At 42.6% G+C, this 72,089-nt stretch overlaps 2 protein-coding genes across 3 annotated transcripts; one reads left to right on the top strand and one right to left on the bottom strand.

Moving 5' to 3' along the window:
• The first annotated feature begins 25,787 nt into the window (after positions 1–25,787).
• notch3 (notch receptor 3) lies at positions 25,788–54,668 on the top strand. Its single transcript, XM_039824838.1, has 32 exons — positions 25,788–26,045; positions 27,168–27,240; positions 37,870–38,012; positions 38,115–38,450; positions 39,094–39,216; positions 39,327–39,560; positions 39,884–40,039; positions 40,158–40,343; positions 41,413–41,526; positions 42,672–42,785; positions 43,772–44,005; positions 44,241–44,351; positions 44,458–44,650; positions 44,841–44,986; positions 45,298–45,531; positions 45,674–45,826; positions 45,945–46,173; positions 46,285–46,486; positions 46,597–46,753; positions 46,848–47,032; positions 47,147–47,279; positions 47,396–47,766; positions 47,895–48,418; positions 48,513–48,839; positions 48,931–49,070; positions 49,151–49,382; positions 49,534–49,624; positions 49,774–49,942; positions 50,086–50,390; positions 50,517–50,664; positions 50,776–50,873; positions 50,978–54,668. The coding sequence occupies exons 1-32, from the start codon at positions 25,985–25,987 to the stop codon at positions 52,481–52,483; spliced, it is 7,428 nt and encodes a 2,475-aa protein (XP_039680772.1). The 5' UTR covers positions 25,788–25,984; the 3' UTR covers positions 52,484–54,668.
• A 1,730-nt stretch (positions 54,669–56,398) lies between these two features.
• Positions 56,399–60,015, bottom strand: LOC120574536 (retinol dehydrogenase 8). 2 transcript variants are annotated; one of them, XM_039824912.1, is made up of 7 exons: positions 59,856–60,014; positions 58,186–58,323; positions 57,930–58,091; positions 57,650–57,829; positions 57,476–57,569; positions 57,137–57,320; positions 56,399–56,975 (listed from the first exon to the last, which is right to left on the bottom strand). In XM_039824912.1, the coding sequence occupies exons 2-7, from the start codon at positions 58,280–58,282 to the stop codon at positions 56,766–56,768; spliced, it is 927 nt and encodes a 308-aa protein (XP_039680846.1). In that variant the 5' UTR covers positions 58,283–58,323; positions 59,856–60,014; the 3' UTR covers positions 56,399–56,765. The 2 variants fall into 2 exon arrangements, with proteins under 2 accessions (XP_039680846.1, XP_039680847.1); XM_039824913.1 differs by lacking the exon at positions 57,930–58,091 and having other exon boundaries at positions 59,856–60,015.
• Positions 60,016–72,089: the final 12,074 nt, after the last annotated feature.

Genomic DNA, 72,089 nt, shown 5'->3' with positions numbered 1-72,089 from the left:
TTGACCACTGACGTTTGATGTAGGCGACTTTGGGTCACTGAACAAATTTCAATGACAATAAACTGTTTATTGTGGACAAACGCCTCTGCCAAGAAACATACACAGACATAACATGTTTCAAGTTATTCATAAATAGGCCTATGTATAAAAAAACAAACACATTATCCATTTCTTTTCCCGTTGGTTGTCCTGCAGATAACACAAACAAACACCTGGCGATGTGCTGTTTGTATGCTTGCCAGTCGGAAAAACAACGTAACCACGGGGGCGGTCCCTTTTATTCCGAGGTGGCATGAACGCGCCATTAGCCCTTCCTACTAGGGGTTTCCATTGGCTGACTATACCCCACATTCAGCTGAAAAACTGTATTTGATTGGTGCATAGACACGTCTATCTTGCCATCTTGGATCCTGGCCGAAGTCAGCGAAGGATTACTATTATTTTCATACACAACGATGAATAGCCTTTTAGATGGATTTATCGCTTTGGTATTGCTCGTACAAAGTCTCCAAAAAGTCACTGTCTTCTTGGCTGGATTACTAACTTTCTGGAAGGGCTACAAAGACACCAAATATTGCCTGAAAGCTGAAGCTATATGGCTACAGGCTACAAACAAGACTTGGCGCTGGGTTGAAAGGTCGCATAGCGAAACAGAGATTTGTGATTGGATTTTTGGATTCTTAAATATTTATTTATGTTACAAAAACACTATAATTCCATGATGGATTAAAAAAAGCTTTTGGATGGCCTACAATTGTCAGAGGACCTTGCTGAAACGGTGTATTTCTGTAAGTGTAAGTATCTACACTCATCTGGATATATTAAAAAAGACATATGCTGTGACAAGATGAGAAAGTGTTCTTAAGAGAACATTTGTTCTTGTTATGATAGTTTAGACAGAAATGTATGTTTAACAGTGTGTGTGTGTGTGTGTGTGTGTGTGTGTGTGTGTGTGTGTGTGTGTGTGTGTGTGTGTACTGCCCAAAATGTTTGTGCATTAAAAGGTTTTCAAAAATAGGTACATGTAAGCCTCCAAAATTCTTTTTTCCTTTTTTTTTTTCCGAAGGGCTGAAATCCAAACACATGAGAAGATTCTCATGTGAAAAACAAATAAATAAGATGACTGTGTGCAGGAACATTTTCATATCTTTATCTAATCCCAAGAGTTCGTTAAGAGTCAGAAAATATCATTAGATAAATACGTTATTATTAGATTTCAGTAGTGATGTCACACAAATCACTTCATTCTATTCTGAAAATGTGGTATAAACAACTGCAGGAAAATGTCAATGTTATTGGTTGTGGACTGTTCTGGGATGTTTGTGTGAAACTGTAACAGATGTTGATCTGTCATATCATTTTGATGATCATTACAGTAATTAATGTAGAACCAAAAGTATGAAACATAATACTATTTCTTTTATTATTCAGAGTAACTTCAGTAACTTCAAACAAATTTACATTTAGTTGTAGTATAAAAATCAACACATCAAAGATAATTTTACTGCTACAGTATGCATATCCCATGTTTGGGGGTTTAGTCATCATGAATATAGTTAAAAATGGAAACATTTTTTTAATGGAATCAGCACCAGATGTTTCTATGCCATACTAGAGAGACCAAACCTTTCTCCCAGATCCAGGCCCTCTCCATATTTCCCCTGACCTGTGGAGAATGGCCTAACTGTGACATTTTCTGAAGGTCAGGTCTGTTCCATGAGTACTGGGCAGGACCCCACTCATGTGATCGCCCACTTCCTTGGAGTTTTTCCAGGAAAGAACAGAGTGATGTGTTTGGTCCATGGTGGGAAAAGCATCCCTTGGAATGTGACTTTGAGAGAACCATGTAGGACCGGGAAGAGGGTCTTCCCTTTCTCAGTAAAAAGGCTTCTCGTCCTGAGGCTGTGGGAAGGTCAGAGGTCAAATGTACCGAATGCCCACTCTCCGCAGCACACAAAACCCACAGCTGATGTTGCAACTCTGTCCAAAACCCCTCAGGCCAGCAGTGGAAACAACTGGCTACACAGCTAGGCACACAATTCCTCTTGTGCTCAGTCCTAACAAAACACAAATGCATGTGTGTTTGAGACTGTCACAGAAAAAGATATTAACAGTGTATGGGTTTTACCCCTTCATCTTGACTCGAGGTGGGATACCTCAATTGATGAGTAATGTCTGCTCAGTCAGGTGAAACTATGTGTTCAAACCTCCAGCCAAAGTGTGCTAGTGTTCAAGAAGAACATGATGTAAGCTAGGATATTCTTGCATGTATATTATGCACAGTGTTTTAGCTCTGTTTTCTGTGTGTTGTTGCCTGGGGTTAGTGTCCTATGTTTTGTTCCTTACATACCCAACCAGTGGAGCGGTCATGGCACCTCACAAAACGACTTGCCTAGTAAAATCAAGGGCTTAAAACATTACAGGTTCTTGACCAAAATGTTTTCCAGTTCCCTTCAGATATATTTATGACTTTATGTTTAAAAACCCATCATCCCAGTTTCTAGAGGTATTGTCAATGAAACATGGGAGAATATTCCCTCCATCGTGACCTCCATACACCCCCCTCCTTTCTCTTCTTACAACACAAGCCCTCACAGGAAAATAATAAACAGATGAGTGGGATGGGAACAGCTCCCAGCGAGAGCAGCCAGGCACAGGTAAGCAAGCATCACTGCTCTGGTTCCCAGGCTGAAGGGAAGAGGACAGGCCTCAGCTTGACTGTCCCAGTCAATGAGTAGAACCAGAAAAACCTGAGAGAAATAACCGTTACCTGTCACAGTCATCCTCCAGTTTACCGGCTCCACACACCCTCTTGCACAAGTCTGAACACACAAACTGAAGAACTGAGAGTAAAACAACTAATTCTACTAAGAAACTATCAGTGAGGCTTTAATGTCTTGTGCACTGCGTGTGGGTTTGTGACGAGTAACTCTCCGTGATTGGGTTCTATAGCTTTTTGAGACAGGATGTGCTCCCAGTTGGGTAATCTTGGAGAGCGGTAGATTCTCTTAGGCTTGTGGGCCGAGGCCCATGCCAGAGTAATCTGCAGACAAACACAGACTATTAACTACTCAGTTTCACAGTAACCCCCCTTTTCCACACCCTTGCGCACACCCACATACTGAAACATACAACCACTTGCACAACTCTTTCCACAGCAGACACACAGAATCTGTCACATATATTTCAGACAGTTCCAGCCTCATCCTTATCATCCGCAACAGAGTTCAGAAGCGCAAGGCTGCTCGGCACACACAGACAAAAGTACTGGCTTCATTTTCCCCCGCTACCTCTCTCTCCTTCATTCTTTCTCTGTATTCTGGCAAAGTCCGCTTTTGCAAATTAAACACAGATCTCCCATAGATGCTGGGCTGACAGCTCCAGCTACGTGCCAACACTACTAAACGTCTGCAGGTCAGAGGGTCTAGGAACACAGGATTATCCCTACTGACTCTCTTGAGCCAGACAAGTATTTCAGTTGGCTCTAACTGTATATGCTTTTGTGTCACTTGGATCCATCTGTTAGCCAATGTCAGATAATCACAGCAATCATAGTAGGCTGATGATGTTTATGACAGCGTTTACGTCATAGAAATATTGAACTACTGACACACAACGTTTTATAGACATGCATGCACACAAAACACACACACACACACTGTGTACTTGTTTGTGTGTCTTTGAGTAATTCTACTGTAAATGTCTAGCTTGTGTGAGTCTCTGGCCATCAACATAAAGTGCTCTTTCACTTCTGCTTCTGCTGAATCAAATTACTTCTCACATCACTCCTTAAAGAGTTACTCCCGCTGTCAAGAAACTGATGCCATGTGCAACCCACTGCTATTTGTCAATTTACCTAACTGTACATCTCTCTCTGATTTTGTGTTAGTGTGTGTGTCTGCATGTTTGTTCCACAGCGTGTGAATGTGGAAACAGGAACATGCTTAATCACAACCAGTCTACCAGGAGCCTCATCGTCCAGTGGAACCCAGGAACCTATGCACTGAATGCAGATACACACTTTGAAAGGGCAGAAGAAAAGTCAGACGCCCCAACAAATGTGGCTGTGTGTGCATTGTTTGCACATACAAGAGAGAATGCTACAGAACAAAAGCACAAAGAAAATGTGCAGAAGCCACAGAAGTCTGGTCCCTGTGGCAGCAGACGGCTCACTGTGGTGAGTGTGGTGGAGGGTTTCGGCAGGGAATTGCGTACAGAGAACAGGCCCTTGTATGGTGAAATAATGCAGACCCTCATTCCTCCGGCCTTACGAAAGACTATTTTGGGGGCATTTTGAACTCTCCCACGCAAGCACAACAATTTTGGGGTTAGTTCATTTATTTATCTTTTATGTTTTTCATCTAATGAAGCCCAAGAGACAGAGACGTGTACAGTTGTTTTTGGCCTTTAAGTCAGGCAGAAAAGGAGGAGGAGTGTGAGTGTGTTTGTGGTCCTGAGTGTGTGACTGTAGCCTGAACAATCATTGCATTCTGTACTTTTGAGCCTTACCCCAAGGCACCACATGACTCAACTGTAATATCTGTAGCCTATTGCAAAAGGTGTGTCTATTTTGCAACACCACTGAGTCTAACCCTGTTAGTGTAACAGAGCCAGTTTCTAGCTCTGTACTGGTCGAAGCTGCAAGTGGCTGTGATTTATGGTTATTCTCATATACAGAGTAGGGGAAGGGGGAATGGGGGAGATGGCGTGGGAGAGACCCTGGGGAAAGAAACTTCTCACAACCCCACTGCAGAGGGCCAAGAGTGGGGTTATAACCTGAGTTTCTGTTCAGATCTGTTTCACTCAATGCGGGTGTGATGCAACACACACACAACACACACACACACACACACACACAGCATGAAAGGATGAAGCATAAGAACAGTTCACAGTCACAGCAAACAATATTATTGTAATTAATAGCTTTTGACTTTGACTGGCCCCACATTTTGGAGATGACTTTGTTTTCCTACCACTAGTGTAGTGACAGCTATGAAGAGTGCTCTATTCTTTTAAACAATGTCATATAACTCTTTTTTGGCATATTTATTTGCTGTCCTCAGATTGTTTGGCAGATTATTGGCAGGTGGAACAAGGGACTAACTCTCCTCTACAGAGCTGCACAATGATAAAGCATAAAAGATAAGAAATAAAATGCCTGAGAATGTTTTTATTCTTTCCCAAGATCACATGTCAATGCAGCAGTGCATTTATGTCTAAATGTAAAAGATGAAAGGGTCACCAAGGGCCATTTGAACTGTGAGTTATTGACCATGACAGACTTTATTAAATATTTCTGTTTGACTGAGACCCTCATAGAGTTGTGTGTTTTTTAAACAGTCAGCCAGATGAGACGAGGGGCTTTCAGCAGCAGTGGTGTGTGACTGGCTGCTATTGGGGTTGGTGACAGTTCTACTGTAGCTACAAGGTCTGACAGAATATTTCCAATGGGACTAGTAAACATAAATGCCCAGAAAAAAAACCAACCTGTTCTTAAAGTAAAAACATCTAATGTAAAAGTTCTCATAATTCAGAAAAATGGCCTCTGTGACTGTTATACTATTATATTATATTATATTATATTATATTATATTATATTATATTATATTATATTACTGGATTATTACTGATGCAGGTAAATATTCTGTAGTTAGTTTTTGCTTTTTCCAATGTTTTAAATTGTTAAATTTTTCTTCTACACATTTTCAGCACTTATTTCTACATCCCATATTTTCTGATATAAAACAAAAACGGGTCATTTTGACCCAAAGTCAACACAAGGGTTAAGTACAGTGCTTAGTTACATCCCACCACTGCTTATTTTGTTCTGAATCTGTTAGTCCACCAGGGCTTCCATCCAGCTGCATGTTGCCGTTGCTGTTGACCATGAAGTATTCCTCCTCCTCCTACACTCTGTAATGTCTACTAGGGATGCGTATTTGCTTCCTGGCCTGACCTTGGAACTTCTCACATTAAAGCTTGTACACGCTTCCATGAACCCTGATGTGGGCCTACTACATGGCACGCAAGATAAGACTGCGGTTGTAGTGCAGTCTTTCTGATGTCAACTTTATCAGGGAGGCCCCATGAATGGGCCAGCATAGTTTCGCTGAAAATGCAACAATAACACACCTATCACACTCCATTCCCTTTCTCTCTCTGCTGGGATGAGTGTGAAAGAGAAACTGTCAGACTATCTCACAGAGATCAAGTTCCATGCCGCACCATCAATTCTAAAAAAAAAACCTCCCTGAGCAAGATAAAGCTTGCACTGTGGATACATTTATAACGTGCAAGAAAATTACTCCACAATATCTGTATATGGTACATTTTCATAATAAAACGAAATGTTTATACAATGACAGCCCAACTTTGTTAAATATTTATTCAAGCTTCATATCACAAGCTACATAAGCAAAGCTTAGTTTTTTCTCACCTGCTGTGCCACAGTTGCCCAAGCTCTTACCACCCTGTAAACACTGACAGGAAGTGATTTCACTAAGTGGATCTATTTCATTCTGTGGAGGAGTCAAACTCACACATCCTCAGGGAACAGACCTCTGACCCCTTTGTGCAGTCAGCCAGGAGGCTCCTTCTCCATGCTCTCTCCTTCTTTCCCTTTCTTCATCCCGCCACAGTCCACTTGTTTTCTCACTTTAAGCTCCAACTAGTAATAGTATGCATCCCAGAGAACAACATTGCTGGCCTTTGTCAGATTGTTACTGTGTTGTTGATTGAGAGAATGGCAGGTAAAATGGGAAATACAACACATTTTTTTTACTGGAGAATGGACTTTTCCCAGTGTTTGGGCAACCAATTAGGATTGTAAGAGCGTGTCTGTGGGAGGAGGAAACGGGAGACAACTTATGGTTGCAATTTCAAGATGCTTTTTTTAGTTACTCTTAAATGTGGGAAGTCAAAGTCATTGAGCCTGGGGCGTCTGTGGGAAGGCAAGCTTGAGATCTGGGAGAGGGAAGTTTAGATCTCCTGGTGGAATTCTCTCACTTTCAACTAAGGGGGGCTTTTGGCTTTGGGGAGCTATAGGCTTGTTGGAAGTTGGGAATGCTTATTTACATTAGATTGATTCAGTCTGTCACAGACAAGGGGGAGGCATACAAAGTTAATCTGCAGGAAACGGAACATGCAGCCCACACCACATGCAGTTCTCTCTAATGTGGGAATCCTGAACCACATGACGCTGTAAATGCTGGAAGAGGGCCTGGAACAGAACCACAGATTATAGTTTAACCAGGGGGTAAAAGTCAAAAACCTAGTGCATTTTGGTGTGATCTCGCTGTGTTTTTGTGTGTGAGTGTGTGAAAGAGAAAGAGAGGAAGAGAAGAGTGGGCAAGAAATAAAATAGGAGGGAGAGACAGAGACCATGCATAGGCTCGTAATGGTGTAAAGTGCATCTTAGCCTTTCTCGCTGGTTCCCAGAGTCTGCGCCAGCTGGATGGTAACTGTGGAGTCTTTGCTACACAGCTGCCCTCCAAACTGATTAGAGAGAGCTGGCTTACTTCACCAGCAACCATTGTGCTCGTCTATTCAATCTGAACTTGAAGAAAATGTGAAAACATAAGAAAGATTACTTTGGTGCTGTTTTCACTGTCTCTTGTACTTTGAGGATGTCGAATGTGGCCAGGCAACCCACCCATGGCATATTTGTGATTGATTGCCGTTTGTGAAGTTAGAATACCATGAGTTTGCAAACAGAGGAGATTAGTGTGATAAATGATGCAGAGAGATTAAGTGTTTGAACATACGTATTGTTAAAATTCCACTTCAGAGGAATATGGCTGACAGATGTGACAGATGATCAATGACACTGCCGAGATATATCCGTTGTGAGTATGGCTTTTTAAAGAGTGGCTGAAATGCAATCTGCCCATCTGTACAGGGGCCAGAGCAGTCTGCTCTCGCCTGAACACAGCACAATGAAAAAGGCCATCAAATTGGTGTGCTGATTCACAGTAAAATCCTCTTAAAAGACTTTGTTCCTTCCTGTCACTCACACACACACAGGGGTCACAACCTCCAGAGTGTATGGCAAGTTTAGTAAAAACTAGAACGAAAACATCACAGTCCAGCCAACGACCCCAAGCTGCAGCATAAGAAATAAGATACCCACAAAATGGACCTGCTGCTGTAAAAATAAAAAAGCACAAAGGGGGTTTCAAAGACACAGGCATGCAGATGAGGAGTCTGAGAGGAGTCATGTTGAGTAGGGAACGTGAGTTGGACTGTTGGGAGGTCACACAGGCTTGCTGGAACAACTGGGTGGTAGCAGGTGGCAAGCAGATTTGATTACCTGCTGTAAGTAAAAAAGATTGGACCAATTATTGGTCCAATCTTTTTATGATAAAAAACAAGTAAACTATTAAGTCCACAATGCTTTCTTTTATTAATTGTCAGACCATTAACCCCAAGAAAAAAAAAACATATACATGAAAGACCTATTCAAAATGCAAGTCACATGCACATCAGAGACTATGCCACTTTTAACCTTTATTATGTAGCCAGAGAGTAAATACTGAAGCATTTATCACTTGTGTGTTGGGAATCTAATTTTCAGGCTGATGCATTGAGTCTTTCCATGACTCTGTCCAGCGCTGCCACTATCAGCGTGCATGGTTGGTTTCAAGTTGGCTAATCAGATTCAGTGTTGGTCAAGTTGCGTTATCTGGGCTGCCACGGTCCACCAGTCCGCCCATTCTGTGAGCTCTTAGTGGGAGTGCAGTTTCCATGCAGTCATGAACTATAAAGGGGAAGTCGTGTTGGCCTCCTGCAGAACTGTGGGAAAGTGCGGCTCTTGCTTCCTCTGCCTATTTGGACCAATCTGGTTATAAATGGACATTCACAAGCAGGCAGCCCTGTGAGGACAGCCCAGTCACATTAGCCTCTTTAATATTCCCTATCTCAAGGGACCAGAGTTCTGAGAGAGAGGTGCTGGGGGCCATGTATTTTTCCATTCACGAGAGGAGAAAAAAATCAACTGGTGTGTTTTGAGTGGATGTTTAACCCCGAGATGTTTACAATAGTAATTGAGACTGATTGTCCGAAGCATTTAGTCCCCAGAGACCTTGTCAGATTTCTGATTTACTGTTTTTTGTCTCCTTTTCCTCTCCTTTTTGATTGTCTGTCTTCTCCCTATTTATGTCCGAGGAAAGGGAACAGGCTATGTTAGAAAGATATCGAAAAAGGAGAATCATATACAGCTTACAATTTGTGAGACACGTTCTGACTCTTGCACAATTGCACAGTCTCAAACAACTCCATAAGACTGTTTTGAAACAAAGCATTCTTGCGCAAGTTGCATTCCTGGACCCGGTAGATCACCACAGACGTATTCCATATCATTAGATTACAGGCCTGCTGAGGTTGGAGCACCCACAGAGGAGCTTCATTGTTATGTGTGGTGTCAGATCAGAAGCCAGTGGGAGGCGATAGAGTAGGTCCTGGCCTCTGTTCCTGGCCGAGGTTCAGATTGGACCCACAGCTGCACAGGCAGGGTCCTGCAGAATCCTGGGTCCGAGCTGAGCCCTGACAGGTGCTGCATTAAAACTGCGCTGAAACCGCTCTCTTTGGCTTAACGTTGATCCCCTCTTGCAGACGCCCGTGGAATGGCACTTTCTTTGGCATGCTGTTAAACCAAACGCCAATCTGTGACCAAAGCACAGGTCAGCATAACATGAGGCTTCTAGAAGGCCAAGGAAAGAAGAAGATCTCTTCAGAGGGGCAGACATGAGAGAAATAATGAAACATTAGGAACTGATGCTGGAGTGAAGACACAGGGATAAGCTTTGATCTGAGGATCAGGCTATACTCCCTTTTCCTGTCTCATCTTTTGGATGACTGACAAGAGTGCACTCTTCCTCTGCATAATTTATATCATTCAGAGATCCCTATTATCTCATACCTGACTCTCTCTTCACTGACACTTATTCACAGTCTCATTTACTCAAACTCTGACTTGAAACAAAAAAGCACCACTGCAGCTTTGGAATGAGAAAATGAATGACATACAATTCCCCAGTCTTCTAGAGACGTTTTGTCTGTGTTCCTCGTATCCCCCAGTTGGATGTAGTAGCAGCAGCTGTCACTGTCGTTCTCTCTCTCTAGGCTGGTGCAAAACAACCTTATGCTTTAAATGGGTGATTAGTGTCAGATATCTGGCTGTTGCCGCCTGGGCCTCAACTGTGGGAAATAGTCGTGCTGGTTGCACCTGATCCAGGGCTCAGTTTAGAGTTTCCTCCTATCTAAAGAGGAACACAGGCATCTAGCACACACAAAAGGAGACTTAGAAGATTGACTCTACAAAATGATATTTCATTAAGAAAAGCATAGCTTTGCCACTCAGTTGGAGCCTCTCCAACCATCACTGGGCCAATGAGCATAGACCACAAGTTTACTTGCCCAAAATCCCTATTTTCATTATACAATATGACAGTTTGGCAAGCCCTCTCTGTGAAACTGAAGAGGCATGCCGGCAGTTTGTGTGCATGCATTAGGGTCAGGTGAGGTGAATTATTTGGCCTGGTTGTATGAATACATAGCTAATGTTCATTATGTACCCGAGTCTAAACTCCCAAAACTGAAATCAGACACTAATTTCACCCTCATCTGTTAATGATAAGGAAAAAAGAAAGGAAAATGGTTCACAGTCCATTTTATTGCAATTTATTTTTGTGTTTTAGGCAAAAAAGAAAATCAGGGAAAACTTTAAAGTTGACATCCCGCTGCAGATAAAACAATGGAATTCTATTGTTTTTTTCAGCATTTAGAGGAGATGACGTCTAAAAGAACAATTGCACAAATATTCTGGTTCCACTTATCTGCAATATCAAATGTTCTGGATTTGGCTTCCTCCTTTTGCGTGTTTCGCAAGGATCTGCAAACTCAGTCTTCCTGTGTCTCCCCAGCAGCTTGTGGGCTGGCTCAATTGCAAAATGATGAGGACCATGTGGAACAGCTCTGAAAAAGCATTGCCACCTAATCACCTGCATGTTGCACAACAGCCTGATGCAGCTGTTTAGAGAACACTGGATATTAACATTTGGTTGTACAGTAGATTAAAGCAATGCACATGCAGATTATCTCTCTCTCTCTTTCTCTCTCTCTCTCTCTCTCTCTCTTCTCTCTCTCTCTCACTTTCTCTTTCTGGCTCTACTGGCACGGCAGCATGTGAATGATGCCCCTCACCACAGCTAGAGCAGTGGGGAGACAGCTGTCCGTGTGACGGCTGTGGTGTCTTTTCTAAGACAAAAGGAACTTGGCAGGCTTCTGGGCTGCGGCTGGATCAAACAGGCCTTGTTTGTTGGACCTCTCCCTCTTTGCTCTGCGCTCATCAGAGGCTGTGTGTGAGACTGCAGTCTGAAGTGTCTGAGAGATCTGCTCACCCCTCGAAGACGGGAACCACTCAGACCACACACAGGGCTGCTTCAAGCGCCACAAAGAAGCGCCAGAAAAGAGGCTGACACACTCACTGTGCACATGATCTTTATATGACTTCTTCAAGTCATGCAGTTTTCTGTATTGATTTAATACAGTCCTATAAAAATAATTTCTATCTCTCACTGGTGACCTTTTCTTTAGTTTTAGCCTGTGATGTCTTATGGTCTTGTGTTTCCCCTCTCTCTATTACTCAGCTCCCTCACCAACCCCCTGTCTTTCTTTCTGTCTGTCCACTCACTCTGAAAACAATGTCCTGCTCCTGCTCTGTGTTTTCCCATGGTGCTAGCACAGGAATGTGTGCCTGTTAGCGGTGATATATATTTGCTATTGGGCAAAGAGAGAAGGCCTTCATTACTGCGTGATACAGATAGAAGGGAAAAGCCGAGGTTGAACACCACTTCCCAGAGGCATTATTCATCAGCCTTCACTCTGGGTGTACGCATGGAATTTGAAATTTGTACAGTTAAGACTCCCAGTGGTAAATCTTAAAACAACATGACAGCAAAAGGCAGTGGTATAGTACACAAGAAAGTGTGTTGGTGTTTTTAGGAGAGTGAGTGTGATAAGCGAGAGATAATGATCAGTTGATAGGTTTTAGTGGGTTATGTGGAAGGCAGATCACGTATGGACAGGTTGCTGTCTTATCCTTACATCTACCGTTGGGTTCCCAGAGACTTATTGGCACTCAAGGCTGACACATACGGAAGATTTGCGATTAAAGCTGTGACTTCAGGGAAGAGGAGAAGAGGAGGTTATGTTGCCTTCCCTACCCGAGCCCCTTCCTCTAAATGTTATGTGTTTGTTTGACTGACAGACAGTTCTTATTCTCCCACATCCTCCTATCGCTGCCCTTGATTCCCACGCTAAGCTCCAGTGCTGATGGGAAAGACTAAAAAACACAGGGACACTCTACAATTCCAGAATCCTTGTGTTGTGTACAAATCTTTCACATAGTTTTTATTAAAGGAAAGAAAGGAGGATTAAATGGCACACTGAAAAAAATGTCAATTTTCAGTCCTAAAATGTTATTCTGATTTTTTCACGGAAAACATTCACAGTGCTGTTGTTTTGAGGAAGTAGCCTGTGAAAATGGATGATGAAAATAAATACACCAATATCTTTGTTTCAGCCTGATAAATGTGTTTTTAGAATTTCAAAGTGGGCAAAAGGATTATGTTGTTCTGAAGCCAAGTGATTGTATATTGCAAATTGCCCAATATATATTTTATCCTAGCTTACCTTTAAAAAAATGTTTTATTCATTCTTATATTATAACACAACTGCCTCTATTGCATTAAGATGTATTGAGAATGATGGATATTGGAATTGCATTTTACTTTTGGAACCAGAGCCCAATTGTTTGGTTTCAGAAGGCTCTGATTGCACTGTTTGCATGAGCTGTTTGTAGTAGTTTAATGACATTTTTGGACCTTGATTTGCCACATCTGTTGTTTGGGAGAGGGTTAAAATAGAGCAGCAGCTAAATCACTCAGTTGTACTGACAAACAACTTCACTAAGGCCTACATTACTTGCAAAATTGCAATTCTTAGCTGATCTGTCCCCATAGCCCCCTATTTTTGCAGCATAGTGAGCAATTGTTACAACTTACAAAAATGAGAAGGAAGTTCTCACAAAAAAAAGGATTTTCATGCATGCTCAGCCAAGGCCACTGAGCACCCTTATCTCTCCCTCATCGATCCCAGCCGTGGAGAGCAGCTTTTCCCACACAGAGACCCCTCACCCAGCAGTATAAACAAAAACACACAGCCTGCCATGTACATGTGGAGCAGCACAGTTAAGATGGGACACAGTGAGAGCTCATTCAATAAAACATCGGAGCTACTGAAGCCTGCATGTAGTGGCCTAGTTGTGCTACGTCTGGTAAGAAAGGGAGAATAAAAGAAGAAGATGCAGCAGGGAATGAGAGGAGTAATCATGGGAGGATGTAAAGAGTTAAATGTGACTAAAAGATGGAAAACATTAGAATGTGCAGGGTGCCAGACTGAATCACTTCGGTTCATAAAGCCAACCATTGGCCCACACAGAGCATGTGTTTCTGTCATCGGGAGGATTGTATGGCCTGAGTGCCTGTCACTTTAGGGGGTTTTGTTGCTTTGAACATGCCAGTGTTCAGGCCACAGCCCCCATCAGGACAGAGAGATGAAAAAGGTTATATCCTTGTTAAAGCAGGGGTATAGATCTTGTGTGAGCCACACATGTGTAGAGAAGACCAAACATCCAAATAGCTAAAAATCCAAAGTGTTTAACAATGAAACCCCCACCTGTTCAAAGGTTTCACTCAACTCAGTCAAGGTCAAACCTATCCCTTCCAAATATCACAGTAATTAAAATCTGAAAACTGCACTTGGCATTGTTTCAACCAGTTTTAACTTCAAGTTATACATTTCAGTACCATTTCCGGGAAACATTATTTGTAATTAGTTATGCTTGTTGAAGTGCAAATGCCAGGCCTGGTATTTTTCATCCTGCACAGTCCAATTTAAATTCAGCAGTCCACTCAAAACTTCTTTGTCCAAGACATGACATGATGGAAAATGTATTTAGCGAGGGCTGCGCTGCAAAGGAAATCCAGGCATTAGTCACTCGGGCCCCTTCAGCGCTGTCACAGGAGGGACTTTCTGACTTTAAGTAAACGAAAGGATTCCTAAGGACTTGCCACATTTTGCTCTTCTTTGATGTCTCCTTCCTGAGTGTCACATCCGATCACTATTCAAACAGTGCCCTGCATTCATTCATTTAGCCTTGATTTCAGCAACCACAGCGGTGGTGGTGTCTAATTGCAGTTAAATGTGGTTTATTTTGTGAGGGAATTATAACAGATCCAGAAATTCAGTTCAATGTTTCTATACAAACTTCTCTATTTGGCTTTTTGAAATGTTACTCTCACTGCCTCATCCAGATAACTCCTACACACTATCACTGGGATTAATACTACACATGGAAACATTAAAGTTCAGGGTAGAACCAGCACGCTCAGAGGAATAAGATCTTAACCAAGGACTCAGGTTTCAGAAGAACTTCAAACAGTCTGGGACTGGAGGCCAGTTTGCGTAAAACCACTAAATGAGCGGACCCCATGTGAAGGAGAGAAATTCCCTAGTATATGAGGGCGTGGACAACCATCTTCCCTTATTTGCGACCCCCTCACTCCTGTGCCTCAAGCCCCACTGTGATTGCATTGACCCTCTTCCTCCTTGTGCCCCTAAGGCTGCTCTTATTGTAGCAATGTGGGACTTCAGTGCTTCCTCCTCTCTGTTTGTCCTACAGGAGCTTGGAGATACAAGGGAATTAGAACAAGCTGTAGAAACAGCATTTCCATGGGAGTGCAGGTCAAGGAGACCCCCAAGATGGCCTTTCTCATATATGTGGGAAATCCCCCTCCTAAGCCCACTGCTAAACAGGAAGAAGTCTGTGTCCTATATATTCACAATGATAAAAAATAAAAATAAAACACCCCAATATAGACTCTAGTCCAGAAATTCAATGTTCCTGATCTGACAACAGCCAATGCAACATTTATAAAGGACAATTTGATGGAGTAGACCAGCATAGCAAAATAAATTACTAGATTAGTCATCTCTGACAAAACATTGGTGAATTTTGTGTTGAGTGAGTGACACAACATGTGCTGTTTACTGTATGCTTAACATGTTATTGTACTAACATGTCTGAGGGCATGCATAGCAAAGGAGACAGGAGAAGAAAAATCAGTTGGCATACAACTAGCTTGAATCACAGAACGATTCCTAGTAATTATGTCCCATAAGGGAGCCAATAGTGTAATTATGGGTTACTATGGACCACATGTAGGATCCCCCCAGGGACTTTGTGTCTCAACATGTTCACCAGAGTGTGAGAACGTCAGGCCATAAGCACACCTAAACACACAGAGTTGCTTTAAATACAGCACCACATCATAATCTTACATGACAATTTTATTTCAAATGAGTTAAAATAGTTTAATTTGTAAAAGGGTTTCTTTATTTTAATTTTCTCACATACTTATAACATTTCACTAGCTCTCCAGACACACATTTCTTTCTTCAAGTTTGGCTATGTTGGGTGGAGGCCATGGCACTGTGAGACGCCTCCGAGACACTGGATCACATGACACACAACGCCATCATGACTTTTTTCTTCTGACTAAAGGGATATGGATGAATCAAGCAACAGGTGATTACGAGACTGTTTTTCTTCTCAAAGCAGCAGGTGCCTGCCTCAGTCCAAACAACCCAGCAGGGGCCTTTACTTTCCAGTGTGAGAACCACAAAGAAGGTCCATAGATTTAAAAAACAGTTTGCAAGTCAAATTTCCTACATGAAAATGCCAAAATAAACAAAATCTGTTGAGATCTGGTTCTGTTTCCACCAATTACCTTCTCACCGTTTCCATAGTGTTTTGTTGTTTAGAGCAAGTGACTGTGGCAACAGAAGATCCTGAACTATTAGACAAGACAGTTAAGTCAGTCTTTCAGATATTATCTTTTGTCAAAATTGTTAATTGATTGATAAATCCTGAAGAAAGGTTGATTGATAACGGGGTGAAAAGGAAAAAAATGGGAGATGTACTTTCCAATTATACACATTAGTGTGGACCAGGTCTTAGTGGTTGATGGTGCCAAAAGAGCAAACTGACTTCTGTTTTTACTGCTGGGGCCTGAAGTGACTATCCTGTAATCTAGCCTTCATCCTACCTGTCACAGGTGTTCTGTTGAGAGTCAGTGCCACAACCTTGGAAAGTGTGATAGGGGGCCTCAGTGCTCCTCATACGCCCTGCCCCCACCTCCTTACCCAGCTTTGATGGTTAAGGGTTTGCAGGGCCTGACAGCTGCTCTTAAATTAGAGAGCAGGAGAGAACACAACAGGACCCAAGAATGTCTGGATTGGCTTTCTCTTCCGCAGATTCCTGGGAAGATGGCTGCAGCTAAGTCAATTTTTTGTCAGGATGCTAGATAATCCAGCACATCGTTTCTATGCATAATGCATTCCTGATCTTATATTCTAAACATTCCTTCAGAATTGCCAGCTGGCTTAGAAGCATCAGGGTAGGCACATATGCAGGCAGTGGATATTGGAAGATTAATATAACTGAACAGCAGGGACAGAGGAATTGAACATGTCAGTTATTTGTGACAGGCTGATGGTGTCTGACCTGGGCCTGATAGTCAGGCCATCCTGAGGTGAAACCTCCTCTCTCTCATGCATTATCACACCTCCTTCATTAGTTGCTGGGGAGACAGTGACCAGGTCATTCGGGTCAGTGTGGCCAGAGGCATGGTTGTAAAATTGCCCGGACAATAAAGTTAGCCTCAATAATGGTATAGTGGCCATTCAGGAGAGATTAGCACTACACAGCCTGGGATCCACCCAGGAACACAACCTTTACCTAAAGCCGCAGGACACCATGAAAACACAGGACAAGACAAGCAGTGAGGGAGGAGCATCATAGAGTTTCCAGACAGCAAAATCTGTGGGTCTTGCAGTTCTGAGGGGCTCACATGAGGTGGATGAACATAGATAGTAAGGCCATAAGAGAGGAAATGCAGAAACAAGAGATTGAGAGAGTGGGGGCGAGAGGATGGGCAGGATAGAATAGATGAAGGAAGAGAGATTAAATGAGTGGGCTGAGTCATGATGATGAAGTGAAGCTTAGAGTCACAAGCTTTTAGATAGTGAGAAGGAGGTTGGATCCAGCCGTCACGCTGATTTTCTCCTCCTCCTGCCATAGGCCAGCATGTTTTTCTTCAATATGTTTTAATAAAAGTGGAATTACTGCAAGCCCTCTTCTCTCCTCTGCCCCTGGGTAGTGTGATGTGGAATGTCTGCTTCTGTCAGCTGCCCTTTCCACAGACTCTGCACCACAGTCTTGATCCACATGATGTGACCCATATCTGGAAAGCAAATTAATAACAGCAACACAATAACAGTAAGCTGGACTTAAAATTCCAATGGCCCATGTTTCATTTCGATATTTGAAAACAATGCAATGAAATGAGAATCATCCACATATACACACTAATCCAAAAGTAATTCTCAATGAGAGAGGCTTAAAAGGCCCTGTCACAACAGATAATCTATCAGGGTAGTTTCTGCCAGAGTGTACAAGGATGGTGTGTTTGGAATAAACTACAATCAGAGTGGTCAACAATCCGTTAAGAGTTTCCTTTTATAATGCAGTATAGTCAGCCCTCAGGCACAGAGCACTTAAGTCATATCGACCCCACTTCACTCTAGTCCCACCCTGTCTTATTCCATTACTGCCTTGCTTATCACTCAAGTGTGCCTTTAGGCTAGCCCGAGGAAGGAATGTGGCATGCACCTTTCTATCTGGGTCCAGTAAACCTGCCACTTCCCAAATTCACCCATTTTTCTTGACTTGATCCTAAGTTGATCACAGATCATCATCAGCCACTTTTTAATGAAGTACAACAGCTGCTGTGGCGTGTCTGTGTATGATAACATCTTTGACCGTGTCTAGCTCTGCTGCTGCCTTCCACAACCCGTCCAGTTTGATGAAGAGGAGGGTGGTGGGGGTAATAACCACACATGTAATCTCACACCGCTTCAGTAGGCTGGGACAAAAGGGCCTGGGGCTTCCATGACGGATTTTGCGATCAGAGACTACTTGGCCGACAAAGCAAGAAGGCCTGTTGATTTTGGCAAGGAGTCAGTCTCACATCGGACAGCGTTGGCAAGACTCATGCCAGACATGAATAGCCGCTGTCCATCTACAAAGCCATAATATAGTAAAAGCATGCATCAGTCTGCCAAAAACTCGGCGACAAAATATACCCATCGTTTGGTTTCTTACAGTAAGACCTTGGAAGAATAAACCTGCTGTCTCTGACATAGCACATATGGAGATTTATGTGTTTTGCATTTGTAGATGGAGTTGGAGCTGGGTCTGGGGGGTATTCAGGTACCAGCTAATTATCCCATTCTTGGTTTCTTTAGTAGTAATTATACCTTATGCTGCACTATCATTGTTACTCTCTGGCTGTTGTTTTGATTGCGCACCAGTCAGGTTTAGTGTTTTCTCCCTGTTCTTTTCTTAAGGAGGATCCTGTCTCAGGAGGGCTCTGCTGGGACAGGTAGAGGCACAGGTGAGGCTGTGGTTGCAGCCTCTCTCACCTCAATGTGTAAGTGTGGGAACCACTCAGCCGCCAGTAGTGCATGAGTAACAAGGACCCTAAGGGAGTGTGTCGTAATCTCCTCCTAATGCGCTAGTCTCTTCTCTTTCTCTCACTCAGCGGAACACACACATTCACTCAGAAGACTGAGTACACTCATGCATTTATCTCAATCAGCGTGCATTTGTAAACAGCAATCTTCAAATGAAAGCTCATTCTGAAATCACATAGACACAGACCTATTTGTATTGCAAATACAGTCACAGCCAGGTAAATAATACCTTGCGTTGGTTTCATTGTTGGACCAAAATAATTGGACTTTGCTGAAGAAGCTTGCATGACAAATCACATCTTAAAAATGGACCAGTTAGACAAGTATGTGACTCAAATTTGAAGCTTGGTTTGGTTTAAGTGAGGGTGTCATTATCTGCAATGGATATAAACTAACACTTGACCCATGCAGAGTTAAAATGCATTTTACTAAGTTTAACATTTTTCAAAAGCAGTTCGCCATATGAACACTGCCAACACACAAGGTTGTGGTATTATCACTGCCTCTCACCCAACATGAATGACACTGAATGGATAAATAAAAACATTTGATGACTAGTTAAGAATAAACATTGAATATGTAATCAACATACAAACAATGTCTAATTATCATTGCCATTATTCCCTCAATTTGTCCTTCTGGATAGGAAGGAATTTTATATTTCCAGATGGAAGAATGTGTGCTAGTAAAGAATATTGTAACTTATATCAATCTGCAGGTCGTTAAGCCTTGTTTTCATTCTATCAGATTTCCCTAGCATCTTCAGCTCAGGGAAGAGCGCTAAAATATGGCATCAAAACAAGTTAAACTCAGCCACCCATTGAGAGCAAAATGACATATTTGCTAGTCAAGTGCCCAGGCAAAAATGGATGATACTTCCCTAAATTAACAACATTTGCATAACCATGTGCCATGAACTTTTACACACCACGCCAGTGTATACTGTGCTCAAGGGAAAATAACTGATTATGATGTGTAATATGGCCGTCTCTGTGAAGCAATGTGAAGGAATGACAATAAATTGCTCTTCTAATACAGATTTTATAGAGCTGTGTTGGTGGGGCGGTTGGGGGCAGTGGGCTGGCAGCTGTTGCTGGTGTGCAGGGGCCCTCAGGTCTCATCCTACCCCTAATGGCCAGACCAGCTGTCGGAGTTCTGTCTGTGGGGGCGCGGGGCTTCAGGAGGCGGGGAGGGCATGAGAACTTCCACCCCCCTGTCCTGGGGGGCGGGTCCCCGCCTTGTCTGCCCTCCTCTGAAAGGGGGTGATTGATGGCGCAGGGTTGACACCATGCTTCCCCAACAATTGACTCAGGAGGGACAGAGGATGAACAGAGACTCGGGACCCCTCCACGTCTTTCTCCTCTGGTTTTCAGAGGCAAATGCGGGATCAGTCGCAGTTATAATTCAGTCATTTTTCTCAATATGTCTTTAATTTGACATTTTTAGTGGAGCATATGCCACTCTTCCACGTTTCAAGGCTGTCACTGCAATACATCTGCAGACAAATGTATTTGTTTTTTATTTTCTGTCTTATTTGTCAGATTACATGGATTTGAACACGGTTTTGTCAAATGGCTTAAATGACCCTCTGCCTTTCGTTAAGATAAGCCCTCTTGTTGCAGCAGGCCTTCAGTGCCCTCTTCCTTACACCAATTCAATTAATCCTGACAACAGAGTGGAGATCCATGGTGCTTCTGGGGTGGACAGCACCCTGGCCTCAAGCGTGTGTGTCAGGTCATATCTGGGTATCAGCCCAAAGTCTGAGCACCAGGGCCTGCTAACATAGACCTGACCTTTTGCACTAAACCCCAGGATCCTCCCTGGATCCCTTTCAGCAAGTTGCCAGCACCTCCGTCCTCCTTTAAGATTTACAGCTCCGCGGAGGGAGAGAAGAGGTGGAAGAGGGAGAAGGGGTGGGTGGGTGGGGGGCACTGTCCGGCAGCTGTTCACAGTGGTCTTAAGTAGCTATTTCACACGGAAACAGAGTCATGGCTTTCTGAATTCCTTCAGCTGGCTCCAGCTTGGTCTAAAATACATTCCCGCACAGAGATGCCTTTGCACTCTCTGCCCTCTATTCTGGCTGCTCTGTGGACGCAAATGACTCCAGACCTTCCGCTGAGTCTCAGTCCACTGCCCACCCCTCTGTTGAATTATATCTCAAATGGAAGAGACACAAATTTTTCCATCTTGATTAGTGACAGAGGATCCTGATCACAGAGATTAGGAAATTAAATTCAATGAAATCTGTGTCTTGTCAAACTGTCTTCTGGGACAACAATTCAGCAAGATACACGGGACAGTGAGACGGGGTTCAGAAAAAAAAACATTCCCGTAGGTAAGAATTCTATTTCCTTCCTTTTCTCTGTCCCCGTCCTCTGCAGAGACAAGTCGTGTGTACACATACAGGTTTTAATGGCCGTTTAGAGAGCTTGTGTGAAAGTCAAACAATTTCTCCCACAATCCAAAGAAAGATCCATCATTCACATGTGTTTACTTTAGGCAAAAAGCCCCAGTCTCTAAGTAACTGCCTGTGTGCATGCGTGTGCATACGTGTGTGTATGTGTGTGTGTGCACGTGCGTGTATCACAGAGAGTGGGTGGAAGTAAAAGAAGAAAATAATCACGGTGAAAGAGGATACAGAAAGTATGAATACACACACAACTCTAGCAGAAACCTCAGTTTCACAGGAATGTCTTTGCTATTTGTTTGATGTGTATTTTCTTGGAACACTGACACGAGTAGGGGGCTGGACAACGAAATGTGTAGGATCCTGGGAAAAGCAGAGTTGTTTTTTTTCCTAATTGAAGATGCCAACATCCCGCTACAGAGCAGAAACAAAGAGAAGTTATCTTATCACTGTGGGATAAAGATGTGTGCGTGTCTGTTGTGTGCATGTGTTCATGGGGGCTGCTTGATCCTTTTTTGCACACAGACAACATTAGAAGTGCCCACTATCTCTTCACCTCAGAAGCCCATTACACTTGAAGCTGAAGCACTTACCCACAAACCCTGAATGATAGAGATCATACAATTATAATTATATTACAATGAAAATATATATTATAAATATTACAATTATTTTTATTTTAAAAAAAAGTATTATACGGCAGTGATAAAGGAGACAATCCAGATCATCAACCTGAACCCTGGGCTGCAATTGGCCCTGACATCTGTCTGTAGGGGGTCTCAGCTGCTGATTGGCCATGACCGGTTTTGTAGAGGGGCTTCTAATCCTCTCCACACTCTCTGTGGGTTCTCTTAGGGCTTTTCCCACATAAATCAGTCTGGCCTGGGTGGTAAAGTCATCACGTCCACTGTGTCCACAAACACTGCCTGTTAGCACCCCTATCACATGGAGCGTGCTAGCTCTGAAAGGCCACCGAGCATGAAAGGAGGGCACTGGCTGACCACACTATATATGTAGGATCTTACTTGTAACTCCACTTGACACTGTACTGTTATAATGAATGAGACGTCACTGCAAGAAAAATGTGACCAGATTGTTTTTAGACTCCAGCTCCACAGCTACCATGAGCTTTATCTCTCATTACAATGCAAACTAAATTACGTTATGTAGGTCTAACTGACCTGTACAGTGTTTGGACACACTCCCCTGCTGTGTGAGTGCAAAGTTAGACTGGGTTAAGAAGGACAGTGATAGCATGACTATACCATTTTGCCTCTCACCCATGGGTGGTCTCCACTTAACGGGCTCTGGTCAGCTTTCACTCTTGACACTGCAAACGTACAGTATCATTCACATGCAGTTCTGGATAAAAGCCTTTCTGTTAACAATGTGCGTCACAATAGTGCTTGTTATCCCAAGGTATCAAATGCTCAGTTGGAGGAATTACAGCCTAGTTTGTACAGCTGCGTATACAAAAACAGAAAGGTGGTGCTAGAAAGGCAGGTTCTACATAAAATGTGTGAGATGTCCTGATTAAATGCATACCTACTATTTCTTCAGATTCCCATCTATTAACTATGAGAAATGCTAACAACTGTTCAAAAAGGAGTGCTGCTCTCTTTCCAACAGAGAACGGAGTCATAAATCCTGACCTGTCTCCTCTATGTTTGTGTGATTGGAGATTCCCCCTGAGTCCGGTGCGAGAACTTTGTCGCCAGGGCTTTCACTCTCACACTCTTTCTACAGTACAAACAAAACACTTACTAATTTCTTCTTTGTGTGTGTGTGTGTGTGTTTGTGTGTGTGTGTGTGTGTGTGTGTGTGTGTGTGTGTGTGTGTGTGTGTGTGTGTGTGTGTGTGTGTGTGTGTGTTTGTGCGCCTGTGTGTGTAGAGAGAGAGACAGAGAGAGAGAGAGAGAGAGAGAGAGAGAAAGAAAGGGTGAGAGACACAAGAGATAACAAGACAAGGATGTAACTGAATTCATTAAAATTACAATTTACAGACTACTGTGCGAGAAATGTCCCACAAAGAAACCAGAGGCTGTTCTACTGCTGTTGTTCACACAAGACTTAGTTCACTGTTCTCTTTCATTTCTGAAACAATCAAGGAAAGGTTGTGTTTCCAGAGGGAAGGGCAGGAGCAGCCACTATACCAGTAATGAGATCAGAGGAAAAGAAGACTAACTGGAATTTTCTCAGTGGCTCTTTATTTTCTGGAGTCAAGCGGTGCAGATTGTAATCCTCTCAAAGAAAGAATTTTAGCGAGTGAAGAAAATTGGAAGTCTTGTGGACCTTTTACAGCACTCTTTCAAAGTTAGCTGCAGCAAGTCTGACAGAGTCTGACAGAATCCATTAATAGGAGAATGCAGCATTGATAAAATAAATAAAATACCTGAACACACGAATACATGAAAAGAATAAAATAAACTTCAGTCACATTTTTTTTAATTCTATTTATTTTGATGCCTGTTTCTTTATACTGTAAAACTTTTTTTAAGTAACAAATAGCTATTTTGTGTTTTCAAAGCAGGGAATCTCAAATTGGGGTCCATGGCACTCACATCTATAAAACGTTTTCAGATTATGTTCATTTAAATTATCATGATGTAAAAAAAAGTTGGTTTTTTTATTTTACAAATGCTCCATAGTTCAAAGAATAATATTTTAATTTTTAAATCTATAATAGGCATCAAATTATTCCAAGGGACACACATGGCGAGGTTCCCAGTATATTCTCTATCTTGTAAGGGGTCCTTTAGAAAATTTAGAACCTCTGCTTTAATTAACAGGACTATATACACATCTACAATCCTGATTATGTTAGGCTATTTATTACGCTCTTCTCTGACCAGTTCTGTTTCAATAATGTGTTGACTGATAACTGCTTCAACTTGTGATATTTTGGTTGTGAAAACATTGTCAGACATGAAGAAGACAACTGTTGTTTTACATGAAATCAAGGCCTTCAGTTTTTCAGAAAAATGAGGCACGTGAGGCATTTGTAGACATTGAGTGCCTAGATAGCAACATACTGTAAATACAACTGTCTGTCCCTGAGAAATCTCTCCCTGGGACCTTCTCCAACTGGAGGCTAATCAAAATACTGCCAACACCTGCCAGAGTGAGCTGCAAGTGCATCTACGACATCCCCAGGGGGTGAAAGAGATATTTCACAATCATATGAAAACACAAAAACACAGCTTATACACCTATGTGTAATATACATAAACCCTATTACACCGTCCTCCTCGTCTCTATCTAGTTTTCACTTGCAGCTGAAAACACAGTCAGAAACACATCACAGCACAAATCATCTTGGATACGTACAAGCCTGTGTTAAGGTGGCATAATTGGGTGAGATTTTAAAGAGGATTTGCAATCAGTTGCAGTTGTATTCAACTACTAATGAAGAATACAGGACTATGTAATCATTGTGCACAAAAAGCTGAATCCAGCTATTGAAGACTTTGCAGTGCCCAACTTTCATCACATGGTGGGTGCCAAATGAAGCAGGTGTCTGTGAGGCCTAACAAGCTCTTTTCACTGACCCCTATAGATGACGTCACATGCACTAACGAACTTCACTCCAAACCAGCCTGCTACATTCATGGCCCTACCCATGTCTGTAATTTATTCAAGGCCAGGACCAGGAATAGTGTGATGGAGAGGGGGAGATGGTGGTGTAGGGGCAGTGTGCTTGAATATTAGTGTGCTGCCCTCCCCTGCAGAGAGAAACTGTGTCATAATGCCGGACTCCTTTTATTATTCAAATCAAGGCTATTGTCTCTGTAAGCGACCGGCTCCGCTCTGTGCTGCAGAACAACCAAGGCACTATTCGCTGGCTGCAGAAAATGAGTCCACTGCCATAGGCTGAGGAGGTGCAGTTCCTGAGTTCCCTAAGATTGTTGTCAATTGTAGTTGTGCTAAATCTATCAGATTAATAGCTAGGCTATATCTTAAAAAAATATGTCTATGTTTTTCCCAAGTGTGTAATATGGCTCCAAAATTACCCAAAGAAAACAATTGTTGATTTAGTGTAGATTCTGGAACAAAAGAGAGAGAGAGAGAGAGAGAGAGAGAGAGAGAGAGAGAGAGAGAGAGAGAGAGAGAGAGAGAGAGATGTTTGCTGTTAAATTTGCTACTTGTGTTATGATAAAATCATCTTTTCAATTCATGGTAGTACTGCATGATTGCCTCAATTGTAGTTTGAACTCTGATCGATACATTTTCCTGTCTCTATTTTTAGGCAGTGAAATTATTTAATTATTCTGTTTTTGATGTACATCTGTATTTGTCTTTGGTGGGGGTAGTGGTGTTGGTGCGTAAAAGTCCCTGTAAGGCCCAATGTTGGATGATCTGCGCAGGGACTATCTCGTGTGTGTGTGTGTGTGTGTGTGTGTGTGAGAGAGAGAGAGAGAGAGAGCTAGAGAGAGAGAGAGATTTGTTGTTGTTGTTGTTGTTTATATGTATGTTTGTTCTTATGCTTTGGCAACACATGTATTTTTTTGTCATGCCAATAGAGTAAACTGAAATTGAAATTGAAGAGAGAGAGAGAGACTAGCCTATCTCGAGAAAAAGAGAGAGAGAGAGAGAGAGACTAGCCTATATGGAGAAAGAGAGAGAGAGAGAGAGAGAGAGAGAGAGAGAGAGAGAGAGAGAGAGAGAGGAGGCGGAGTAATACCAGACGCTGGGACAGATCGGGAAGCAAAAGTTTTTCAAAAGTTTCAGGAGGTTAACCGAGAATCACAGCAGCCGTGGCCGAGCTGCGAAGGATAATACGTGATTGGGACCTAACGCGACGCTTTCCGGCTGACTTTATGAACAATTCCCCATCGATTTTGGAGCCTTTATTTTTATGTGAACTTTATAAAGGATGTATTTCTACTAAAAGCCCAACTTGAAACGTTGGAAACTTTCCACCGAAATGGAAGGGGATATTCCATGGATTATTTTGTCATTTTTATTGTTTATGCATATTTGCGAAGGTAAGTCAAATTAATTAAGAATTAGCATATTCGTATCTATAACCAGAGGTAGACTGGACATGTCCGGACATCCCATTTACCGTGTGGTTCCAAATAAAATTGGAGATACCTTTGACTATTTAGGCTGCCAATAAACACTGACATGTTTATTTCCAAAACTGATTTTGTACTTTTTATTAGTATTTTATTTAGTAGTTTATTAGTAGTTTGAGTTGCAGATAGTTTGCAAAGTTTTCCAAAGCCATTTGGAAAAGTCTAATTGAACCGAACAGATACCGAAGACATTTAACGTTACCGCATCATGTCAATATATCATAGGCCTACACACAATTGTTTTTGTGAATACATCTTACACTTCTGCATGGTGGAAAGTGGATTTAAAATTATTTATTTTTTTACATTTCATCTTCCTGCAATGGTTGGTTTCTTATGTTGGAGAAGTCTGATGGCACTGTATGAGGGCTGATCTCCACCGAGTTCACAAAACCCGAAGAGTAGAAGTGGCTCCTGTAACTTCAGCAGCACTGTAAAAGTTTGGCTGAGGAGCTGTGGGCTTGTGCAATGATGCTTAACATGTTAAGTCTCAAAAAAATTATTAATTGAATGTGGGAGGGTGAATTTTTGTTAAAGCCAAATCAGGGGGTGATGAGCCGAAGTTACACCCCCGCCTCTTTTTGAACAAAGACCTTTTAAACAACTGAAAGTCTTCCCTCGAAACGGCTGAGCAAAGACGGTCAGATATGATAAATGAAAGTCTCTAAGACAAACCTGTTTCCAAGCAGAAACGATCTCATATCAGCATGTATCTCTATAAAGGAAACACAAATGTTTATCTGCTTTTGACAAAGTAAACAACAAACATGCGGGTGTGTCTGCAAGATGCCACAAGTGGCACTGTTATCAGTTTTAAAGAGGTTACATCAATTTGAGTAACTCCTACAGAGTGTATAGAGATCATACTATTCCAGTGGTACATTTTTTTTTTTTTTTTTTTAATAGTTTTTATAGTTTTGCTGAGATATATTACAACATGATTACATGTTCCCCCTTAGGTTAAAGTGGATGACATGAAGTCATTTGTCAGTTGTGTGGTTCTCTAACAAATTTCTCCAATTTCCACAGGGTTCCGTTGCGTGGATAAATACAGACCTTGTGAAAATGGAGGGACATGCTTAGATTCATCCTCTCGATGCATGTAAGTCGAACATATGTAAAGATCTGAGTTTTCTCCTGCCTCATGCTTCATAAACTCAGTGTAGTAAGTGTAGGCCTTGTGTGTAAATTGATTTACACAGGCTGTTATTTGTCAGTTGGTTCTTTTAAGGTTCAGGGGAAAGATTGATTTCCAGTCTTAAACAATGTAGTGAATATGCTCTCGTAATGCCCGGTTGGCTGTTAGTTTACAACATTCACATAAAATTGGTGAAAGATATGACCTTGATTATGTCTACACAGATGAGCACCATCAAGCCTCAACATGTTTGGCTGCCACACTTATCTTTTGCACCTGTTAAAGAGCTTTGTCAGACATAAATCACAGTTTGCTTCTGTGTTACATTTTTTTTTTTTTTTTTTTTTTTTTGTTTTATTTTTTGCAATTCAATTTCAAGGCTTTAAAACATTTTTTGATGAATTGTCTTCGTTTCCTGCAGGCTTTTGTTTTTTAAATTAGTGATTTTTTTTTTTTTGGGAACCTATTACAATAGTCAAGTTAAGTAGGCTACAGTGTCTTGCCCGGGGGTCATTTGTCCTTTTTAAGAACCCTTTGGTTTGGGAAACATGTCGTGAGTGTTTCAGATGGAGGAGATACTGTCATTGATAGAACAAAAAACTCCTTGGTTGCCAGCTGCTTTCCTCCAAAAAAGTACATGTATCATTTTATTAGACTAGCAGTTTATATTACTGCAGGGGTCAAAGCTGAGCCAATACCAATCAATAAGGCAGACATTTTCTCATATAGGCCTATATACATTTTTAAATAAAGGTTACTACATGGTTCTATAAAGTGATTATTCTGCCAGTAGTCGCCATTACACACTAGACAATGTGTAACCCGACTGCATGCGGAACAAGTAACTACCACCCACATTTTTTCAATCATTAGCTGGAGCCAAGATCATTAAGTGAGTCAATGTATAATTGTATGCAGCCAGATCTTTGTTTCAGCATATCCAACATCATATTACTGCCACTAGTGAAAATTAACACAACCTCTCAATGTTTTGCCAATTGTGTACATTAATCACAGCGAATGTGTTTTCTTTTGGAAGACACCATTCATTCATCAGTTGTGCTCCTTTAGTCCTTTGTGTTGTGTACATATGTTAGGGTTTAGGAGTTGGGCATGTGTAATAACTATCCTGGTTCAGTGCAAAGACAAATAAGCACTAATAATGCAAATGTAAAGGATTTCTAATGGAAGAGGACATCAAATGTCATACCACACAGTGTAGAAAGAGTCCCAGAGCAGTGGAAGGGAGCGTGGACACATGAGAGTGGTCCAACCAGTCCTAGACAGAGGTGAGTGGTGGAGCTGCCCCACCCCTTCCCCTGGGAGCCTACAGAAAAAGGAGATCCAAAACAGCAGAAAAGATCCTTTCTTCTACCAGATACCTGCCTGTAACCTGGCACCATCAGAAAAAGGGCGTAGAGAGGGAGAGAAGAAAGGCCACAGCAAAGTGAAGCCAATACGGAGTAGAAAGACAGAAATGCAGATACTTGTTTTGGCATTTGAAAGGAATTTGGAGAACCAGTAGAAAATAACCTTGGTTGAAATCACCACTGTTCCACAGAACCACACACATTGTTCTGTGTAGAAAATGTTCATCTGTTCCTGATTGTTGTTCAGCCACTTAGTTTTTTTTTTTATTTTTCTTATGGCAAGTAGCTTCTCAAGTGACAGTAATACTCAGCTACCATTGTTACTGTCCCAGATACCAATGTATCCTCTGTATTGTTGTTGTTGGCAAGCACAGCTATGATACACCACACTATAACTTTACCATGCAAGAAAAGTTCTATATTTTGTTAGTTTCTTTAAGTGCGTCTCTGAGTGTGCTGGCTTCCTCCTCGTGTGACTTATGCCACATTTCCACTGCATGGTGTGACACAGCTCTATTCAACTCGACTTGGTCTTTATTGGTTTACCATTAGCAAAAGTTGTGGATAGCACCCTGGTACTATTTTGGTACCACCTAACTTCCATTAGATATTGGCTGAAACTGCTTATACTTGCTTGTGATTGCAAAGACAGTTGGGTATGATGTTGAATGAGTGGTTGCATTCGCTATTAAAGTGATCAAATTAAAAAGAAAAAGTTACACAGTTTGAAACTCCAGTGTACAAACACTGCAGTGACTAAGTGCAACTACAGTTGTAAACCAGGGTATTGTGTGGATAGGGAAATCCAGTATTTACCTATGACCAGCACTCTAATATGAGTCAACTTGTGTTAAGCTCAGACTCCATGACATACATGGGTTTATGTGAGAAATTGCATAATCAAGGTGATGAGGAAGATGATTCCCATTGACATGAAAGCACTTCTTAACCGTGTGGCATCTGCACTGAAACATGCCTGTTTCTGAGTCTCCAGACATGTTTGTATCGCCATGTGCACTGGCGGAAGTGTGGCTTTTACCAAACCAGAATGTAAAGGTTGCATAGAATAAAACACAAAGCACTTTAAACCCAAAATATAAAGCTAATTGTTTTTATATACTGTGGCATAATTTAAGTAGGCTTACTTTTGAGTGTTGGTCCAACCCCAATTCTACTGAATATCTTTCCCTCTTCAACCAGGCTTTGTTTGAGGGCAACTTATAAGCACAACATGTAGGTGAGATTTTGTAGTTCTGCACGGCTATTCCAGAGATAAAATTGCCCAGAAGCTTTCTAAATAGCACTACTCAAAATGGCGTAGCTTCAAAATACAAACCTATCTTGTAATGTTAGGTTTTATCTACATTTTCTGTTCTCTTTGATGAATAATGATTATAACAATACATATTACTGTATTACTGATCTTACTGTGGCCCAGAGTTTTGAACTTGACAGTGACAGGTTGATCGTGTCACAGAGAGTGCAACCTACTAGGTGAGCAGTCAGGAAGTCCAGTTAAAGAGCCTTTGGTCCCTCAGCTCCGCCCTGTGAGCAGAATGGGCTGCTTTGAGAGGGCCACAGCAGCGTGGCCGGAGGAGAGATAATTAGGCAGATTGAGAGGGTGTCATTCAGAGAGGATCCAGCTGGAGGGATCAGACTGGGGGTAGGGAATGGGTAGAGGGAGGCTGCGTAGGGGGGAGGGGGTGGGCTGCGTCGAGGACAGCTGGTGGATGTTGTGATGGTAATCCAGTGAAGTCAGATCTTGACAAAGGGGAAGCATAGGGCCAGGTGCTTTCATTGAGCAGTCAGCCGCCCCCATACTGTGAGAGACAAGCTCGTGGAGGAATGAAGCTGGTAGCTCACAGTCTCTCTAGCACATGTTGCCTCTCTGACAGTGCAGCGGCAACCAGGTCCACTCTTTCCCTCTCTGCGTGTCGTCCCAGCTCTGGCCGCTCATCCTCTGCCTCTGTCTCTCAACACAGTGGCAGATTGCAGATTACGACAAACTCTTCCCTCTCAGATCCTCTAAACTGAATGGACATAAATGTGGGGCTTCTCCGCTGTGTGAGGCCAATGGATGGATACAGTGGTCCTCTTTATGTTATTAATGTTTTGCACTTGGCCTCAGTAGCAGAGTTAGCATATAAATTGTGAGTGTTTCGTTATGACCTTGCAACTCCCAGCCTCTTAGAACATGATGAAAGAGGACATCTTTGACTTTGATAGGGAGCAGACTGTCCATAAAGTGTGGAGTGCTGTTTCTTCAGTACATTTTTTTTATCTGCTTACTTTATTTCACTTTTGGAAAATAGCAAGATCTGCACATGTGAAACATATTATTTCTCCTTTTTTAAATGAGGACAAACAATCAATTTTCTCAGGGGATGGTACAACCTTTCCAACTGTGAAATACAGTACCTACAAGTTAATTTACTGAAAAAAAGGAGGCTGTAGGGAGGCTTTGAGGAACACAATTCAGTAAGAAGTAGAAATATGCACACGCCAAGGAACATATTTTGTGATGGACCGTAGCAAAGAGACATTCTCTTGATGGCTTAGTTCAGAGCATCTCAGGGCTAGTGTTTTCTTTGGCATCTTTATGGTGGATTAGAATGGAATGCTTAGTAAGATTCCTCCTGTCTCTCTGGTGCTTTCAGGTTATTGTCCATACCATTCACCCTGGTAGCCTCTTCAGGAATGCCTTTAACAATACTGTCAGCCTAGTCTCATTGAAAATGGGATGTTTGGAATGACTTGTTTGATTTGCAATTAGTTTCTTTGCAATTTTGTCAGGCAACATATAGCCCATATCACTCATACTGTCCTGACAGGCAGATGGAGCCATTGTCATGTCATTATCCAGGAAAACTAATGCATTTCTGACCCAGCAGTTTGAAATAATTTAATAGATCAGTTGTCATGTCTATAAGGAGATGAGTACTATCTCACCAAGAGGTTACACGATCATAGGGAGGAAAATTTGTGTCAAGAGTGGAGACTGGGAGCTGTGGTTCCCAGGCCCCGTCACAGGAAGTGGTGCCTTCTGACCTCCCTGCTACGCACATCCTGTCTTATCAGAAAAGCTTAAGCAGCTTTACGTAGTGTACCCAGTTCTCCAAGCTCCTCAACTTTCTCATCTGTCGCTCATGTCTGTGTGTTCATTAATGTCACGTTTGCCATTATTGTGAGTTGGCACACCATCATTCAGTTAGGATTTGTGTATTATTTTACTTTTTGGAGTCAATGTACTGTATGTCTGATCCACATGCTTATGTAGGGATAAGCCTGCCTCTGAAGTCTCATCCCCTGGTTGTTTCTTCTTATATGGTAGAACATGACTTCTGAAGAGACATGCAGGCAGGCCTAATTGGAATAACTGAGGTTTGCATGCAAAATTTCCCTAGTCTCCCTCCCTTTTTAGAAGAGGAAGGGATGGGTCCGTCAGTAAATGACTCAGGAACAGGCATTAACTTTTCCACTAAGCACATTTTCCAAAGACAACTTGATGTTAATGTACCTTTTTCTAATTTAAGATTTATCAGAGCTTTAAGGAGTAAAATACTGTGTCATGTGGAAATAGAACAAACATGCTACATTATTGTAATTTGTCATAGTTTTATAAAATGTTTCATCAGGTATGACTGACCCACACTCTTCTTTAACATCTCTAGTACTTCTTCGGGTGTCAGCAGTTGAGATGACAGACATTCTGTGGCTATTTACTAGTGTTCTTGTTAGCTTATCATTAAGAACCTTTGCCAGTGCACTGTCAACACATTTCATTCTTTCTGGACTATAAGCATGTGAGTGCTGGTCAAGTTGTGCAACATTTTTAGTCAACATTCCACTTTAATTGTGCAGCAAATGTTTGCTGTGAAATTAATAGCAATACAGGCAATTAGAAGGTCTTTTGTCACATCATGTTTTTACTGGCTGACTTTAGACAAAACATTGGACAAGGCATTGTAGTTGATCTTTCATGTTAGGTTGGGGATGGGGTCTTTTAAATTTTTGTTTCAGAGTTTAACAGAATCTGGTTCAGTTTAGGTGGTTGGGTGGGGTTTTTGTGGTTGAGTTCAGTGGAGAATGCTTTGAAAGACCTCGACCCTGGGATTCATGCAATGTGGTTATGGGCAAACGCGTTGCTATTTGAAAAATGTCAGGGAGTATTCTTCCAAAAATCTGTGGACACTTGAGGCAAATTTGTTCCGATAGTGTATGCACTAAAAGTTTAAAAACTACAAGATCACACCCTTTTCATAGCAGCATTACAGAGCAACAAGAGTACAATTTTTATTGTCTTTTTCTGCCGAAGATCTGTGCAATTTCCACTGTAAAAGGAAATGCCAGACATTTTCTTGGCATTCTGGATTTATATTCTTAAACTAAATCTGAGGGACTGTGAGAAGGTGAGAAGGACGCACTGATAGCCGTCTTAACTTTTTAGTCAGATTCATTACTGCTTACCCTCAAGAGAAAGTTAAATGTCCTTATATTCACATGTTTAATATTCATGCTCTGGGGGTGCTCTGGAAACCTCCTCCTGGAGATTTCAATACCTCTATTGTGTGTCTAAGCACAATTGTTGAAACAAACTTTGCACTTTAAACTGTGAAACACGCATCCTTTTAGACATGATCTTACTTGATTACCAGACTGAATTGGTCCCGCGCTGTGGTTAGTGCTACCTGCATATGTAGGGGAGCAGTCGTCTGAAGTGCCTCAACTGTCCTTACGAAACCCTGTCTCCCCCTTTTTCTCACTCTGGCTCTCTCTCACCATGGGTTACTGTTGCCAGGCTACAGCCCAGGCCTGTTGGTCCGTGTAAGCCCAGGCCTGAAAGACTAGCTGTTTGGGTCACTGCCCCCCCCCCCCAACACTTTCATACAAAGGAGTTCTGACTACTTTAGCTCTTTTATTTGGGCCACAAAACACTCCCCAACCCCCAATCTGGCTCTTTGCTGAGAAAGGGAGAGCCAAGCTGGGGAGAGCAGAGCAGAAGAGGCTGTTGGAAGGAGGGGGGATGTGGATGGGCTCCTGTTGGCAGTGTGGTGTCAGTATGGACTTGCATAAAGCAGTAGAGCTGGTTCCTGCTTGCTTGTAGAAAGGAGTGGGTGATGGAAAGAGGTCTGTGTTGAGAGAAAAAGACACTGTAAGAGTTTTCACAAAGATTTTAATAATTTTTTCTAGCAACCTTAGGCTTGCAAGAATTTGCAAAACTTCGATTAGTTCTTCTCATGCAATATAGAAGTTAAAATCTTGCCCCAAGTCAAAACATGGTGGTTCTGTTGTTGTTGCTTTTCCTCTCCATTTGTTTTAGGAAATGCCCTCTAAGATAGGAAGACTCTGTTATATTGTGGCTTTGTGGAGCATGACTGTGTGTATGAACCATGTCAGAGATTACAGCCTCTTTGTTCACAGGTGAGCCACCCTGTGACCTCTGGCAGAGTAGCTGCTATTGTATAGCAGAGGATGAGCTCAGGTTACCCTGCTTCAGTGACCCAGAAAGCAGGAAAACTGGCATTGTGTTACACCAGTATAAATGACAGAACCCACTTGCATAAATCAAACAGTTTTAGATGACCCTCATACTTAATGCAGAACGACTGAGATATTGTCATATTTCAAATTACAAAAAAGTTTTGCGAACCATTTGCACTTTAAACGCTTCTTCATTTAATGCTTAACAATTTCCATCTTTTTCTTCTTTCTTCTATTACTTTCTCTGTGGATCTTCTCTTTTATGGGTTCACGATACTTCCCTTGCCCAGCGGCTGAGGCTGGTCGTAAGTTTTTTTTCTTTGTGTTTGGGTGTGTAGTGTTGTTGCATGTGTTTGCTTTGTTGCAGTGGTGCCTTTGTGTAACAATCTGTAAAGTTCTTTAAAATGTTAAGAGGAACTGTTAATGCATGTGTTTGTGAAAGATGACCACATCTCTTGAGTGTTGTGAAATGGTCAATGTGTGTGTGTGTGTGTGTGTGCTGGTTACTGGGCTTTTCCCATGAGAAAAGCAGTACAGTTGTTCTGGCTTAATGTCTGGCAGGAGAGTTAGATGCCAGACACTCAGAGGTGCACTGACAGATGTGGACAGATGCATGGTGCCGGGGCTGCAGCTGGCAAAAGTCCTCATGTGTTGACACGGGGAGATTACCCATTCTGGCCATCCCTCCGCTGCACTCAAAGACCTCCTCCTCATCTGCTGCACTCTCTTCCTCAAAGGTCAGATCGACACTCACTCACTAAATATGACTCAGGGGCTCATTGCACAACAGCAGCCTGCACCTGCCTTCCACATCGGCCACAAATAAGGCTGGGCCCAGACGAAGGCAGAGTTCCTGCCCTGCTGTTCCCAGAGTCAATGGAATCCACAAGGTTGTAAAGAGCCTGATAAGGAGACTCTCAGGTGCACCAGGACAAAGTTGCATGTCTCTCACAGTCTCTGCCCTGATAGCACTCTGATTTGTGTGTTATGGGAGTAGCATGTTGGCAATGAGTCAGGTCTAGACAAAAGAATGTGTGTTTTGGCTGCTCACTTAGTGTGCATTTGTAGGGGAATACAAATAATTTATCAGGCATAACTACTATTGACATTCCTACACACCCACACACGCACACATTTGCACTAAAACACACACAAATAAACACTAATGCACTTCATTCTCATAGCTGAACACACTTTATTTTATTTTAGTCTCTGTGGTGCGACATCAGCATGTACTTGGACACATAATACTTCCTACAATGAGTTAGAAGTTATTCGTCATCCATAGAGAGTCATGATAGTCTTTGGGAAACAGCCTGTTAAGACTCTAGCTCTTTGGCTTTCATGAGCAGTCAAATGCCCACAGTAGAGTGTGGCTCCAGAAGAATGTGTCTTTCAGTCGTTCAGTCTGTTGTATTTTTCATCTCTATAACCAACTTTCTTCCTCAGCCCTTTCAAAGCCTTCTTTGTGCCACATTTGTGTTTCATTTTTTTAGTGACACCCTAGATTCCAGACATAGTTAATTTGCCTCTAAATAAACCCAGCCAGGCCATGACAAATAGCCATGGGGACCAAGGGTGGGGGGTGGTCAGGGGTATTTGGTTGGGTGTCAGGCTTGTTTGTTCGTCTGTGAGGTTGCTGGGGCAACAGGGATCATGCATTCGGAGTGAGTGCAGTGTTTTCATAGCAAGGGACGAGGGATTACAGGAAATATGACATGACATTCTTGCTGAACCAGACCAGTCTCTCCTCTTCTTCGCCTTCTCCACCAATTCCACTTTCTACATACACTCTCTCCTGCCGAGCAGCCCCACCTCACTCCCTGCAGCCTGAGTGACATTATCATCACAATTAGACGGGGGACCTATGACGTTTGACCTCACAGTGCAAGAGAGGTGGGGGTTGTTGGGGAGAAAGCCAAGCTGGCGTTCAGGGGGGTTTAAGGAGATGTAATAACTAAATAACTCTCTAAAGGTTGGTGCTCCAGTGCTGCTTCACTTTAACTTCCGCACTAAGCTCAGTGTCTTACTGCTAACCTTCGTCGTGGAAAAAATCTTTATTCCTTACAGCATTTATAGTTATTACGCTTAGATATTTGATTCATTTTTATAGACCAACAAACTATTACTTTGGGGACATTTTCTTTGTATATGCATGTTGATACGCCTGTGTGCCTGGCTCCTTCATGCTATCTCTGTAGCTCCTTCAATTCGCTATTGTCTTTGTAAAACTGGGGGGGGGGGGAACCAAAGTAGTGGTCTGCAGTTTTTCTGAACCAGAGCAACAGTCAGAAATAAAGCTGGTAATGTCAGTAGAAATTTAGATCTGGATCAGTTCATCCTTCTTAGTTTACCTGGAGCAACTTCTTTCTCCTAGTGAGGGGCAAAAACCACAAACTCGTTTTAGTCTTCGTTATAGTTTATTCGGGGGAAAGGTACATAAAGGATGAACTAACACCAGTGTAGCGGTGATGATTCTGTAAAAGAGAATAGATGAAAACCCATTGTTTATCCTGCCCAGGGGTTCTTCTCCAATGAAAGAGAAGACCGAGCCCAAGGGCTGGCCAACACCCAGCCGTCACTGCTCTGTCATCAGCATCAAACAGCCTGTTTGAAGAGGGGGGCTTGTCCCCAGGGGCACCACTGTGGGTGTAGAGTTACAAGCTCATACTGGACTCTCTAGTAAGTCCAAACCTTGTCTACATGCCCATAGTACCTCTGCAGAGAGCTATAGGAAGCCCTGTTTATATGTTTATCTCAACTTCTTAGTGGAGCAGGTTTAGGTCAAGCTACACAACATCTACACAGCCCGCGAAAGCAGTGCGTTAGAGCAGCAAAAGCAGCTTCAGTCCTCCACCTGTGTCTACATAGGTCAAGTTCAGACAAATGCACAATCCCTGTAGATACGCACGTAGAACGCAAGAAAATAGATTTGAAGCGTAAAAATGTGCTCCGAGTGAAATTGAGCAGTTTACCTGGCCTGTGTAGGCAACTGTATTGATTAAAATCTGTTCAGTCAGACGCACGTGAGATGGATGACATAAAAACATGTCTGAAATGCCTCGTGTACACAATGCTAATGTTTCATCAGAATAATTCTCTGTTCTATCAACCTACAGTCAGTGGAAGGAGGATGTGTTGTTTCATTCAAATACCACAGCTGCATTTAGTTCATGTGTGCTGGTTGTAGTCCTCCTTTTTCTCATGTCAGTATTTGTTGGCAATTGTTAAATTTCCAGACTGTTGTTTCTGGGTGTGTTCTTTTTCATATATGAGAACAGAAACAAGAGCTGAGGTACGGAAAAACTGTAACAGTGGAAAAATGTTAGCTGATATAGAGAAACTGAAGCTTTCCAGCTGGAAAAAAACAGAGAATGTGCCTTGTGAGGCCTATAAGACACAGAGAGATGGCCTTCCTCGTTTGTGAGTGCATATGTTTCTCACTCCATAAACAATGTATTACACGATTAATACTATTGGGGTAAGCTGTGTTATTACATAAATCATTCTGGGGCCCAAAAGCATTACTCAAGCCATTGTATGAGTCAGGCAGCAGGCCTTGCCAAGGTGTCATTGGGGCCCTGATTGCCAAACCCAGAACATGATTAGAATTGGGCTACACTGGAGTTTGAGTGTCACAGCTCTCAGTCTTTACTGTAAATAACTTGGCTTGTCATTTTGTGACCTGTTTCGACTTGTAGGCAAAAGACATCCTAATGTATGTGTGAATTTGTTTGTACAGATGTCGTCCAGGATTCATTGGTCCTCTCTGTCAGCACCTGGATCCCTGTCATCGATCGCCATGTCTGAATGGAGCAGCTTGCAAGAGCCAGGTGGTCAATGGTATCCCACAATACACCTGTGTGTGCCAGAGAGGGTTCAGAGGTACATCTATAAGTATTTGTCTTCATTAGAAAGATAAGATGTGAGAAGGGAGATTGAAAGTTCCTATTTTAACTGAATACTGTTTCACTATTTAATCTCCAGGCCAAGACTGCTCTCTCATTGATGCCTGTGCCACAAGTCCCTGTGCCAATGGAGCCCGTTGTGCCAATTGGAATAACCACTACAACTGTTCCTGCCCACCTGGCTTCCAGGGAAAGAACTGCCGCAATGACATTGACGAGTGCCGCAAGCCTGGCGCGTGCCTCAATGGTGGCCTCTGCATTAACACCCATGGGTCCTTCCGCTGCCAGTGCCAACCTGGATACAGTGGGCGAACATGTGAGGTGTCCACCCTTCCCTGTGCCCCATCTCAGTGCCTTAATGGGGGCACCTGTCGACAGACCAGCGACCATTCCTATGAGTGTGCTTGCCTACCAGGTAGAATAGCTCTTTATCAGCATAATGGAACACACAACCACATACACAAAATCTGTTGTTTTCCCAGGCCATCAGCACAGTGCTACAGGCATACAGATTATCTCAGCCTGATGACGTAGCTGTTAGTGCTGTTGCTGGGATTTACTCCTCTCTCCCAGGTCAGCTTCCTGTCTGCTATTAATAGCTACCGATGGAGATGGTGGGAGAGTCGAAGAGGCAGCCCACCGTCACTCTACTCCACTCTGCTCTTTTCACAACAGAAGGAATTTACTTTATGGGACCTCTGGTTTCCCACTGGGGATCTGACAGGAAATGTCTCTTGCCACAGAGGAAGTCATTGAAACTGAGATATTATAAAACAAGCAAACACTGCGGGGAGTGCAGACCTCTGAAGCAGGCAAGAGTCACACGGCTGTTGCTGGCATCATATGGGAACCATCATGAGAAGATGTAAACAATTAGACACCCTCTGAACCTTTTGGCTGCCCACATTTCCCCACACCTCCTCTAGTGTGGGAAATATCACTCAAGGTCATGAGTAGAGTGTCTGGAACAGGAAACACTGAATGTTTAATAAACTTTTAGTTGGTGTGTGTTACTGTGTCAGTGTGTCATAACTCTTTTCTCTCTCCATCTGTCTCAGGTTTTGAGGGACACAACTGTGAGAATAATGTGGATGACTGTCCAGGTCACAAGTGTATGAATGGAGGAATATGTGTGGACGGAGTCAATACCTACAATTGCCAGTGCCCACCAGAATGGACAGGTACAGCTCTGTTTAAATCATATTTGAAATTACCTTTTTTATATATATATATATATATATATATATATCTCATGAGGAGTATAAGCCAATATGTCATCTAACCACACTAGGGCAATACTGTGCTGAGGATGTCAACGAGTGTCTCATGCAACCAAACGCCTGCCACAATGGAGGTACTTGCTTCAACACCATCGGTGGTCATACCTGTGTCTGCGTTAATGGTTGGACTGGAGATGACTGCAGTGAGAACATCGATGACTGTGCCATAGCTGTTTGCTTCAATGGGGCCACCTGCCATGACCGTGTAGCATCCTTCTTCTGCGAGTGCCCAGTTGGAAAGACGGGTAAGCGGGTTTGTGAAATGGCCTTTGTTCCCCTCGTAAGCTGTTTTCTCATGTGAACTCTGGACAAAACAGGGGTTGACAAGATTGTCCTTGTCGGGCATGCTCTCACTTACTATACTTTGTTTGGTTTAGGCCAGAGGTAGAAGGATAAAGTTTGTTTAGTGTTTTGGTCCAACTGATTCGGACATTTGTGTTTTCACACACAGCTTTTTCGGGTAATGTCTAGATAATTTAAGGGTTGCAGTACATGTGTGAATGGAGCTTCATGGCTGGCTCCTAAATTGTTGATTTCATAAGTTTTTCTTTCTGTGCCGTCTCCACAGGTTTGCTGTGCCACCTTGATGATGCATGTGTGAGTAACCCCTGCAATGAGGGGGCAGTGTGCGACACCAACCCCCTTAACGGCCGTGCCATTTGCACTTGTCCTGCTGGATTTGTAGGAGGTGCCTGCAACCAGGACATGGATGAGTGTTCGATTGGTAAGTCTGAATTTTTTTTTTTTTACAATTCTCCACTCTCTACTGTGGTCATAGGCTCTCCGCTTTGTCTTTTTACTAAATGTGTTTCATATACTGAACCTTAGCCTTCTCTCTGCAGGTGCCAACCCATGTGAGCATTTTGGAAAATGTGTGAACACAGAGGGCTCCTTTCAGTGTCAGTGTGGCCGGGGATATGCCGGACCGAGATGTGAAATTGACATAAATGAATGCCTGTCCATGCCCTGCCAGAATGATGCCACTTGCCTGGACCGCATTGGAGAGTTCACCTGCATCTGCATGCCAGGTATTCAGGGCTGTTATGCTTTAGCATTGCCAATAAAACAATACAGAACACCTCAATTCAGCCCAATGTCATTCACTTGGGACAGTCCAAACCAATAGCAGACTGGAACAACTTATTATTTAAACTTGACATAACATCATCTACAGTTCTGCCATACTGACTGCCAGTGTAGAGTGTTATGTAATGCATTCCTATTGATGTTGGGGGTATGGAGGCACTCAGTGCACTATACAGCCAGACAGGGTATTAGTTTGGACTAAGTGATGGTTTGGACACTAAGTGACAAAAACACAGTGAAACTCTCACGCACAGTCCTACATGCATCCTGGGGTTTTGGGAACTATACAAATTAGAGCTGGGAGTCGGGTCTATAGGACTGTATGTGAGAGAGGGCGAGCAGTTAGGGGGAGGAGTGTGCTGTGAATACTAATGAGTGGTAGAGTGGTGGGAATGGAGCGGAACAATAGGGCCCCTCTGTGCTCCACTTTGCACCCCTCATACACACAGAGGGGGAAAGAGGCCTTTTCCCAGAGCCTCTCCCCCTCCCCCTTCATTTCCAGAGACAGGCCCTTCCTCTTCACCCTCCTCATCATCAGCCAGCCTGGCAAAGCTCATGTGGAGCTGCTGATTATTTCTGATTCCACGCTAGCCTCTCCCCCAGCACTCAGATCCACATTCTGTTTCACCTCAGTGAAGGAGCCCTCCATAGTTTGCTAACGCAGAATGTATAACATGCATCTGGTGAATGGGATACTGACCCAGAGAGGAGTAATGCTCTGTTGACAGTAGGGTGTGGTGATTTCAGGTCAGTAGAGTGGGAACACTGGGGATGCTCTAGGGATCTTTTATTCCATCCTGTGGTTCAGCAGAGACCAGTGTCAAAAACTCTGAGGCCTCCCATGACAGAATAGTTTCCCACAGATCATTTCTCCATCGCAAAGAGTACACACAAATACATGCACACCATGCTGGCTTGAACTGACATACTCGTACATAAAAAACTGGACATAGTGAATCTGATTGAGCTGCAAAAACATAAATGTATTCAGATTGAACTTCTGTCTTTCAGGCTACATGGGGACTTACTGTGAGGTTGACGTAGATGACTGTGAGAGCAACCCTTGTGTGAATGATGGCATCTGTAGGGACATGGTCAATGGCTTTACATGCACCTGCCAGCCAGGTAAGACTTTATTTCTATTCCCTGTGTTGATTTCTATCCTTGTTAACAACTCCAATTCAGTGACAGCAACAGTAAAAACAGAGAGCCAAAGTTTAAATGTCCCCAGAACCAGAGGAGGGAGGGACGGCCTTGCTACTTCTGCCTGCTGGTGTTTAGGGCCACCACTCATATAAAAAGGCAGGCCCACAAGGCTGCCTATCCTATCCTCCTGCCATGAACAAAGACACTATTGTGACCCCCATTCCTTCCTCATTGGAATGTGGAAGGGACAGCAGTCTCCCTCATCCTGCCCTGGTGGTGGTGGGGAACAGCAGTCCTGCTAATGAGATTCTTTTCCAGGTCCTCAATTTACATCTGGGACAGACGTCCCCTCTCCACCCCCCATCTAGCTATTGAGCTGGTGGAGCTGATGCAGAAAGGGGAGAGGGGGGTTCCCTAAAAGAGAAAACAATCCCATCGTCTCCTCTAACCCCCCCTTTAGCAGCCCAAGCACCAACACACAGACCATCGTGACACTGTTAATCAACTGAGCAGTGTGCTACCAATGCACCAATTCACCCCTGTCTGGGCACTGTGCCCACTGATTTCAAGCCTTCTCAGTTTCTCAAGCTTTTCAAGCCAGTAGGTTTTAGATGAAATATTATTAATATTTGTATTGTTACTATTGTTGTTGTTAAAATTAGCCGTTTCTCCAGACATTCCATATAATTGTTTATACTGTATATTGAGTCCAGACATTCCAGTGTAGAGTCGGCATTGTGCAGACACTCGGAAATGTACAATAACCTGAAGTGCGTACATTTTGCTGCCCAGATATTTCATACCACCTAATAGCAATATTCATTTATTTTCATATCCACATTGTACGCACTAGATTGTAAGTCCCTCCTCAAAAACATTATCAAGGTCACAGGCTTTCCATTGCATTTTGTAGTGGTCATCTTGGTATTGGTCCAAGTGCACAGATGACATGTCCTTAACCAGTCGAGACACTCTCAAACCCAACCTTAGCCAGACCAACGTCACTAACCTAGCCAAAGACCTCTGCCCTTCTAAGAAGAGACAGAACTGCCCTCTGACCTGAGCACGGACCCTTCCACTGGACCTTCTTTCTGACCCTTCACCTCTGTGTTTGCATGTCCCAGGGTTTACTGGCACCATGTGTCAGATCGACATAGATGAGTGCGCCAGCACGCCCTGCCAGAATGGAGCGAAATGCTACGACCGACCAAATGGGTTCGAGTGCCGCTGTGCTGAAGGTAAGGGCTTCTGTACCTAATATTTGTCAGTGAATAGTTGTACACAGCTCAAGATGTCCTCCCAGCAGAAGAGCAGATGAGCCTTAACCACTTGGGCTGTGTTTGGTCTTTGTTAAGTGTTCAATGTTTTGGGGGGTCAGCGATTTCTCTGGATGTCTGCTGGCCAAGCAGACTGACTTGAGGCCCCTAATCCCCGTCTTTCCCTCGTCGGCTCTCAGGATCATGGGGTCACTGAGGACCAGCAGTTGCCAAGAAAGGAGCCTTGGTCATCACCCCGACATCTGTTCATCTGTTAAACCCCCACACACCACCTTATGCTGCATTTTAACTTTCATTCCTTCACATTTAGTCAAGTACATGTTTGAAAACAAGCCCAGATACAGTGAGCTACATTGAAGTTTGTCACAAAGGCTGCGTGTATGATCATAATGTGTGTATACATTCATATTTAACATGTTTGTTTGGACCTAAGCCTACGAAAGAGCCTTCTTATTGTTTCAGTGGGCAGCTGCTTGGTATTCCCTGTGTTTGTGGGCCCCTTCTGTTGAGTGAAGTGGCCCTGTTTGACGTGGTGCAGTCTATTGTTCCCTCCGCCACTGAGAACAAAAGCAGTACTGGGAGGCCTGTGTAGGGCCCTTCTTTACTGCTTTGCCCAACTCAGCACTGCACTACACACATACCATACAAACCAACACTTTTCTTGCCCAACACACAAACACTGTCGACATGGTAACCACAGTAATCAGAAACCCAAACTGTAGAAGCTTTTATAAAGAAAAAGCGAGAAACGGACCGAGGAAATTGAACGAAATAACTAATGAATTGAGAAGAAGAGAAAAATTAGAATGAAATGGCCATTCAAGGAAAAACTGAAAACCGTAGACTAGAATAAAAAACAGCTTTCATTCAGAAAAAGGCTTTGCTGCATCAAATGACTCCCTAAATGCCTTAACATTAATCTCCATCTATGCGTTTTTCCTATTTAGGTTATGAAGGGACACTCTGTGAGAGTAATATCAACAACTGTCAGCCTGACCCATGCCACCATGGTACTTGTGTAGATGGCATTGCCAGTTACACCTGTAACTGTGATGCTGGCTACACAGGCTATCGCTGTGAGAACCAGCTCAATGAGTGCCACAGCAACCCTTGTCAGAATGGGGGTAAGTGTGTGGACCTGGTCAACAAGTACATCTGCCAGTGCCAACATGGAACCTCAGGTAAGACAAATAACTCCAAAATCACATAGTCAGTCTGTTAATTCAAACATTTGAATTATTTTATTTTTTTAAATGATGTTGTGGGCAATAAAAAAAAATGGAATAGCTATATCATAATTTCATATAATTTTCATTTACATAGTCTGTACTGAAACATATTCCCCATCATTGTTAAGATGTTTTTGAATATTTCTGCAAGCCTAATGTAAAACCTCTAACTCTTTTGTCAACACAGGCACAAACTGTGAAATAAACTTTGATGATTGTGCCAGTAACCCATGTGACTATGGCATCTGCAAAGATGGCATTAACCGCTATGACTGTGTTTGCAAACCTGGCTTCACTGGTAAGGCCCTCTGAAAATGACAGCACACATTTAAGATGAGAAATCAATCCTCATTGGAAATGTTGCCAAACACACTTTTGATTGTGTCTGACATCTCTCCTGCCAGGTTCCAAGTGTAATGTGGAGATAGACGAGTGTGCATCTAGCCCCTGTAGAAATGGGGGGACGTGTGTGGATGAAGAGAATGGATTTCACTGCCAGTGTCCTGAGGGCTTTAAGCCCCCTTACTGTTACTCCCAGGTGGACGAGTGTGGCAGTAGCCCATGTGTCCATGGCTCATGCAGGGATGACATCAACGGGTATGAACTCTTACAGACTTTGTCAAAGTTTAAAGTGGCATCACATATGATATCAAGGAGCAACTTGGCATGACCATCTTGCAAGCTTGTTGCTAATCCCACAGGTTTCAACTTGTACATCAGTGCATTGTTATTTCACCTCTGGAACATGGCATCTTTTGGATTAATGACTATATTCCTGTATTTCCAGTTACCGTTGTGACTGTGAGCCTGGATGGGTGGGGAAGAACTGTGACCTGGACAGAAACGACTGTTTGCCGAGTCCCTGCCAGAATGCTGGCACGTGCATTGACCAGCTCAATGGCTTCACCTGCAAGTGTCGCCAAGGCTTCAGAGGTAAGAGGGTGGCAGAGTAGCCCAACATACATCAACATCAAAAAGTACAGTACAAAGTGATGAATACACACATGCAGCACATGCAGTAATTGAAGTCTTAACTGTGTATTTATTAGACTTTATAGACATATTTTAGTCTAAAAGATTCCTACAATGTCCTTCATCATTTTGCCCTTCCTGAATAACCATTGTCTACCTCCCCCTAGTGGTGTATTAAAAATGTGTAGATACATCACCAGTGTTAAGCCAAGTTTCAGGCTCACCAAGTTCTGTTCTGTAATGTGTAAATGTCTTCGCTGCCCCTCCGACAGGTAACCTCTGCCAGGTGAACATCAACGAATGTGCATCCAGTCCCTGTCTGAACAAGGGCACCTGTGTGGACGGTGTGGCAAGTTTCACCTGTCTGTGTGAGCTTCCTTACAGTGGACCCACTTGTGCTGATGTCCTCACCCCTTGTTCCCCTAACCCCTGTGCCAATCATGCCATCTGCACACACACCCCAGACTACTTGGGCTATCAATGTAACTGCCAGTCAGGGTGGCAAGGTAAGCTATTTTTGTATTTATCGACCCACTGCCTGCTGTCTATTGTGAGATAATCTGTCTGGAAGCTTACAGAAAGACTTAATGCATAAACACTTATGATCTTGAATTAAACCTTATTGTACCCTTGTTTTACATTCTTCAGGTCAGTTGTGTAACATAGATGTGAATGAATGCATCTCAAACCCCTGCAAGAACCTTGGGACCTGCACTAACACACTTGGAGGCTTTGTGTGCTCCTGCAGAGCTGGATTTACTGGGCTGACGTGTGAAACAGACGTCAATGACTGTTCTCCTAGTGAGTGGCCACATAAATGTAGCGTGCTGAATTCCTAAAACTGTCTTTTGCTGTCAAACACAATAACAGGTTCATGTATCTTCTTGACCTAAGTCATCCTCTTCTTTTGTGCCATCAGATCCATGCCTAAGTGGAGGTTCCTGTACAGATGGTGTGAACTCCTTCCACTGTAGCTGTCTGGCAGGCTTTACTGGGCCCCGCTGTGCTTTAGAGATCAATGAATGCCAAAGTTCCCCCTGCAAAAATGGAGCCACATGCACAGACTATGTTAACTCCTACACCTGCACCTGTAGGCCTGGTTTTACTGGCATCCACTGCGAAACCAACATCCCTGATTGCACTGAAAGGTGAGTGTGTTTGAGTCATGGCGATATCTCACGGTGTACTTTATCAACCTGCTCATATACACATGTATATAACTAAATGAATGGTTCAATAACACATTTTTGTGTCCACAGCTCATGCTTTAATGGAGGAACGTGCACAGATAAAATCAACGGCTATTCCTGTACCTGCCGTTCAGGCTTCACTGGCTCCCACTGCCAATACGAGGTCAACGAGTGTGACTCCCAGCCCTGCCTTAATGGAGGCATCTGTCAAGATGCCCTCGAGTCCTTCCGTTGCTCCTGCCCAAAGGGCTACACTGGCACCCGCTGCCAGGTACACACACACTCACAGACACTAACGAAAGGTTTTGTTAAGGCCTTGTGTCTTCATGAGTTTATGTTTTTAGACTAATAAATGCTGATACATGCCTCTTGCCTCCCCAGACACCAGTTGACTGGTGCAGACGCTCATCTCCCTGCCAAAATGGAGGACGCTGTCGCCAAAAGGATGCTTCCTTTATCTGTGACTGTACTAATGGCTGGTCTGGACGTTACTGTGACATATCCAGGGTTTCTTGTGAGACAGCTGCTCGCCATAGAGGTTTGTGGGTGTTATATGACATTTAACCTCTCGTCTCTGTTTGTGTTGTAACTGATATTTAAAGTTACATTTTCTTCCAAATCTTTCTCATCAGGGCTCCAGACAGATGAGCTATGCCACCACGGTGGTCACTGTGTCAACACTGGGAATGCCCACTATTGTAAATGCCCTGCTGACTACACTGGAAGCTATTGCGAAAGCCAAGTGGACCACTGTGAAGACAAACCCTGCCGCAATGGCGCCACCTGCAGGGGATATGTGGGAGGGTACCAGTGTGATGTGAGTTCATTGTCGATATGTGCTTCTCTGTCAGATTTCAGCAAAGTCAGTATTCACACAGTGCTTCTTCACAATTGTAGAGATAATGAAATTGTCATCTGCATGTCATTGCAGTGTATGCCAGGCTTTACTGGACAGAACTGCGAGATAGAGATCAATGAGTGCCAGTCTCATCCTTGCCAGAACGGAGGCACTTGCATTGATCTGGTGGGACATTACATCTGCTCCTGTCCCCCTGGCACACTGGGTATGCAAGCACATATTCAACATAAACCTATGTTTATTACTAAAGGGATTGCACTATAGGTGACTAAAATATAATAAATGTATAGTAGTATTAAATAATATTTTTTTTTTTTTAAGGTGTTCTCTGTGAGATCAATGAAGATGACTGTGCTCTACCTCTGAGGCTGCGCAGTGCTCCTCCTAAGTGCCTAAACAATGGCACCTGTGTGGACAGAGTGGGTGGATATCGTTGCAATTGTCCCCCTGGATTCACAGGAGAGAGATGTGAGGGAGACATAAATGAGTGTCTCTCTAACCCCTGCAGCCCATCCAACAGTCTTGACTGCATTCAGTTGCCCAATGACTACCAATGTGTCTGCATGCCTGGCTTCACTGGCCGGAGGTGTCAGAGCAGGTTCAGTGTGTGTGAGTCTCAGCCTTGTCAGAGCGGAGGAGTCTGTTCTGTATTCAGCGGGTCTGCACTGGGATACACCTGCACATGTCAGCTTGTAAGTGTACATTAACTTTAAGGATTTCAACATCAAATCTTTTGATTTTGTGGTTTGTGCATTATAGCTTTTCTTATTTGTGTAAGGAAAGTTCACTATCTAAGTGCATAAATGATCTCTATCTTTAGGGTTATGCTGGGCCCAATTGTGAAAGAAGCATGTCCTGTCGGGAGCTGTCCTGCTACAATGAAGGTAGCTGTACACTTACCACGAGGGGGGCGCGTTGCACCTGCCAGCCAGGTTATGGCGGGCCCCAGTGTCAGCATCGCAGTAACAAAGGCTGCTCCTCCCAGCCCTGCCGGAATGGAGGATTGTGCACCGAAGAGACCAGCTTCCCGTTCTTCCACTGCCAGTGTCCCAGTGGCTGGACAGGTAAACGGTGCGAGCAGGGCAGCAGATCCTTAGAGGTCCCAACACCCTCATGCCCTCTAGCAGACTGTCATGAAAAAGCCAATGATAGTGTTTGCAACAAGGAATGCAACACATTCCTATGTCGCTGGGATGGTGGCGACTGTTCTCTAGCAGTGAACCCCTGGGCTCGTTGTGCAGACTGCTGGCGTGTCTTCAACAACAGCCAGTGTGATGAGTCCTGCAATAACGTTGACTGTCTGTATGACAACTTTGACTGCAAAAGCAAGGAGAAAGTTTGCAAGTGAGTTTACGTTACTGTTAACAGGATTCCCTCATTCGTTTCTGTACTGATCTGAGAAAACTTGAGCTGATCCTTCTGTTTGTGTCGTCTCCAGTCCAATATATGAAGCCTACTGCATAGACCACTATGCTGATGGAAAGTGTGACCAGGGCTGCAACACAGAGGAGTGCGGCTGGGATGGCTTGGACTGTGCAACGAAGGTTCCAGAAGCCCTTGCTGATGGTGTCTTGGTTTTGGTAGTCCTACTGCCTCCTGAGGAGCTTCTCCGCACTAGAGCAGCTTTTCTGCAGAAATTAAGTGCTATCCTACACACTTCACTGCGCTTCCGGCTGGACCCCAATGGAGAAGCCATGATCCGCCCCTACACCCGCCGAGAGGCACGCCTCAAGCGGGAGCTGCAGCCTCAACAGGAGGTCATCGGGTCAGTCAGGCATACAGTAAACATTAAAGCTGAAGTATTTCCTGTATATTCTACATTACACTAAACACCTGCCTCTCTACTATTCCTGTAGTTCCATAGTGTACCTGGAAATAGACAACCGTCTGTGCTCTGAGGACTGTTTCCCGACAGCTGACAGTGCTGCAGACTACCTGGGAGCCCTGTCAGCTGTAGAAATGCTCCGCTTTCCTTACCCCCTCAAGGAAGTCCGTGGTGAGTATAGAACACAAAATGAACTTATAAAACTAATGAGGCACAAATGATGTGATTACTACTTTTTCTTCTCTCCACAGGTTTAACAGGTATATTGTCTACTGAAGATGACCCCATACAATGGGTCAAGCTGATGCTGGTGGGGATAGCTTCTCTTTTCCTTTTGGTCATCCTTGTGATAGGAATGTTGATTGCTCGTAGAAAGAGAGAACACAGTACCCTTTGGTTCCCTGAGGGCTTCTTCCTCAAGAAGGAACCCAGCAGCAACAAGAACCGCAGGGAACCCGTGGGCCAGGATGCTCTGGGAATGAAGTAAGTTATTTGTGTGCAAATGTTAACACCAACGATGTTGTTGGGACTGAAGTGCTTTAGCAATACAATTTGGAATTGCTTTAGGAATTTCTTTTGAAATTGTATTTGTTTTATTGTGCTTACATAGTTTAAAATATTCATCTGTAAACAGACACATGCCAAAAACTGTGGAGGAATCTCTCCTTGGAGATCACAGTGACCAGTGGATGGACTCGGACTGCCCAGAGGCCAAAAGGCTCAAGGTCAGTTACACAGCATATTTCCATTTATAAACTATCCTAATCAGTTTAAATATACACAAGCACAAGAGTGTGTACATTTTACAACAGCATTCCATCCTGTATGTAATCCTGCAGGAAGTAATGACATTTTTCTCCTTTTGTGAGTTCAGGTTGAGGAGCCAAGTATGCTCTCAGACAGTGAAGAAGCAGTGGACAGCAGGCAGTGGACACAGCATCACCTTGCAGCCGCAGACATTCGCGTGCCTCCCACTATGGCCCTCACGCCACCTCAAGGAGAGTTTGAAAGCGACTGCATGGATGTTAATGTCCGAGGCCCAGGTTGGTAGTAAGATAATCTAAAGTTCTAAGATCGGAACTGTGATTTCTTTTTTTTTTTTTTATACTTTCTTCGTATGATCTGTTATATTGAGCGCTTTAATATCCATAAACTCACCCACGTCTGTTTTTTTATCTCCTTCCAGATGGTTTTACACCTCTGATGCTGGCATCATTTTGTGGAGGTGGCTTAGAGCCTGAGGTAGCAGAGGAGGAGGAGAATGAGGAGTGTTCAGCCAACATTATCTCTGACCTGATCTACCAGGGAGCATCCCTTGCTGCCCAAACAGACCGCACTGGTGAGACAGCGCTCCACCTGGCTGCTCGCTATGCCCGTGCTGATGCTGCTAAGAGGCTGCTGGATGCCGGGGCAGATGCCAACGCTCAGGATAACACAGGACGTACACCGCTACATGCTGCAGTGGCTGCAGATGCACAGGGTGTCTTCCAGGTAAACAAATGTCAACAAATACTGTTTATTGGCCACATTAGTGGTACAAATACCTATAACATTTTTAATATATGTGTAGAAATGCAGAAATCATAATATTGAACCCAATCTTTTCCATCCTCCTAGATTCTGATCCGAAATCGGGCTACAGATCTTGACTCCCGTATGTATGATGGCTCCACCGCGCTGATCCTGGCAGCACGGCTGGCAGTAGAGGGCATGGTAGAGGAACTCATCACTTGTCATGCTGATGTCAATGCAGTTGATGAATTGGGTATGTATGTGTAATGTTTCACTCAAGTGGGTGTCCTGATGCAAATGTCCCTGTTTTGTGATAATATTCAAACCATACATGCATAATCTCATTGTTTGTTATCTCTTTTAGGTAAATCTTCCTTGCACTGGGCTGCTGCTGTTAATAATGTGGATGCCACTATTGCCCTGCTGAAGAATGGTGCAAACAAAGATATGCAAGATCTCAAGGTGTGACATCCACTTATACTTTTTTAAGCACACTTGAGCGTGGCTTGAATTGAGATATGTTTGTATCTAACGCAGCCTCTGATCTACTCTGTTTTTCTTTTCAGGAGGAGACCCCTCTGTTCCTTGCAGCCCGTGAGGGCAGCTGTGAGGCTGTGAAAGTGCTGCTGGCTCATTTTGCAAACCGAGAGATCACAGACCATATGGACAGGTTGCCAAGGGACATTGCTCAGGAGCGTATGCATCACGACATTGTGCAACTTCTTGATGAGTACAACACAGTAAGGAGTCCCCAGGGTCATGGAGGGCCTGGACACCACCTCACTGGGGGGCACACTCTGTCTCCTCTTATGTGCCCTCCCAGCGCCTTCCTGCCTAGTCTGAAGAACACCCCACAGGGCAAGAAGAACCGTCGGCCTGGGGCCAAGGGTTCTAGCCTGGGAAGCCAACATGCTAACAGTCTGAAGGAGTCGGTCAAGGCCCGTAATAAGAAACTGACCTTGGACATGCAGAGTGCCTTACTGGAGAGCTCAGTTACCCTGTCCCCAGTCGACTCACTGGACTCACCCCACGGGGGAGCTAGCAATGCTGGCTACATCACCAACCCCACTTCCCCTGTGGCCATGCAGTCACCAGGGCTCTTTCACTCTTCCATGTCTGTCCCAAACACCCCAATGGTACATAGTAGCATGTTGGAGGGGGGTGGCCCCTTTGCTGTGTCTCTTGCCCAACTAAATGACCTGGGAGCTGGAGGAATGTCCTTGCAGGGACGCGTTTCCATGGCTTCAGATGTTAACCGTGGATATGTGCTGAGTTCAGGCCAGATGGGGCTCAACATGGGCTTGGTCAGTCCTGTCAGTGTGCCCTTTGACTGGCACAGCCGGATGGCTTCATCCCAGTGTGGTCAGCAGGTTGTGAATCTTGTGCAGAGTAGCCAGGCAGGCATGCACCCCCAGAGTCCAGCCATGCAGCAGCAAAACATGCTGATGCACCAACAGCAGCTCTACCGTAATGCCATGCTGCAGCCCACACCTGTTACATCCACGCCCACTATCAGCCCAGTCAAGCTGCCCTCCATTGCTGAGCAGCAGCAGCAGCAACAACAACAGCAGCAGCAGCAGCAGCAGCTCATCAACCACACCATCACCAACCAGCAGAGCATGGCCCGCATGGGTACCTCCACCCCACCGACACCCCAGACCTCCCAGCCCCCACCATCCTTCTTCCAGCAGCAGCAGATGCCTCAGCAACCTTCTCAGCCCCAGCCTCCTGCTCAGCCCCCACAGGCAGTCACGCCAGCAGCCCAGCCCACTCAGGCTCTGCCCTCCCAGCCTAGTGGCAGCACTGCAGGAACAGAAGATTATCCAACTCCTCCCTCTCAGCACAGCTACTCATCCGCACTAGATGCCACGCCCAAGCATTACCTCCATTTGCCCAGTGAGCACCCCTACCTGACCCCCTCCCCAGAGTCTCCGGAGCCCTGGTCCAGCCCCTCCCCTCACTGCGTCTCTGATTGGTCAGATTCCACACCCAGCCCAGCAGTTGCTGGCCCTGCCCAGACCCAAATTACTCAAATCCCAGAGGCCAATGGCAAGATGCAAGTGTTTGCGTGAAGATCTCATGGCCCCTGCTTGAAAAGGGACCTGGGGTAGAAGATTTTGTGGACTGGCTCTTGGGCTTGTCTGTTTATGTGTGTCAGCCTGTTTCCAAGATTTTCATTGGATTTGGATTGACTATGATTATCACGAGGACCGTCTGCTAGTGATTTTTGCAGAGAAAAAAGTAAAGGGAAATGTGTGTTGTCTGAAAAAACAGCAGACAATTTAATGAAGTAATTCTGTCACAGATGGACTTGTTTTTTATTATAAAAAAAAAAAGTATATGAAGAAAACCAAGTCTTTCATTTCAAAGACTTAGGGATGCTCGCCTGGAAACTAACAAACATTTAAAAAGTAGATATGAGAAAAAATGTTGAAGGGAATTCATTTATTTTTATTTATTGTTTTTATCTCTCTGAATTGCTCTTTTAGGTGTTTTACCCTCTTTCTGTCCTATAGCTTCTCACATAATGTGCCACCCTCTCCTATTTTATACAGACCACCTACATTTCTATTTAGCCAGTATGGCAAGTGATGGTAAAGGAATATAATTCATCATTCAGACCAGTTAACAGACAGAAAGAGGATTTTTCACCTCTCTTGACTGATATTTATTTAGGCCAATGACAGCTGGTAAAGATGAGAAACTGGTTCTAGCAGATATATATTAAGAGTTGCTCAGCAGTAGTGATATGTTCTGATTTGATTGAATTGTGGTAATTGATTACTTTCCACATGAGTATTATGAATAAGAATGTAGATGAGTGTCTCTGAAGCACTTCAAGTGACCAGCCTCGAAGGGCTAGTGTGGGTCAAATACAACATTTCACTGCAATGGATAGTTATAATATATGGGTGGCATTTAATCCATGGTCATTTTCCTTATGAACTTTCAAAAGAAATCAGCAGAGTAAAGGTTTGCTTTTATTTCAACCGTAGTTTCTCATGACTCTACAGGACTCTTACCTCCGGTTCTACTGCCAGCCCTGATACCTGTGTTGTTTTGCCTTAAAATCAGCCTCTCACTGCCCTTTTTAGTTTGTTTTATTTTTTGTTGTTGTTCCATTTGTTTTATACTCTGTATATTTGTGAAAACCATGGATACCTTTCTTTTAACATCACTTCGGATGTACTAAGCTATGCTTATCAGCTGCTATTTTATATCACTCTTCCCTGCAAACATTCCTCCATTTTCTTGGTGAGTCTGGATGATGTGCCTTTCAGCAGCATCCAACAGTAGAACCAGATGAACAGGACAGGTGGAAGTTTAATTTGTCAAGTCCACATCATGTCCTTTACTGGACTAAATGGAAACATTCTGGACTATCTGTGGCGGTTGAGGTCTTATTGACACTCTCACCTCGCCTCTGGTAGTGTCTGTGGTGGAGTAGTGGTCAGTGTGAGGGTGTGGCTGCTGAGCTGGGACTGCTTATGCCCTGTCACTCCTCAGGGAGATGTTTTATGGCATGCAGTGGGACCGTTCCCCTGCATCTACAGTAGCTCCCAGTCCAGGGACAGTGGAGATGCATCTTAAGATGATTGTTAGAAGAGACTGAAGGAAAGAACACTACTATGTAGTGCTGCACCCTTAAACTTTTTACAAAATTCTGAGATGACTCTCCCAGTCATCCAGCTAACACTTTGTGTAATGTCTGACCAACTCTTTACCCCCACATGACCTGAGTGTTTAGGATAGAGGTCATCCTCCCCTAGTGTGCTGTGGACATTTCAGCATAAATTCAATTGATAATAGTAGAATTTTGAAACCACTGCATTTTCATCGTGTGACATCATGAACAGAAATTAGTAGGCCACCACTCCTAGCTACTATACTTTTGTGGTGACCTAACACTGCCCCTAGTTGTGTCATAGAGTTTCTCTTTCAATTATTGTTTTATCCTGTTCACTATAGACTCGGCTACTGTTTGTCAGACCTAGGAAACGTGTTATTGTTCACAGTCCAGTTCACATTTTACTTACGAAAACTGTTTTTTGTTTGATTTTTTTATATATATAACTGGTCTTTCAAGTTCTCTTCCAGGTCACACTAAGTGTTTTGTACATTTCAACCTCCCAACTTCTGTTTGTAAATATGTTTGTTCTGGGTAGATCTTTGCTTGAGAAGTCTTATGTTTCTGAAATGATTATTATGTACTAAAAAGGACAAAAATAAAATGTACTTCATTTAGCATTATTTGAAGCTGAGGCTGTGACTGATATTTTATTTGTCTTGTGTTATTAGAACAGTCATAGATATTTTCTATCATTATTAATTTCTATACTTGTTTAAAAGTAGTTCAAAACCATTGTACATAAAACCTTTCCACGGTTTTACTTTCTACAGTCAAAAGTTGTAAAGTTACTTATAATAAAATCTGTAGGGAACTACATTTTGTGTCCTGGTTTTCAGTGATTGTTTCATATTTTAAACGAGGATATTCATTAATTCAGATCCTCATAATCATAACTATTCAAATAAAACTGAAATGCAGTTACCTGAGATTAATAATTCAACAGTTTTAATGTCTGAAATGTTACGTTTTCTGGTTCTAACGCATTCTCATGAACTGGTTCGTATGAAATCGTACAAAAAGTTATGCCCCTAAAATGTTACGAAAGTTAAGTTTAGGCACCGAAACAATTAGTTGAGTTTAGGAAAAAGATCATGGTTTGTAACACTCCCAAGGAACACGCATTTCCTGGGTGAAAGTCTTTTGTTTTCCCGGGAAGCGCACTCCTCTCCCTTGCTTGACAGTTCTGTGTGTTAACGCCCACCTATCAGCCCGACCACCTCCTTGCCCAGCCGCGTTCTTATACGTACAGCAGTAGCCTAGTCCATATGGTGCGCCCAGCAAAAAGAACTTGGAAATCATACGAATTACAGTGCTTAGCTTTTCGTAGGTTTTTAGAACGTGAGAACAGGCTGAACAGTTAACAGATACTCCTATAAGGATTAATTAGAGCAATAATGGTGAGTTTAACTGATGCAATATTTTGTGTGTGTTTTGATTACAGGGTTGTATTGTTTTTCTCCTTCTGATCCCAGTTTGCTCCTCAGTGTTTCTTCCAGTTAATTGCAATTACTTGTACAACAGGTTTGGGTCATAGTGGGGTGTAGATCAGGGGTCTTCAATATTTTTTTAAGCCAAGGACCCCTTAACTGAGAGAGACAGATCATGGGCCCTCTACTACAGATATTGTATAAAATGAAGTTGCATATTAAACTGGGCCAACAATAATGTGTGGGGCCTAAAGCCTTCTAATATACATTTTTAGTACATAGAATAGTAAGCTTATAAAATATTAATTGTTGGCATGATTTTATAAATCATGTTTTAATGTTAAGCATACAAATGGCACAGTGAATCCTTAGGATTAATTATCTGTGGATGGCTACCTTAGAGACTACTTTACCTATAGGCCAGTAAGCCTATCATCAATGGTTTTTTTTCCACAAATAGGCCGATTCATATTTGCTAACATGTTGGATTCATGTTGACAATTACATTTTTGACAAAACATTATGGAAATTATTACACATTATACCATAATTTGGCGGCCCCCCTGCAGTAACTCTGAGGACCCCCGATGGGTCCCGTATTGAAGATCTCTGGTGTAGATCATCTAACCAGCAGGACCCCCTGTCTAGGTCTACTGTGATATGAGCTGTAAGGATGAACCTGATGGTGGTAAATCAACAGTGTGTATGTTTGTATATTATTTAAATATTGTTCAGAAAATGTATTTTATGTATTAACAACCTGAGTTTTTTTCGACTACACAACAGGACTATTAATTTCTTTGTTTTCTTGTTTGTTTGCCAGTCTGTCTGCCAATAGGATAAATCATATACTATAGTATTCCTGACTTTACTAGTTTTGAAATAATATTAGAACAAATTGTTGTTAGAATCATGCTAGTCCAATATAATGCATTTTTGTGTTATTTTATTGCCTTGCTCTAGTTTTCCTTAAAATTAACATAACAAACTGAATGAAAAGAGAAAATGGTAAAATGCTTATAATTCACATGTGGTGATATTATTTGCAGTGTTTACCTGTACAAACTAATGATGAAAAGATGCTCCATATTTACAGTACATGACAAATTAACATTATTTTAGTTACCGTACTGTAGATACAACATTCTATGGCTCGTGCCATGTTCATTGCTTCTCAGAAGGAAACTTCTGTCACATTACAGTTGGATATTTTACTAAAAACCTCTGACAACAAGTTGTAGCTACCATAGTCAATCACTGTTCCCTTAGGAATAACATTTATAGTCTGTGCAATCTTTATTTCTTCCCTGTGCTCCTCTGCAGCATGCGCAGCACCCCGAGAGTAGCATTGAACACGCTGTCGTGTTTAAATATCATCTTATAGAAGGTGTCCAGAGGCAGTCGACCAGTGGGATCTGCGTGCTTCAGTGCAGTCATGGGCATGTATAGGCGGTTGGTCTGGTGGCGCAGAGGAGGCTCCTTGGCTGTGATCACTTTAACGGTTTGCTGAAAAATACAAACAAAAGGCGGCTTCCTCATTATGCATTTCCACTGGCAAAACCATTGTTATTATTCTTTTTTTTTTCTTTTTTTTATTAATAACCATCATTATTATTCTTAGTGACCTTTTACTTCACTCAAATGGAAACATAATTGTCATCACTTGCCTCAGCCACTTCCTCTGGTGTCTGGCCTAATGAGGAGAAGATCTTTTTAGAGTATGGTAGGTAAACTTCACGGAAGATTTTGGCGGTCTCCTCGTCCGTCCCTGAAAGATCCATCTTCTCAGCATCCTCATACACTTTCCTTTCAAACTCTGTCACCACAGGGCCAGGTTCCACTAGAGTCGTCCTTGTGACAGAGATATCAAAAAGATATAGGATCACTGTTACATTACAGTCAACAAGTCGTGCCATTGTGTGCTTACTGGTACATTAAGTTTTTAGTTGTGAGGAGGGTGCTTTGAGTTGTTAAAACTGATATAGTTTTTCAGGACATGTAATTACTTGATGCTAAACTTCATTGCTTGCACTGCAAGACTTTCACAAAATCCTTCCACAGCAAATTTGGAGGCAGAGTAGACGTCATTGAACAGAAGCCCTGTGTAGAAACATAAGAACACCTGTTAGCAACCTCTTACCTCTCTTCTTCTGCAATGTCACTGACACAAACAAACGCACCCTGTATTCCCATGACGCTGCTCATCACCACAATATGGCCGCTCTGCCTCCGCTTCATGTCGGGCAGCAACTCTTTCACCAGCCTAGCCAGGCCAAAGAAGTTTGTGTCAAAGAGATTCTTCATGGCATCGATACTTTGGCACTCCAATGGTCCAATCATGCCAACACCAGCATTGTTCACTGTAACAGCGGAGTATCCTATGTCATTATATGCTTGTAGAGAGATCTTAAATTCACTTTAAAAAAAATTCTATGAGAATGTGAATGAGAGAAGACAGACCAAGAACATCCACCCGTCTGTCCGGCAGGCTGTTGACACACTCTCTGATGGAGGCTTCACAACAGGCATCTAACTGTTTGATTTCCAGGGTTTTGTTTAAGGAGTCACCTGCTGCTTTCTCCAAGGGCCCCCGTTTCCTAAGATCCCTCATTGTGGCAACCACTGCCTCAGATAAACAATCAATACACTGGCTGTAAGTAGCTGCAGTTATTTCTATCATCTACTCTTTTTTGGTTGAGGAGAGTGAATGGCTGACCTTTAAACCGTCTGAGTTCATCCTTAGCCAGCCGTGCAGCCACAGCCAAGCCGATACCAGAGGAGCACCCAGTCACCAACACTCTCCTGGTTCCCATGGCTCTTTGACCTCTGACCTCAAACCTCAGGAGGATCCTGGCTGCTCAGTCAAAAAATGATGTAAGAAATGTAAATAAAGGAAAATCCTTCTAATATTATGTCATTGCCATCACCATTCTGTTCAATATAGATAGTATTTTGTGATTAAGTGTTGTAATTCCCCTTTTTTCCCTAATGTGCGATGTGTAATTTTTTTCTTTTTTTTTTGCCTTGAATGCTATTTAAAAATCCCTACAGAATGTGCATGAAAATGTATGTGAGACAGTGATTACAAAAAAGCACAAGATTGTATGCTCAAAATGCAACAAATCTTTCAGCTGCATTGGATTATGATATAATGGCATTACTGTAAGTGGAGTGATTAGCATCTCTCTTTTATCTCTTTATCGTCTATATTTCCCTGTATGATCACTGAATGCTGGCACAAAATATTAAGTCTTCTAAGAAGCCTTTGTTCCTCTGTGAGCTGATATCAAATCCAAATGTTTAAACTTGACGCTGTTGATATACCACACATAAATAGGAATACTGACCAGTGACAGGGTTCTAGGTTGAGTTTTTGCTTTAAACAATTCTTCCAAAATTCAACAAAGGAAGTTACTGGATGTGAGAAGCCATCCTTGTCTCTGTGGGGCACAACTGAGGCCAGTGTGGTATTTCTTCAAAGATTATTGGCTCTAATCTGATTTATGTATCCTGGAATTTTTGACTGCCTACAGCAGCAAGCTAAGTGTTTATCAGTAGACACAGAGAGTTTTGTTTTAGTTTAGTTTATTAGGATCCCCATTAGCTACCTATTTTTCATGTGGTCACACATGTTCAGAATAACACAATACAGTATATAACAAGAGAGAACATTAAAAGCAAACTAAAAGAGGTAGCATAAAAAACTGAGTGAGTGAGTGAGTGAGTGAGTGAGTGAGTGAGTGAGTGAGTGAGTGAGTGAGTGAGTCAGTGAGTCAGTGAGTCAGTGAGTGAGTGAGTGGAGTGAGTGAGTGAGTGAGTGAGTGAGTATATGTATGTGAAGAGTCTCGAGATGCACAACATGATAACAAAATAATGAATTTTGGAAATCCAGTCCCAGCCCAATCACTGTGTGATGTAATGAATGTTGATACTTTAAGGAGGATTTCACATATTTACAGTACATGGATGCTTGCTGGTCTAAGCATTAATGCTGAATTTATTTTAATTGAATAGAAATGTATTTTTATTTATTTATGGCCATTACTTGTTTCCTCAAGGGTGGAGTTAAGTTGTCATTTGTAATTGCAATATTTTTCTCTGAAATACAGTATATGCATTTTATACCACACAATGATGATACCTGCATTCATATATTCACCCTTAACATTATGGTTAAGCAAAGCACTTTAGTAATAGTTACTTCCCATCACTGTAGGCTTTATCATCCAAATTACAGTGACACAACAGGAATAAAATATACAATAAGGTCACTCTAGACTGAGAATTTCAGACACTGTTAAGCCCCTACAGGGCGAGTTAACCTCATCAAAGTCCAGACTCAGAGGCCTGTTGTTCTGATTATAGGTGGTGTTGTAGTCTACCAACCTGTAGATCGAACAGCGCGTCCTCCACACCAGCAGATTTGGGAAATAAAGATGTACCACACCAGCGGGTCTATAACCTAACGTTACTGCAGCTTTCAGAGAGGTTGATACGACCAAGTCACAGCGGGACAGACTGCTACATAAGCCCAGCGATTACCTAAATGGGTCACATAGGCCGAGTCAGTGTGTGGGAGTTGTAGTTCTTCAAGTGACAACGACTCTTGTGACAACTGTACCACGTCACACATATTATGGCTATGCTGTTATGTTTTGGGTCAAACTTTAAACTACAGCAAGTATGCACCTTGCTAAAAAATGTTACTTTAATAAATTCACAATAGGCATACGGTCCAGAGTATTGCAATACATATAAGTATAATAAGTATAACAAAAAAATTGTAATTCATCCATAGATCTATTCATCATTTGCGTGGGGTTTGATTAAAAGCCTATTATATGCATTTACATTATGATTCGTATGAATACTCTTATTACAGTATTCGTTAAGAATCGTAAAAATCCTTGTAAATATCTGTACCTTACTAGGTTTTTGAAAAAAAAAATTACAATTAATTTTGAAAGTATTTACCGAAAGTATGTTTCGGTAGTATCTTCAGCGCACTTTGGAGGATGGTCTTGCAAAGCGAGAACCAGCGTTTAACCAGCATTGACTCTTGCTTGATGTTTTAATGTGTTGTTGCAGTTCCTCACGGTGACCACAAGATGGCAGTTAATGCTCTAAATATAGAATTAATCCTAATAGTCAACTGTCAACCCCACCTAGCTTCAAGCAGACATATGACCAACATATAAACAATAAACCTTTTTATTTCCAATATTCAGCCCACCGCCAAATAAAAGGGAGCTATTCACAAATTATATATAGCCTATATTTTAAAATGCATCAGACTACATGGTGTAGGAGTTAATATAGTTTGATATCACTGAATAGGCTACTAATGTAGTGTTGCAATTCCTAAGGCCGGTTACACACTGGATTTGTCGCGCGAGCGTGGCGTGTCCGTTTATATTTCGGCTGCCATGTTAACAGGTTAGCTTAGGCTACACACTGCCTGCGTCTCAGGCGCGGCCGCGCCGAAAACGCCTGCCTGCTAGGAATAGAACCGACGCCTATTTTTGCCGTCAATACCTTGTCTTTACTGTAATCAAATCAGTAGGCCTATATATTTATGTTTAACATGGTATTTCATTTTATCAATGGGAAACATACATGTGTACAGATGGCTAGCAGCAGCAGCGCTGCATCAGACATGTTTCTGGTGTGAAAAGACAGAAAAATCCACGCAGCTGACACGCAACAGAAACGCCACGCTCACGCCACGCAGCCAGTGTGTAACCGGCCTATGTGGCCACTAGTAATGTGAGACAGCTACACTGTCCCACCTAGCTTCAAGACACAAACCAGAAAACTATTAAAACATGTATTTATCAATAGAAGTATTTCCAACAACGACATTACTGTTGTCATTTTGCGATCATCACAAAATGTGTTAATAATTAGTAAATACAACTAGAAAATGCATTTTCTGCAGCAAATGATTGTGAATGCTGAAAGCTAAATTGCTAAAGTTAAACTGGATTGCTGGCATATTTGCTTAAGAAGGTGAAGTAATGAGAATAGTTGAAAAAGTGGGAATGGTTTTAGTTAGTACGAATTTCATTGAAATGTTGAATAATACCAGTAATGTATTAAACAAAAGTGGAATAATTTAAGGTAAAAAATAGTATGGAATGTTGAAAAACTTCATAGTATAGTGTATTTAAAAAAGTAATAGTACAGTATTTTGAAAACTGACAAAAAAAGTAGCTCATCTGGTAGAGCGTGTGCCCTATATACAGATGCTCCGTCCTTGCAGCAGAGGCCGCCGGTTCAGTTCCAACATGTGGCCCTTTGCTGCATGTCATTGTGCCTTTCTCTCCCCTTTCATGTCTAAGCTGTCCTATTAAATGCCTAACATGCCAAAAAAAATCCCAAGTAGTCACAGTATATTATGTCGAAAATTGTCATAGTATAGTATGTTGAAAAAGTCGTAGTAGGCTATAGTATGTCAAAAAAGTGATGAAGTCATAGCATAGTATGTCAAAAAAGTGATAAAAAAGTCTTCCAAAGCATAGTATGTTGACAAACGTATATATAAAAGTATAGTATTTCGAAAAAAGTGATGAAAATGTCATAGAACAGTATGCTGAAAAAAATGATAGTAAAGTATGTCGAAAAAAGTGATGAAAAAGTCATAGTATAGTATGTTGAAAAAAGTCAAAGTACAGTATGTCGAAAAAAGTAATAAAAAAATTATGGTATAGTATGTTGAAAAAAGTGATAAAAAAGTCATAGGACAGTTTGTCAAAAAAGTGATAAGAAGTCACATGTGATAAAAATGTGATAGTCTGTATGTCGAAAAAAGTCGTAGTATAGTATGTCGAAAAAAGTAATTAAAAAGTTATAGAACAGTTTGTCGAAAAAAGTGATTAAAAAGTCATAGTATAGCATGTCGAAAAGTAATAAAAAAGTCATAGTATAGCATGTCGAAAGAAAGTGATAGTAGAGTATGGCGAAAAAAGTGATGAAAAAGTCATAGTATAGTATGTTGAAAAAAGTCATAGTATAGTATGTCGAAAAAAGTGATAAAAATGTCATAGTCTGTATGTCGAAAAAAGTCGTAGTATAGTATGTAGAAAAAAGTGATAAAAAAAGTCTTAGCATAGTATGTCGAAAAACGTCATAGTATAGTATTTTGAAAAAAGTAATTAAAAAGTCATAGAACAGTATGTCGAAAAAAGTGTTGAAAAAGTCATAGTATAGCATGTCGAAAAATTTGATAAAAATGTCATAGTCTGTATGTCACCTCTAAATCTGAGGCCATGGTTCTCAGCAGGAAACCGATGGAATGCCTCCTCCAGGTGCTGAATGAGTCCTTACCCCAAGTGAAGGAGTTCAAGTACCTTGGGGTTTTGTACGCGAGTGAGGGGACAATGGAGCGGGAGATTGGTCGGAGAATCGGCGCAGCAGGTGCGGTATTACATTCAGGGGCCGTCCACACGGAAACGTTTTTTTGTGCAAACGCACATGTTTTGCATCGTTTGGGCCGACTGTCCAGACGAATCCTGCAAATGCACTGCCTGAAAACGCACTTTTTTGAAACCAGGTCTCAGGGTGAAAAAATCCGAAAACGGCTCTCGTTTGGCTTCGTATACGGTAAATACGGATCCGTATCGATGAGGTCATCGCCACACCCCTCTTTTACACCCTCTCCCACGGCCGCTGACGCAAACAACTGCGGTGAAGCTAAGCGAGCATGTCCCATCTCCATGGTCAAACCAGCTCACTTCATCTAAATACTCTGCTCCCTGACCCTTCCCTCTGGATTCTACACAAGATATATTGCTAACGTTATGTAGCCAACGTTAAACATCGCTAAAGTAGCTGACCGCTCCAGCAGCGAAGTAACGTTAACGTTAGCTGCTATGGCTATCTGTTTATAAAGTGGAAGTAGATAACTTATCAACTAGCTAGCTAATCTGTCTGCTTATAAACTCATTGAACGGATTATAGTAACTTTTACCACGGCTTATTGTAGAAAGGCTACTGCAAGAAAAACGTATAGATTATTAAAAAGACATCATTCATGGATCATTGATGTTTGTTTGACTGCCGATGTTAGAGCTAGCTAACGTTAGCTCGCTGCTAGCGCGCTGCAATCATGCAAAATAAAAAGCAATCCAACAGCACATTATACAACGTAAACAAAGACTCATTTTCTTGCGGCAGCCTTTATAAAATGAGCAGTGGTGAAAGTTATTATAGTCCACGGATGTATTAAGAGAAAATGATAATCTAGCTAGTCATGTTATGATGGGAAGTGGAAGTGACTATGCTCTTCTCCGTTTTTTGGTGAATTTCTGTAGCAGAAACAGCGCTGCCTATAGGCCTGGCATATGAAGTAGCGTATTGAGTCATTTACAAGTGGATTCGTTTGGACGCAACTATTCTTGAAACAAATCCAGGGAAGACGGGTAAAAAAAAGATCGTTTTGGTACGTGTGGACGGGGCCTCAATCTATCGCACCGTTGTTACGAAAAGAGAGCTGAGCCAGAAGGCAAAGCAATCGATCTACCGGTCAGTTTTCGTTCATACCCTCACCTATGGTCATGAAGGCTGGGTCATGACCGAAAGAACGAGATCCAGGGTACAAGTGGCCGAAATGGGTTTCCTCAGGAGGGTGGCTGGCGTCTCCCTTAGAGATAGGGTGAGAAGCTCAGTCATCCGTGAGGAGCTCGGAGTAGAGCCGCTGCTCCTTTGCGTCGAAAGGAGCCAGTTGAGGTGGTTCGGGCATCTGGTAAGGATGCCCCCTGGGTGCCTCCCTAGGGAGGTGTTCCAGGCACGTCCAGCTGGGAGGAGGCCTCGGGGAAGACCCAGGACTAGGTGGAGGGATTATATCTCCAACCTGGCCTGGGAATGCCTTGGGATCCCCCAGTCAGAGCTGGTTAATGTGGCTCGGTAAAGGGAAGTTTGGGGTGCCCTGCTGGAGCTGCTCCCCCCGCGACCCGACACCGGATAAGCGGACGAAGATGGATGGATGGATAGTCTGTATGTCGAAAAATGTCATAGTATAGTATTTCGAAAAAAGTGATGAAAAAAGTCTTAATATAGTGTTTCGAGAAAAGTGATGAAAAAGTCAAAGCATAGTATGTTGAAAAAAGTGATAAAAAAGTCATAGTATAGCATGTTGAATATTGTCATAGTGTAGAATGTCAAGTCTTAGTATAGAATGTCGAAAAAAGTCATACTATAGTTTGTTGAAAAAAGTGATAAGTCGAAATAAATGATAAAAAAGTCATAGTAGTATTTCGAAAAACCTAATAAAAAAAGTCATAGTATAGCATGTCGAAAAATAATTCTCTTATCCCTCTAAGCTATCTGACCTGACAAAAGAGTTATGTTTTCGACATTTGCCTGTTTCACCAAGAATATTGGGCCGCAAAACTTATTGAGACATGTAGGACTTGAACACTCAAACTTCTTTCTTCAAGTCATCCTCTTATCCCTCTTAGCTACCTCACCTGTCATCAAAAACTATGTATATTACATATTTTTCATATACTGTACATATTAGTGACCTATTGTCTATAAAATGCCTATTTAAAGGTTATTATTTTAATAGATTTTTCATTACTGAATATATTGACATATAACCACCTGTAATATTTCTCAGACATCTTCTCACAACACAGCGGCATTTTATAGACAATAGGTCACTAATGAGGATGCTAAAGGATTTGATCAAGTCTTTTGTACCAAAGTAACAGCTGTGAAAGTTGTGAAAGGATGTCTGAGACATATTATTACGGGGTTTGGTTTTCAAAATATTCATACATGCTAAACATGTTGAAATAATATTGAGGCTACATATTAATTTTACACAATACGTCACTGACAATGATAATGGATTTTCAAACGTTTTGTAAGCTGTGGGAGGATGTGCCCATTTACTAGCCTCCCTTGTGTTTATTTCCTGCATACATCATGATGTTTCTGTGCTTGTCCTCTCTTTCCTCATGGTCAGATTTGTCTGTGGTTTCTTCTTTTTAATATTTTGCCATTCTTCTTCTCTCTTACTGGTCTGTCTCTCACTCTTCTGTCTGACTTGTTTTCTGTGGGACGAGGGATCAGGGAGGTAGAATATACTTCATGGATTACATCACATTATGCCACTTTAATATAATTTTGAATGTAGGGTTTGCATAAATGTGTAGTGTTTCGTAGTAATATCCATGATAGTGGGCAGATGTAGGTTCCTCAGTAGAAGTTTATTTTACATTTATAACCACATGGAACACAAACCATACGACCAACAAGCGTAGCCACGTCTGACATCGTATTCACCCTGACTGTTCTAAGGCCCTGTATCCCTGCGCACGGGTGCTTAACCTTAAGTGTATCAGTGCGCGGCCCTATATACTACATCCCCCTTTCTTAACATGATGATCAACCTTCAACACTTGAATTGCCCACCTAATCCGTACTGAATATCATGTGATGTACTAGCAGACATTTGTTTGGTAATGTTCTTCTAATTTGTCAACACACCCAAGACACTGACTGAACAACATTTATCTTAAGTAAAAGGCATGTGGAATAGGCAACTTTTCAGCACAAGATAGCATATATTAAGAGAACAATATTTCAAACTTCACACATTTCACTTCTCGCGAAGATATGTTACCAAACAGTCATCATAATATTGGAACGGATAACCTAACATTTCACATCTTTGTTTATTTATTTATTTATTTTTTTTACTGTCATTTATTTATTTATTCATTTTGTTTTTAAGCCTGACGAGATGTGATAGCAAAGCTCGACATCACCTGCTCGAACTGTCAGTGTCGACCCATCTGAAAGTCTTTAAACCTCTCAGGTGGTCTAATGACTCGCCCGCTCCTGGTGTGAGTTGGAGCCTGTGTGGATAAAGACTGAGAGTCTGCAATCTCTGCTTCACTCGTACCCGTTGAGCCTGGCAGGTCCACATCCACCAAGTCTGCATCAGAGGTCGCCTGAGTGCAGACTGGCGTTTTCCTCAGATGGCTTCTGTTTTGCGTCGTTGTAGTGCTGGGCAGATGAGGATACAATATTGTAGGAACGATGTTGCCCTTCTCTCCTCAGTCACCACAGCCGGACGCCAACCCTGTGCAGTCTCCATGTGCACAGTGTCGCGGGAAACAGGTTAGGAAGCCGTCCGTACCTCTGTTGTAGTACCGCTCGCTGTCTTTTCTGTAGGTCTTGGAGAGCAGAGTGTGCATTCTGGGGTACCCGCGGGCTTGAGAAAAGAACTGGAGCTTGGTAGAGTGCTCCTCAGTACCCTGCCCATAAGCAGCTGAGCAGGAGAATATTCCATACCTGTGACTGGTGTGTTCCTCAGGGTGAGAGAAGCCAAGGAGAGGATCTGTTCCTGTTTGTTGTGCCTTCTTAATCACCTGCTTCACAGTTTTCACCATTCTCTCTGCTAAGCCATTAGACTGAGGATAGCGTGGGCTAGAGTGAGTGAGTTCTATGCCCCATGATGATGCAAAGTCATGCATTTCATAACTTGAAAATGGAACGTGGTCACACACAATCTCTTTTGGAACTCCTAGTCTGCAAAACACTGATTTCATCCTCCTGATGACTGTATGTGATGACTTGTCCCTAATGTTCAGTACCTCTGGGTACTTTGAGAAATAGTCCACTATCAAGAGATATGACTGACCATGAATTTCAAAGATGTCTGCTCCCAACTTGAGCCACGGGAGCTCAGGTATGTCATGTGAGATCATCGGCTCTCTCTGGTTTCTCGACTGGAACTGTTGACATGTGCTGCAGGCTTCAATCATTTGTTCAATGTCTTTTGTCATTCCTGGCCAGTAAAAGTGTTTTCTGGCCAGTGCCTTTGTTCTTTGTATTCCTTGATGCGCCACATGTAGCTTATGTAGCATTTCTTGTCTACAGACGCTTGGAATGATTATTCTGTCCCCAGCAAACAATATGCCGTCTCTCATTGACACAGTGTGTCTGATAGGCCAATATGGTGCCACACGACTGTCCACCTGTTTCTTGTGATGTGGCCAGCCATGTCTGTGCCTGTTTTGTAGGAGCTGCAGGGTTTCATCTTTCTGTGTCTCGCCCTTGAGCTTTTTGTAGAGGCTGCGCTTGAGAGCCTCCGTGGGCTCCAAAGTGTAGATCACCTTCTCTTCAGCCAGGCCCTCCTCCATTGCGTCTTGTTCTTGTATGACAGCTCGGGACAGTGTGTCTGCAATCAGCAGCTCTTTACCTGGCTTGTAGGAGACTTTTAGGTCATATCTCTGTAGCTGGAGTAACATTCTCTGCAATCTGGACGGAGCTGTGCCCAAGGGCTTTCTTAGGATGTTCTCCAGAGGTTTATGTTCTGAATGAACCTCAACTTTCACGCCGTAAGCATATTGATGAAACTTCCTGACAGCAAACACAATGGCCAGTAGCTCCTTCTCTATTTGCGCATAATTCCTCTCAGGCTCAGACAGCGCTCTTGATGCATAGGCTATTGGGTGTCCCTCCTGTAGCAGACATGCTCCTAGACCGTCCTTAGATGCATCAGCCTGTATGACCAGCTGTTTCTTTGGGTCAAAGAACTTGAGCACTGGTGCATTTGTAAGTGCCAATTTGAGCTTCTTGATGGCTTCATCATGGTCGTGTTGCCACTGCCACATCATGTCTTTACGCAGCAGCTGTCTCAGAGGTGCTGTGAGGGTGGCCTCACCTGGAATGTATTGTGCGAGGTATTTTATCATACCCAGCATACGTTGTAGTCCTGCTTTATCAGTAGGCGGCGGCATCTCTGTGATGGCCTTGATTTTCGCTTCGTCTGCCTTCACGCCTTCTGCAGTGACAACATGTCCCATGTATTTAACTTTCTCCACTTTAAACTGTATTTTGTCTTTATTGAATTTCACGTTTGCTTCTTTTGCCCTGGCCAACACTTTCTGTAGTATCTCGTCGTGTTCCGTCTCTGTAGAAGCCGCAATAATCATATCATCAGCAATGATATGAACTCCTTCAATGTCTCCGAAGGTTTCACAGTTGCGTTGCTGGAAGACTTCGCTTGCAGATTTGATTCCAAAAGGTAGGCGTTTGAATCTGTATCTTCCCCATGGGGTGTTGAAAGTGCAAAGCAGCGATGATGCTTTATCCAGCTTCACCTGCCAGTAGCCATCTTTCTCATCAATAACAGAGAATATTTTCTTCCCAGCAAGCTTGCTCAGTACCTCCTCTGTTGTGGGAATGGAGTAATGCTGTCTCAGGATTGCCTTATTCAAATCACTGGGATCCAAACAGACCCGTAGTTTATTCTTGTCTTTTTTTTCAGTGACCACCAGGCTATTCACCCATGATGTGGGTTCAGTCACTCGAGTAATCACATCAGCCTGCAATAGGCGGTCAAGTGTGTCTTTAAGTTTGTCCATTATTGCTAGTGGTATTTTTCTGCACCCATGTATCACTGGTGTGATGTTAGGATCCGTGTGGATGTGATATTCACCATCAAACTCACCAAGACCTTCAAAGACTGTTGGGTGCAGGGTTAGCAAGTCGTCCTTCGTCGCTAGGCGTTTCACCTTCAACGTGTCCACATCCACCCTTTTGACCAGACCCAGCTGTTCACATGCCTCCCCGCCTAAGATGGGTACAGGGGAGTGCCTTGATACATAGAATGTAAGATCAGCTTGGTCCCTTGCGGTGGAACATGTGAGTGTGAGCGTGCCTTCTGGCTTCAGCCTCGCCCCACCGTATGCCGTCAGCACTGTCTTAGTGGATTTCAGGCTGAGCTTTGATTTCCTCTCACGTCTGGCCCTCCTCACCAAGGATTTGAACACCTGCAGTGGCAGGATGGACGTCTGCTCCGGTGTCCATCTTGAATCGGACAGGCTTGTTTCCAACAGTTATACTTGCATACCAGGACTTGTCTGTTTTAGCATCTAGTTGGTCTGTATCCACTGTTCCAATAAACAGGGTATCAATTTCTGTATCTATTTCATGTACAGACTTTCTCGGCTGTATTTGTCCTGTCACACACATCCTTGCATAATGGTTCTGCTTACCACATTTGTTGCAGGTCACTCCATATGCTGGGCAGTGGCGTGGCTGGTGTGACTTCCCACATTTTGGACATGTGTTGCTTTGTGCTTTGCTTTGTGTCCATTGTGTTGGCTGTGGCTTCATTTTATTGTGTGGTTGCATGTCCTTTGGTTTGCGCTTGTGGAGTACATGCACTTTCTCCTGTGGAGCTGCGGCCATTGCCTGTATCTGAGCCTTTGCCGTTTCTGCGGCGGCACTCCATTAACGCGTCTATCGGCTACTCTCAAGAGCCTCTCTTTCAAGCGTTGGTCGTTCAAACTAAACACAATCTTGTCTCTAATCATATCATTTTCTGGCGTAAACTCACAGTCCTTACTTTTCTGCCTCAGTTCTGTTAACGTACTTCTCAATTGAGATGTTTTCTGCCATAGGATGCGCCCAAAATTGATGTCTCTCAAACACTGTATTTTTCTTCGGCAAACAGTATGCCTTGAAGGCATCCAAGATTCCACTCACCGAGAGGTTATCGTCATCATCCAGATCAACTTTAAGTGTGTTGTACACCTCCAGTGCTTCTTCCCCTATTGCGTGCAGCAAAATGGCTACGCGGACCTTCTCATCCTTTTCCTCTGCACCACTCGCGGTCATGTATATTTGGAAGCGCTGTTCCCATCGTCTCCAATTTTCTCCCAAATTGCCTGTTAACACCAGTGGTGACGGTAGCTTAAACTGTTCCATCTTCGGTCAGTTAGCATGTCCTTTGCAGCTAGCTAATCCACCCGTTCCGTACCTGTTAGCTGCAGCTCCAGCAGCACAGGAAACTCCGGTGTTTATTTCTTCAGGCAAGATGACGAATCGGACCGACTTCTGACACCATGTAGTGTTTCGTAGTAATATCCATGATAGTGGGCAGATGTAGGTTCCTCAGTAGAAGTTTATTTTACATTTATAACCACATGGAACACAAACCATACGACCAACAAGCGTAGCCACGTCTGACATCGTATTCACCCTGACTGTTCTAAGGCCCTGTATCCCTGCGCACGGGTGCTTAACCTTAAGTGTATCAGTGCGCGGTCCTATATACTACAAAATGATCATCGCAATTAGCATGCACTTATTGTGAAAATATAGTAAGGGTAATAAAAAAGCTAATAAAACAAAGAACAAAATCACACCCAGGGTCTTCCATATAGTCTAATATGCTATTCTTCAGATAGACACATGGACATGGTGACATGATGCTTCAAAAATGATTTTTTTTTTTTTTTACAAAATAGGTTACTGATGATGAAAGTTTTTTTCCACAAACTAATAGCTGTGAAAGCTGTGAGAGTATGTCTGAAACGTATAAGAGGTGATTTGATGTCATTATATTCAGAAATGAGAAAATTATAATCTTCAAATGTGCACAAACCATTATTTGCTGTATTTTTTCTATTTTAAAAGATTATTTCTACTAACTTACAAGTGTGAAATGTTTAATGGCTGCAACTTTCTATAATGGAAGTGGTTTGAGATTTCTATGTTGTAAAACATAAAGGATATTAAAGATTAAAATGAGTGGTGTTGCAATTTTACGACAGTCCCTAACTACCTCTATAGTGATAGGCTCGTTGGACAGACATTCAGTTCTTTGCGCTCTAAACTGCGTCGTCATCTTTGGTGATTTTGAGTTAACTAAAACTGTGAAACATCTGTCTAAATAAGCTCTCCAACATAGCCTGAAACTGGGGGAAATCGAAGCATTGACACGGAGCTATTGAAGGCAACATCTGTGAAAACCGATGAATGTCAAACATTAAACTAACTTCATCGCAGTATTTTACGAAACCAATACATTTTGGCCCACTTAGTTTTTGTCGCTTTTTCAACATTTGTGGCGCTTCTTTCGATGTTTTTGTCGCTTTGTTCGACCTTTTTTTGGTGCTTTATTTCTATGATGGCTATGGAACTTTTTTAGGACTTAAATGTTGACCAAACTGTAAGTGGGAAGACGTTATATGTATGCAAAAATGCAGTCAAAGATATTTCACTTTTCTCTTAAATAAAAGCATGTTTACGCATGTCTGGCCCTTGATGTGATTCTTATTTTCCAGACGTCGAAAAAAGTCATAGAATAGTATATCAAAAAAGTCAGCGTATAGTAGGCCTATGTTATAAAAAGTCATAGTGTAGTATGTTAAAAAAAAAGTCATATAGCATGTCAACAAAGTCATAGTATAGTATGTCGAAAAAGTCATAAAAAAAGTCATAGTATAGTATATCAAAAAAGTCATAGTATAGTATGCCAAAAAGTCATAGTCTTGTCACACACACAAGACTCTTGTGTGAATGAATTGTGTGAATGCTGTATCAGCATTCACACAATAATATTAATATCATTACAGATTTATTTGACGGAAAATTTTATTTAATGTTGCAGTTCCCCGCTGTGACCACTGGAGTACACTATTAGGTCCAGCCATGCAGAGTGATAGAGAAAGACAGAGTGGCGACACTCCCATTGCTCTGGATCCAGCTTGCTTCAAAACGGACAAAATACCTTGCTGACATTTCGGGTAAAAACTGTCAAAATAAAACAACAAAAAGAGGCCACGGTTGTTTGAACTAGCATTAAGATAAATG

The sequence above is a fragment of the Perca fluviatilis genome, chromosome 15 (assembly GCF_010015445.1).
Source record: "Perca fluviatilis chromosome 15, GENO_Pfluv_1.0, whole genome shotgun sequence".
Taxonomy (NCBI): Eukaryota; Metazoa; Chordata; class Actinopteri; order Perciformes; family Percidae; genus Perca; species Perca fluviatilis.
Note: the sequence above shows the minus strand (reverse complement) of the source record. Positions and strands in the feature narration are given on the sequence as shown.

Bases quoted from the DNA above. Each gene is read 5' to 3' on its own strand.
- notch3 (XM_039824838.1), top strand. From the start codon at position 25,985: ATGGAAGGGGATATTCCATGGATTATTTTGTCATTTTTATTGTTTATG. The intron at 38,451-39,093 runs GTAGAATAGCTC...CATCTGTCTCAG, and splicing joins TGAGTGTGCTTGCCTACCAG to GTTTTGAGGGACACAACTGT. The intron at 44,987-45,297 runs GTAAGAGGGTGG...CCCCTCCGACAG, and splicing joins GTGTCGCCAAGGCTTCAGAG to GTAACCTCTGCCAGGTGAAC.
- LOC120574536 (XM_039824912.1), bottom strand. From the start codon at position 58,282: ATGGGAACCAGGAGAGTGTTGGTGACTGGGTGCTCCTCTGGTATCGGC. The intron at 57,570-57,649 runs GTGCGTTTGTTT...GTTTCTACACAG, and splicing joins CAGCGTCATGGGAATACAGG to GGCTTCTGTTCAATGACGTC. The intron at 56,976-57,136 runs GCAAGTGATGAC...TGTATTTTTCAG, and splicing joins CACCAGAGGAAGTGGCTGAG to CAAACCGTTAAAGTGATCAC.